Here is a 55243-nt window from a genome sequence, read left to right as displayed (position 1 = left end):
TGCGGTGGAGTGGGGAACTCTGGTCAGCATTAGCTCCCAATGTGAGCTAAGCCTTCTGCTCACATGAATGATGAAACTTGTTCATACAGGCTTAGAAATGTGGGTCATGGTGGATATGTAATTTATAAGTCTAAGGGGAAAAAAGAATTATTAGTAGTTAGGGAATTATTAAGAGAACCAGACCAAAGCTATTCTGCAAGTTTTGCCATTTAATAACATTTTCAGAGTCTAAACTCTGGGTGAGAACCAAGCTCTGCCTGAGAAATGACAGTGCCTAGATATCCTCTCTCACGGGTCAGCTCATTCTTCTTCCTTTTTTTTTTTTTTTTTTTTTTTTTTTTTGAGGCGGAGTCTGGCTCTGTCGCCCAGGCTGGAGTGCTGTGGCGCGATCCTGTCTCACTGCAAGCTCCGCCTCCCGGGTTCACGCCATTCTCCTGCCTCAGCCTCCGGAGTAGCTGGGACTACAGGCGCCCACCACCATGCCCGGCTAATTTTTTTGTATTTTTAGTAGAGACGGGGTTTCACCGTGTTAGCCACGATGGAAGTCAGCTCATTCTTGCTCTTTTAGTTACGTTAAATTCATAACCCCCACCTTCCACTGCCCCCCCACCACATCAGCACCACTGTGCGTACACCACTATTCTCCTACAAGTATGTTTTATAGAATGTACTCACATGACTGGAAATTTGCTCACTGTGATTCAGGAAGAGACATCTACCTCTCTTGCAGGAACTCTCACTAGACCATTGCCTGACAGTATGAAAAGACCCTGCAGTTCCAAGTTGAGGTTAAGAAAGTATGTGTGCCAATTAAGTTAAACCTAAAATTATATAAGAATAAACCCTTTTTAAAATTGCCAACATGGTGAAACCCCGTCTCTACTAAAAATACAAAAATTAGCTGGGCGTGGTGGTGTGCGCCTGCAATCCCAGCTACTCAGGAGGCTGAGGCAGGAGAATCGCTTGAACCTGGGAGGCAGAGGCTGCAGTGAGCCAAGATTGTGCCACTGCACTCCAACCTGGGTGACAGAGTGAGACTCCATTTTAAAATAAAATAAAATAAAATAGCTTGCACTTGTATTTGTTATCCATTTCTGCATAACAAACTACTCCGAAACTTAGTGGCTTAAAACAACAGACATTTATTATCTCACAGCTTCTGGGGTCAAAAATTTGGGAGTGGTTTGGTTGGATGGTTGTGACTCAGGTTTTTTCATGAGGTTACAAACAAAATGTCATCTGAAGGCTTGACTGGGGCTAGAAGATTCACTTCCAAGAGGGCTCACTGACATGGCTGTTGGCAGGAGGCCTTAGTTCTTTACCATATGGGCCTCTCCACAGGGCTGCTTGAGTGTCCTCACTGCATAGCAGCTGGCTTCCCCCACAGTAGGTGATCCAAAAGAGAGAGCAGAGAGAAAGCCACACCACCTTTCTTAACCTGGTCTTGGAAGCCACACATGCCCACTTTCACCACACTCTATTCATTGGAAGTGAGTTACCAAGTCCAGTCCCCACTCAAGGGGAGGGAAATTAGGCTCCACCTTTTGAAGACAGGAGCGTATTTTAAACTCATATTTTCAACTCAAAGAGTTCAGGGGCATATTTTAAAACTGCCACAACCTTTGTTGGATACACTTTTCTACAGCAGTTCCTCCTGACCTCCCTCACACCCAGACTCTACTGCTAAGTTCTGCAGCATCAATTGGGAAGGCTCCTGGCCCACAAGGTATCTTCCCACCAGCCACATCAGGGCCCCCTGACATGGGTCTTAATACCTAAGCCAGTGCTTATTAAACTGCAGGTTTTGACCCATTAGTAGATCTTGGCCAGCTTTTTTTTTTTTAATAGATGAGATGAGAAAATATGTGTATGTATTCCACGTAGTAAGCATAGATTTCATGAAACATTTATTTCAATTCACTGATTCATTTGTACAACAAATAGTCTTTGGGGGCCTATGATGTGCCAGGAACTGTTTGGGGAACTTGACACATGAATGAAGAAAACAAAGACCCCTGTTCTCCGGAGCTAACAGTCTAGCGGAGGGATCCAGACCATAAAAATAAACGTAGTAAAATCAAGAATTTAGTATACTCAAAGGTTCAATGGGAAAAGGAAAAACAGGGCAATATAAGGAGGTTCAAGAGTGGTAGGGGTGAGTTGCAACTGTAAATAAGGTAAATAGGTAAGCGTACTTGAGACAATAGTAAACAAATGATGTGTGCATACATATGTATTGATATGGTTTGGATCTGTGTCTCCACCCAAATCTTATGTCGAATTGTAATCCCCAGTGTTGTAGGTGGGGCCAGGTGGGAAGTGATGAGATCATGGGGGTGGCTTCTCCTGGCTTAACACCATCCCCCTTGGTGCTGTCATGGCAACAGTGAGTGAGTGAGTTATCGTGAGATCTGGTTGTTTAAAAGTGTGTAGTACCTCCTCCCTCTCCCTCTTCCTCCTTCTCCAGCCATGTAAGATGTTCCTGCTCCCCCATTTGCCTTCCACTATGATTGTAAGTTTCCTGAGGCCTCCCCAAAAGCTGAAGCTGCTATGCTTCCTGTACAGCCTGTAGAACGGTGAGCCAATTAAACCTCTTTCCTTTATAAATTACCCAGTATCAGGTATCTCTTTATGGCAATGTGAGAACACACTAATACATGTGTAACGTATGTGTGTGTATATGTATGTGTGTGTGTGCGCACCTGCATGTGTATATGTCTATGTGTGTACTGAGTCTGTTATAAAATTCATTTCTTACCATGAATCATACCAGCAAATCCAAAAAACTCTGCCACTAGACCACGATCTGGCCTAGATACCATGGGAAGAAAGAAGACAGGGAGAAGGAGAGGAACACCCCATTCTGCTCATTTCCCAGAACCAGAGCTGGTATCTCCTTGGTAAGGAAAGAGACACAAGCTCTGGGCTGTGTGGCATGCCATCTCAAATCAGGAAATTCTTCACCTTTTTAACCTCGCTAAACCCAGGCCATTTAATTTAAAAAGCCATCCCAACCTTTAGCAAGCTCAATACTAAATTTACAATTGCAATAGACTATAATGTGTATTGCATAAAGAATAAAGCCTGCTGTGTTGGAGAAACATGGTGGGGTCTTCATCCTAATGAGGTAGGAGGTAGAGGAAGAATTCCAGGGAATTTCCTAAAAATAAGAGTCAGGGGGAAAGACTGTGTGGGGAGAAAGGATTTCTATAGTCTGTGCAAAGTCTTGGATGGGAGAAAACGTATGACCTAGAAAGAATGCAAGTACTAGAGTTTTAAACTGTGGGCTGGTAAAGTGGTGAGATCAGAGTCAGACTGATTTTCAACCCACAGGAAGTCCATGTTAAAGAGTCTAAACTTTATCCTGAGAGCAATGAGGTGCCACTGAAGAGTTATAAGCAGGGAGAGATCTGTATTTTAGAACTATTTTAGAACATTGAGCCTTGTGAAAGTAAATAGCAAAGATCCTCAAAGTGCAATGTGAGCAACCCATGAGGTGTGCAAAGCAGTCTGTTGAAGGTGGGAAGAATATAGGAGATGTACTAATTTACCAGAAAAGAAAGGAAAGTATTGGCTGGGTGCATGCCTGTAATCTCAGCAATTTGGGAGGCCGAGGTGGCCAGAACACTTGAGTCCTAGAGCTCAAGATCAGCCTGGGCAACATGGTGAAACCCCGTTACTGCAAAAAATACAAAAATTAGCCCGGGGTGGTGATGGGCGCCTGCAGTTCCAGCTACTTGGGAGACTGAGGCAGAAGGATCACTTGAGCATGGGAGGTCGAGGCTGCAGTGAGCTGTGATCCAGCCGTTGCACTCCAGCCTGGGCAACAGAATGAGATCCTGTCTCAAAAAGAAAAAAAAGAGAAAAAAGTATTAAGCTTTACAAAAATGTAGTATATAGATTTCAGCATATAATTATATATAATTTATAAGTAAATATATTGGGAGTACATACTCAAAAATTTTGTGCTGATAGGGATGTGCAGTCAAACACGTTTAGAGACCCCGGCCATAGGAGATGACCTGGAAGAACGCCCAGGAGGTGGCTTCTCCTCAGCTCATGCTTGGTAGGTTTGCTCCCGTCCCGGGGAAGCAGGGCTCCTCCCAAGACTTTGTTCACAACGGAGGCTTACAGCAGGAGCCCCCAGCACTGCATGCTCAATGATGTATAGACTAAGTGGAAGAGTTTCCCGGCTATGCATCCCAACTCTGTCCCCAGCAGCATGCTTTCCAGGAAAGGGAGGAACCCAGGTGTTCCAAGGTAGGAGGAACAGAAACAGGAAGTGCTGGCAGGACTCAGGGGAGGGAAGCTAGCAGGGCCACTTGGCCGACAGCCTCAAGGTTGAGGAGCCTCAAGTTTTGGCTGCTGTTCAATGACAAGTCTGTGCAGGGGAACACAGTGAGACTTTTTCACAAATGCAGACTTTGACCTTGAGCGACATCGTTTTCTAAGAGGCATGCACTAACCATTACAGAGGCTGTTGCCATGGTGACTCATGAGTGGCCGCTGTTTGTGAGAGTGAAGAGCTCAGGCTGTACTTCTGGAAGAGAGAGTTTTGTCATGTTGAAACTCCTCCTATACCTTTGGTGGCCTCTCTCCAGGAGAGCACTTTGAGATATGAAAAGACCATGTGTGTGTGCTCCTTGTAGAGGGTGAGCGTGTCGCTTGATGAGGAACCTTTGAATAAACAGACTTTCTCATTCGACCTGGCTTCATGAGAGGTTTTCCTCTGAAATGTTTTTTATTTAGTATTTATTTTTCTCTTAGCTTTAAATTGAATTTATGTAAAATAGGATTTTGCAATCACCTTTTGTTGTTTCATGCGTGTCCTTTTTATTTATTTATTTATCTTTGAGACGGAGTCTCACTCTGTCGCCCAGGCTGGAGTGCAGGGGCGCGATCTCGGCTCACTGCAAGCTCCACCTCCCGGGTTCACGCCATTCTCCTGCCTCAGCCTCCGGAGTAGCTGGGACTACAGGCGCCCGACACCACGCTGGGCTAGTTTTTTGTATTTTTAGTAGAGACGGGGTTTCACTGTATTAGCCAGGATGGTCTCGATCTCCTGACCTCGTGATCCGCCCGCCTCGGCCTCCCAAAGTGCTAGGATTACAGGCGTGAGCCACTGCGCCTGGCCCGTGCATGCCCTTTTAAAATATCTGCTCTGTGTACTATTTTCAGGCTATTTTAATCTTTTACGATCCTCATCACTTGCCGTTAAATAATTAATTGTTGTCAATTGCACACCGAATTTTTTTTCAAATGTCAGCCTCATCCAGAATACAATTTAAGTAGAAACCAACCACAAATAATGTAAGAATTTAGATACTGTAGGTTTACAAATTTTTATTTGGCTCACAATGTATTAGGTAATCATTTTATTGTTATCCCACGGTTCATTATTAGATCCTATGGAAATCCATCACCACTGGTACTAGTTAAATATGAGGGTAGAAGGGAGGGGGACCTCAAAAAATCCAAGGGCTACCTGGTTTCACTGAAGATCCTTAGAAGTTGTTTAGACTAGAGTGTGAACGTGGAGAAAAATTTAAGACCTATTTAGGAGGTTAAAGCAGTAGAATTGTGTTGTACTGAGTGTGGAAGGTGAAGACAGGCAATAGTTGGAGACAACAGCGAGGGTCCTGCTTGTGACCTGCATGGTGGTTCCATTCCCTGAGATAGGGAACCATCGAAGTGGACCAGTTTTTAGCTAGAAGACAACAAATTCAATCCTGAACATGTTGAGCTTGAGCAACTTTGTCTTTGTATTAAATATCTATTGTAGAGATGGGGTCTTGCTATGTTGCCCAGGCTGCCCTTGAACTCTTGGACTCAAGTGATCTGCTCACCTCAGCCTCTCAAATGCTGGGATTAGAGGCATGAGCCCCTGCACCTGGCTACAAGAAACTTCTGAGACATCCAAGTGGAGAAGATGTGGAGTTGAGAATAGAAGCTTGGGCTAGCAATGTTAATTTGGAAGTTGTCATATGGATAATGATTGAATCTATCAGCAGAGCTCAGATGAATGGAGATCTAGAAATCTCAAGAAGAGTATTGGCCGGGCACAATGGCTCATGCCTGTAATCCCAGCACTTTGGGAGGCCGAGGCAGGTGGATCACCTGAGGTCAGAAGTTTGAGACCAGTCTGGCCAACATGGTGAAACTGCATCTCTACTAAAATACAAAAATTAGCCCTGCATGGTGGTGGGCGCCTGTAATCCCAACTACTCGGGAGGCTGAGGCATGAGAATCGCTTGAACCCGGGAGGCAGAGCTTGCAGTGAGCGGAGATTGCGCCACTGCACTCCAGCCTGGGTGACAGAGTGAGACTTTGTCTCAAAAAAAAAAGAAAAGTATAGAAGGAGAACAGAGCTTCGGACAAAGCATTAGGTAATTCTGATATTTAATGGTAAAAGGATGAATGTCTCAAGAAGGAAAATAAGTTGATGATGTGCTAAATGCTGTTTAGAGATTAGGTAAAGTGAGTGTGGAATGATGTTGAGAGCACTGGAGATCCCGCCGTAAACTACACTGGTGTGATGGGAGTGGATTGGGCAATGAGAAGTGAGGAGATAAAAATCATAAATCTATACACAGCTTTCACTAAATTTAGTCATAAAGGAGAGAAGAGAAAGGTGGAGGTTGCTGGAGGGAGTGCAAATCATGGCATAGTTTTTGGTTTTGTTAGGTTTAAGATGAGAGGGACATGAGGATGCCATGGAAAGAATCAGTTGAAAGGGATAGTTTGAAGCCACAGAGGAGCGAAGAGATAACTGCAAAAGCGGTCAGGAAGACCTCCCACAGGTCAGGAAGAAAGAACATCTCCTAATGTAACAGAAAGCACAGAGAGACTAGGTGCAAGTGCCAGGTTGGTGCAAAAGTAATTGAGATTTTTGCCATTAATTTAAAAGAAATCGAGAGAGTTCTTGGCTGTTGGCTTCATTTTACCCTAAGAAGCTAAGGGTGAGAAGGGAGGTAAAAGGATTAGAGGTTTGAGGAAAGCAGGAAAGTTTCAGAACTGTTGTCCAATAGAGAAAGAAAGGGAGTGAACCAGAGAAATATATTAAGACTTCCAGGCAGAGCTGGGAGTCCATTGAAGATTGGTGATTATTCATTTATAAACGCCTCTTTTCACAGGCCTAATGGAAAGACTGCCAAAAGCTTATTAAATAATTCCAGAATCTTTCTTGATGGTTACTTTTAATATGGACATCATGATAATTTTCCTACATATATTTTATCATCTATATTTTCCTTTCATCATGCTTGAACATCGAATTCAAATCCAAGAGAAAAGTTAACATAACTGAATCTAATTATTTTTTTCTTTACAATTAAAATGTACTAGACTGGCTGAAGCCAGTTAATCCATGAACCCACCCCCTCCAAAATACTAATATCTAGTACGAGTATTTGGAATGCTGATAAGGGTACACAGAAAAAACTGCAGCATTAACATAGCGGCCTTTGCAAGGTGGGCTGCTGGAAGGGTTAGCTAAAAGTGTGCAGAATTCAATAATTCATGGGGAATAAGGGAGTATTAATTGCCCAATACTTCATGGGCAATTAAGGAGATAGACAGTATTCAAAATCAGACTCATAATTTTTTTTTTTTTTTTTTTTTAGATGGAGTCTTGCTCTGTCTCCAGCCTGAAGTGCAGTAGCAGGATCTCGGCTCACTGCAACCTCTGCCTCCCAGGTTCAAGCGATTCTCCTGCCTCAGCCTCCCACATAGCTGGGACTACAGGCGCACACCACCACGCCCGGCTAATTTTTTGTATTTTAGTAGAGACGGGGTTTCACCATGTTGGCCAGGATGGTCTCGATCTCCTGACCTCGTGATCTGCCTGCCTCAGCCTCCCAAAGTGCTGGGATTACAGGCGTGAGCCACCACGCCCGGCCCAAGTTCAGAATGTTAGATAAACTCAAGAGCTTGAGTGCCCAAAAGCAAAGTATCCATGTAGTCTTGTAACGGACTGTGTGAGACCAACCGAAGGCTGCGTGACGGTTAATTTCATGTGTTGACTGGTCTAGGGTAATGGATGCCCAGGTAGCTAGTGAAATCTTGTTTCTGGGTGTGTCTGCGAGGACATTTCTCTTCTGCAAAGAGGTTGGCATTTGAATTGGTGGACTGAGTAAAGAAGATCCCGCTCGCTAACAGAGGTGGGCATCATCCCATCTGCTGGGAGCCTGAATGGAACAAAAGGCAGAGGAAGGGTGAATTCTCTCTTTCCTGGAGCTGGAACATCCATCTTCTCCTTCTCTTGGATATTGGAGCTCATCATTCCTGGGCTTTCGGACTTACACCAGTGGCCCTCTGGTTCTCACGCCTTTGGCCTCAAACTGGGAATTACACCACGGGCTTTCCTGGTCTCCAGTTTACAGACAGCAGATTATCAAACTTTTTTTTTTTTTTTTTTTTGAGACGGAGTTTTGCTCTTGTCGCCCAGGCTGGCATGCAATGGTGTGATGGCTCACTGCGACCTCCACCTCCCGGGTTCAAGCGATTCTCCTGCCTCAGCCTCCTGAGTAGCTGGGATTACAGGTGCCTGCCACCACGCCCACCTAATTTTTGTATTTTTAGTAGAGACAGGGTTTCACCATGTTGGTCAGGCTGGTCTCGAACTCCTGACCCCAGATGATCCACCCCCCCGCCGGCCTCTCAAAGTGCTGGGATTACAGACGTAAGCCACCGCGCCTGGCCTGTTTAACTTTTTGACCTCCATAATCATGTAAGTAATTTCCCATGATAGGTCTCCTCTTATATACCTGTATATCTCCTACAGGCTCTGTTTCTCTGGAGAACCCTGACTAATACAGGCTGATACAGTAAGAAATTCAATGAAATAACAAAGAAGGAAGATAATGAATTTTGAAGACAACCATTCTGGGAGGAATATGAATATAAAGAGAAACAAAGACAGAAATGAAAGAAAATATTTTAATTGCACCAATGTTTATTATTTGATCTCTTGCTATTAGGTTTCTGTCTCCTGGAGTCCTGAGGAGCTGGTGGTGGGGAAGCAGCTGGTGATCTTTCTCCAGGTGTTCCATTCGAAATAGTATAGCAGTTTCTTCACTGACGAAGTTTAGGAGAGTCCTAAAATGTGCCGGTCATTTCCATCTTCAGCTTTTCTCTTTGCTCTGTGTACTCTTGTGGGAGATGACCTTTCTCTTCATATAAGCACATCTCTCTCCTTTTTCTTTTTAAAGGGACAGGGTCTTGCTCTGTCGCCCAGGCTAGATAGAATGCAGTGGCATGATCACAGCAGCCTCTAACTCCTGGGCTCAAGCATCCACCTGCCTCAGCCTCCCAAAGTGCCGGGATTATAGGCGTGAGCCGCTGTGTCCAGCCTCTCCTTTTGTGTATGCTCAAGAAAAGTCTAAATAGAAGACCAGGATCCAAGTCAGGACGTTCCCTTTCCACCCACTCAGTGGCCTGAGGCAGCAGCCCAGAAATCTTCCTGCATTCTTCCATCTCCCTCACACCCATCCATACTTATCCATACTGATCCATCCACAAGTCCTCTCAGTTCCGCCTCTGAAACGTCTTTCAAATTCTTTCACCTCTCTCTCAATCCCTGTTTCTGCCTAGGGCCACCATCGTCGCTCACACAGATCACACCTGCCTCTCTGCCCATGCCGGCCCTCCACTCCTCCCTAATTCAGCAGCTGCACAGCCAGAGATTTGTCCCAGATGCAAATCTGATCATGCTAGTTCACGCTAAGCTGTGCAGTGGCTCTGGACTGCTCTGAGAATAGAGCCCAAACTTCTAGAACCTTGGCCGCAAGGCCCCTCGCCTGCCCTCTGTCTCACTTTCCCTAGCACTTAGGTGCCTGCCTGCCTGGACTTCTCTGGGATGCTTTCATCTCACCCTGCTCTCCTCCTTCCCTCATTTCCTCCATTCTCTTCTCTTCTTTCTACCCTATTCACTGGGCAAACTCCTAAAGCAGGTTGCTGTTTAGATACTGTTTACTCCAGAAAGCCTTCCTGAACCCAGCTGTTTCTTCTAGACCCCACCTTTTCCTTCCTTCAAACATCAAAGTCAAGAAACCCTTGTCGGCCGGGCGCGGTGGCTCCCAGCACTCTGTGAGGCCGAGGCGGGCAAATCACGAGGTCAGGAGTTTGAGACCAGCCGGGCCAACATGATGAAACCCCGTCTCTATTAAAAATACAAAAAATTAGCTGGGCGTAGTGGAGGGCACCTGTAATCCCACCTACTTGGGAGGCTGAGGCAAGAGAATGGCTTGAACCCGGGAGGCAGAGGTTGCAGTGAGCTGAGATCATGCCACTGCACTCCAGCCCAGGCAACAGAGTGAGACTCCATCTCAAAAAAAGAAAGAAAGAAAAGAAAAAAGAAAAAGAAATCCTTGTCACACTTTATTGCACCTATTTGCGTGAAAGCACAAATGAGCTTGAAGGTTCAAATATTGTGACTATCTAATAAGGACTAACAGTAGCTCTCTTTCCTGTGTATGTGTTTATTCTGCCTTCTCCCACTAAAGGGACAGCTCCTTTAGGGGAAGAATTTTGTCTGTTTCATTCATCCTTGCTGCTCAGGACCCAGGAGAGGACCCAGCAAAGATGCTGCGTTAACTTGGCCAAATGAGTGAAGGCAACAAATGCTCAGGGGAGCCAAAGAAAGACAGTTTTGGCCAGGCTTGGGCTTGAGTTCAAAGCAGAATAGCGTGTTGCTGTGCCCCAGATTGGAGGTGATAGAGGCAAGGTAACAGAGAAAGTCTCACTGGGAAAGTGAAGCCCAAGGAGGAAAGGGAAGACAGGTTAGAGCAATCGGTTGTCAGGGTCAGTCTGTTCTGCTCAGTGCTATACTCCTAAGCACAGCGGTTGGGCTGTAACAAGTTTCTGAAAATATTCAATTGAATGAATGAATGATCAAACGAATTCCTAATGCAGCCCACAGCTTTTTGGGACTTAGAAAATGAAACGCGGGCCAGGCGCGATGGCTCACACCTTGTCATTGAACCACCTTGGAAGGATGAGGTGGGCGGATCCCTTGAGCCCAGGAGTTCAAGACAAGCCTGGGCTACATGGCGAAACCCTTTCTTTAAAAAAAATACAAAAGTTACCTGGGCATGGTGGTGTGCACGTGTGGTCCCAGCTACTCAGGAAGCTAAGGTGGGAGGATTGCTTGAGCCCGGGAGGCAGAGGTTGCAGTGAGCTGAGATCATGCCACTGCACTCCAGCCTGGGTGACAGAACGAGACCTTTTCTCAAAAAAAAAAAAAAAAAGAAAATTGATCAGATTTGGGGAAAATGCTGATAAGACATTGAATTCTAGTAATGGAAATTCCAATATATTTGTTTCCATAAGAAATAAAACTGACAAGTGGGCCCAGAATTCATAAGACCTACCTTATTTTCCCTGAAGATTTGGAAAGTCAATCACATAATATTTCTTGATGAGCATAGATTCAGAGAAAGGGAAGTTATCATTTGAATGTTTAGTAACATATGGCTCTAACTGCCCAATTTCTTCATTTCTATAGTTGGTGGGTACACCTGCCAGTGAAGCCCCTGCACCCTGTCCACAAGGGCACCACCAGCCCCAGCCTTTCAGACTCTACTATTTTGGTCCTTTTTTGCCAACCAACCCCCATATTACAGTGACACATAATTTAGATAAGCCAACATCTTCTATTAGGTTATTAGGGCCTTTAACCAGCCTAAGAGTCTTTCCCCAGATTGGCACATCTCTATTGTGCCCCCTTGGAATTTCCGATTTTATGGTGGAAGCAACCACATTTCCCTCATTTCCAAGTCCTAAGGAGTCACCTGCCCCAAGCAACGTTTTCCACTTGAGCATTCTGAGACTGCGAAGGTGGGTGGAGCTGTAGACGCATTAGGTAATTTACTGGGTCAGTGACTCATTTGAAATTGAGGGCTTCTTGGCAATGACGTTTGAAAACAGAAAAATGTTGAGTCTAGGAGACAAGACAAGAATTAGAACAGCTATTGAGAGCTCCACAGCAAGGTGGCTGAGATTGCTTAGTAGAAAGAGGTTGGGGGCAAAGTGCCCACTCTGAAGCTAGAGCTTAGTCATTTTAAAATGAACAACCTGTGCTTGGTAACATGCGTAAATACCTTGTTATTTGTGTCTTCTATAATTACTTCTTATTCTCCCTTGATGTATGCAAGCTCTTGGAAACACTGAACAGTGTCTTATTGGTATTAATGACTAACAATAGCTCTTTTTCCTCTGTATGTGTTTATTCTGTCTTCTCCCACTAAAGGGACAGCTCCTTTAGGGAAAGAATTTTGTCTGCCTCATTCATCCCTGCTGCTCAGGACCCAGGAGAGGACCAAGCAAAGATGCTGCATTAACTGTCGCCAAATGAGTGAAGGCAATGAATGCTCAGGGGAGCCAAAAAAAGATAGTTTTGGCCAGGCTTGGGTTCAAGTTCAAAGCGGAATAGCGCATTCCTGTGGCCCAGACTGGACGCAGTAGAGGCAAAGCAACAGAGAGGGTCTCACTGGGAACGTGAAGCCCGAGGAGGAAAGGAAGACAAATTACAGAAACAGTTTGGCCCAGACAGGCCGTCATCTCCCAGTGCGCCCCTCAGCTGAAGCCTGGGAGAGCTTGTGTGTGTGTGTGTGTGTGTGTGTTTGTGTGTTTGTGTGTGTGTTTGAGACGGAGTCTTGCATTGTTGCCCAGGCTGGAGTGCAGTGGCACGATCTCTGCTCACTGCAACCTCCACCTCCCAGGTTCAGGTCCTGCTTCAGCCTCCCAAGTAGCTGGGATTACAGGCACCCGCCACCAGGCCTGGCTAATTTTTTGTATTTTTAGTAGAGACGGGATTTCACTGTGTTGGCCAGGCTGGTCTTGAACTCCTGACCTTGTGATCCTCCTGCCTGGGCCTCCCAAAGTGCTGGGATTCACTGAGGCAAATAGCAGTGCAGGAATAGACAACTAGCTCATATCTAGCAGCAAACACCATGGAAGAATTTAGTGTTTGAAAAATATGAACTTATTTACAGTAACAAAATGTCACATCAGTAAGTTACTTTTTAATCGACAAATAAACCAAAACAGAACAAAGGAAAAGATTAGAAAAAGTTTTAATGGCTTTGTTAACTTGACTTCCTGAAACTGTTTTGAGCCATACTTTCACTGTTTTCATCTTTAAAAAATAAAAACAATAAGCCTGGAACCTGGACTAAGAAAACAATTAAAAACGAAAAAAATAAAAACAGACTTGGCACCATGGTTTATGTCTGTAATCCCAGCACTTTGGGAGGCTGAGGTGGGGGGATCATTTGAGCCAGAGTTCAAGATCAACATGGGCAACATAGTGAGACCCCTATCTCTACAAAAAAAAAAAAAAAAAAATTAGGCAGACATCCTGGTGCATGCCTGCAGTCCCAGCTGCTCGGGACATTGAGGTGAGAGGGTTGCTTGAGCCCAGGAGGTGGAGGCTGCAGTGAGCTGAGATCGTGCCATTGCACTCTAGCCTGGGAGACAGAGCAAGACCCTGTCTCAAAAATAAAATAAAATAACCCACCTACATTTTCCTCATGACCTTTTAATATTGCTATATCAGAAAGTGATATAGATTAAGTCACTTTAGCTCCCTGTGAAAATATTTTACAGAATTCTCTTGGAACCGTATGTTCCTGTCTCTCCACAAGAGAGGCCATATGTTTTTGAAATTTCCATTGAAGACTTACCCTGCCTTAGCTTTTCAGTATCCCGGGATCAGCTTCTCTTACACTTTTATACTGGAGAACGAATTCATCTCCTAAAGAACTGGTGACTTCTTAAAATGTCAGATAACAACAGACACATAAATCATCATCCCTCTTTGACTGCCATGAAGTCACAGCGAAATGTTGGGCTCAGCTACGGATCCTGGCACAGGAATCCTTGAGTTCAAGAAGCACTCAGGCCACACACACTTGTGTGTCTGTCCCTGCCATGCTGTAAAATCACAGAAGTGTGTGAATGATGAAGATTTTATTCATGCTGCTTGGTTTTGTCCCACAATGAGCTCCAGGAAAATTCCAGACTGCCACTGTTTTTTTTTTTTCCTCAGCCTCTTCCAGATGTTCATTAACTACTGTTGCCTCCATTTATCTAAGTTGGCACACAGAAGAAGGTATGTTAAGTGATTATGTGCTTTGTACTTCTTTTTTTTTTTTTTTCCCTTGAGACGGAGTTTTGCTCTTGTCACCCAGGCTGGAGTGCAATGTCGTAATTCTCCTGCCTCAGCCTCCCAAGTAGCTGGGATTACAGGTGCCCACTACCACCCCCGGCTAATTTTTGTACCCTTAGTAGAGACACAGCTTCACCATGTCGGCCAGGCTGGTCTCGAACTCCTGACCTCAGGTGATCCGCTCGCCTTGGCCTCCCAAAGAGCTGGGATTACAGGCATGAGCCACTGCATCTGGCTTGCTTTCTTCTTGCTTATATTTCAATTAACAAACAAGCCATATAATGTATTGCTTTTTTAAGATACAAAGAACAATGGTAGAGGTTACTGAAAAACACCTTGCTTGGATGTCATTCTCATTTTGTGCATGATCATATTCATATGCAATTATTTTAAGTTCCAAAAGACAGAAAAGTTCACACTCGGAAAGGTAAACCTTCCACCCACCTGGAGACTAAACTGTACAATTATCTCCCTCCTTCATTACATGGTTCTTCTTTAACTATCCACTTTTTATATTTTTATTTTTATTTTTGAGACAGAGTCTCACCCTGCCGCCCAGGCTGGAGTGCAAACATGCAATCTCGGCTCACTGCAACCTCCGCCTTCCGGGTTCAAGCAATTCTCCTGCCTTAGCCTCCAGAGTAATTGGGATTACAGGTGCGCACCACCATGTCTGGCTAATTTTTGTATTTTTAGTAGAGACAGGGTTTCACCATATTGGCCAGGCTGGTCTCGAACTCCTGACCTCAGGTGATCCACCTGCCTCGGCCTCCCAAAGTGCTGGGATTACAGGCGTGAGCCACTGCACCCAGCCAACTACCCATATATACTTTTTTTTTTTTGACTTTTTCTTTTTGAGACAGAGTTTCGCTTTGCTCTTGTCCCCCAGGGTGGAGTACAATGGCACGATCTCTACTCACTGCAACCTCCACCTACTGGGTTCAAGCGATTCCCCTGCCTCAGCCTCCCAAGTAGCTGGGATTACAGGCACCCACCACCACGCCTGGCTAATTTGGTATTTTTAGTAAAGATGGGGTGTCACCATATTGGTCAGGCTGGTCTTGAACTCCTGACCTCAGGTGATCCACCCACTTCAGCCTCCCAAAATGCTGGTTTTACAGGTATAAGCCACCTGGCCCAGCCTACTACCCACATTTTAATCATCCTTACGTAGCTTTAATTGCAAATTCCTGGACTCTTCTTGAGTAAGCTGACTTTTGAAAAATGCATGAATTTTAAAACAAAATTAACCCTATGTATAGTATATATCAATTAAGCAAATGTTTCTTCACAGACTGAGGTGAAATCTTCGGGGGTCCACGAAGTGTTTGTAGTGGCCGGTTTCGTGGCATAGTGATCATTATAACAGTGATTCATTTCACCAAGTATTAAGCACCTACTCTTTCCCGTAGGCCTGGCTAGGCCTAGAGATGGAGGAAAACGTCAAAGTAATGGAATACAATATCCTTGTCTTTGAGGTATTAACCTGCAGTAGCTGAGGGCATATGTCCTGTTTACCTGAAAAAACAATTTTTTTCAAAGCAAAACAAAAATTAATTATAGAGATTTGAGGTTTGGTTAGTCTTAGAAGGTTTTGTGGACTTCAAATTTCATCTTAAAAGAAGTGTAGGATTTAGATGACTGGAAATAGGGAAAGAATTATTGTTCCAGGAGAGGAAAAGCATAAACCGAGTTTGCATAAAGGGAACCAGTAGTGAGCCATGGGCACAGGCAGGGTGGAAAGTTAGACGGGAAAGGTGCCTCTCCTAGAAAACTGGTTGGAAGGCTGACCAGGGACTGGGGAGTTAGGGGTTAATCTCTCAATCCGATATATGCTAAAGAACCATTGTGAACTCTTAATCAGAGCAGAGGGATAATGGAAATGATGCTTCAGAAAGAATCCACTTGTGCAGATAAGAGGCTTTGTAATTACCAGAGAGGAATAGGATATGAAGGTTTTCATCAGCATCAAGAGCTGTCTGAGCTGCAGAAAATTTCTAGCTTCTACACAAAATGAAGGTTTATATAGAACAGCAGAGAGGAGAAGAAAAGGGCATTAAAGGATAACTTTTAATTCCACAAAGAATGGTAACGAAAGACTAAAGTTTCTAGCATAGTACTAGTGACATCGTAGGGCTTAATAAGTATTATTACAGTTGTTATTTTTATTACCATTTTAAGATTATTTTGCATGATGTTTTCATAGCAATAGAAAATAAGAAAATCTTACATTTGTTATGTGACAGCTAGGTTAGAATCTGATTTCTTTTTTTCCCCTTTCAACAACCCTGAGATGTCGATTATCCCTTTTTTTTTATAGTAGAAGATACAAGGCTCAGAATGACTAAGAAACATACAGCTAGTGAGTGGTACAGGCTGGATCTGGACCCAGATGTGTCTCGCTCCAGAATCCATGCTTCTTCCACTCTGTCTCTGAATTGGGAATCAAAAGATCTGCCAGAAGCTAAAAGAGCAAATGTGTGATTGAAAAACCAATGACTGCTCTAAACTCACCTAAAGAGTCAGTGAGAAGGGAGAATGTTTAACAGTGAAGCGCAGAAAAGGGCAGGGTCTGAGGAGCAGAACTGGGAGATGATTTAGCTCCGTGCAGCAGAAAGTTTGGTGACTGACGGATACACATCAAATGGTTTCCCTGAAACACAGGCAGTGTTCCGGCTTTACAAGGCTGGGATGCTGTCTCCCTTATCTTTTATGCGAGATTTTATCATCGGCTTCCTGGATACCTTGTTAGAGAGGAATACGTGCTCTCTGTACCGCGGAGGACCCGGAAAGGAACAGTTCAGTGCTGGAAAGGAAATTGCAGTTCACAGAGTAAAACACCGATGATCCCATTGATACCCTGGCCTCTAGTGAATTCTATTAGCATGAGCCTCTTTCTCCGTGTACCTAATCAGTATGTCATACTAATGAGATGAAGTTTCTGAATGTGCACATCTAAGAGAAGAATACCATAAAGGAATCCTACTATGAGGCCCCTAGATGGCTAACCAGAGGGCCTCTTTCTGGTGACGCCGACCCTTGAGAAGTTCAACAAAGCGAGGTGCATATCACTGAGCACTTTCCATCCCTTGCTGCGTCTCCACTTCCTGGAAACCTTTTCTGCTCAAATTATCCTACTTAAAGTTTTTGTTTAGAAGTGGCATACATCAATCCTTTTTTTTTTTTTTTTTTTTTTTAGACAGAGTCTTGCTCTGTCGCCCAGGCTGTAGGAGTGCGATGGCGCGATCTCGGCTGACTGCAACCTCTGCCTCCCAGTTTCAAGCGATTCTCCTGCCTCAGCCACCCGAGTAGCTGGGATTATAGGCACCCGCCATCATGCCGGTTAATTTTTGCATTTTTGTAGATATGGGGTTTCAACATGTTGACCAGGCTGGTCTTGAACTCCCGATCTCAGGTGATCCGCCCACCTCAGCCTCCCAAAGTGCTGGGATTACAGGCCTGAGTCACCGTGTCCAGCCGCATACAGCAATTCTATTCACATTTTACTCATCAAAGCAAGTCACATGGCCAAGCCTCATGTAAATGATGTGTGCAAGTATAATTTTCCATAGTAAAGGCAACAAATAATTGGGAGTAATAGTGTAATCTACTACGTGGCATGGATTTGCTTACTAATTTGTTTAATTGAAGATTCTATTCTTTCCAGCAATCAAAAAGAATGTTGTCTCTCTTCAATAAATTCCCTGTTACTTCTATTGGAATTTGGTTTAATGGTTCATATTTAAAAGTATTTTGCTGGTTGTTTCCACTTAAGAATTTTGATTTACTTCTCTAAGTTATCAGCTTTGCTTCAGTAACAAACAGGTACAAAAATGTCAGTTGCTTACAATAAAAACCATGTGTATGTCTTGCTTGTGTTACATGTGAGTCTACCACAGTCAGCCCGGGACTGTGCTTCTGCTCCAGACCGCCGGTGGGCGGCAGGTCTGTTCTGGTGTCTTCTCAATCTGGGACCTCCACCAGAGAAGCAGCCCTGATCCGGGACAGGCTGCGATAGGGGGCAGAGCAAGGGTCCTTGCCAAAGCAGGTGTATTAATCAGGGCTCTTCAGAGAAACATAGATAGATAGATAGATAGATAGATAGATAGATAGATAGATAGATAGATCATATATATAGATAGGATATATAGAGATAGGATATATGGATATAGATATGATATATAGAGATAGATACATATATATGATTTCGTCTAGGAATTGGCTCACACCATTATGGAGGGTGAGAAATCCCATATGCCACTGTCTACAAACTGGAGAACAGGGAAAGCCAGTGGTGTAATTCAGTCCAAGTCCAAGGGTCTGAGAAGGGAGGTTGGAGGGGACTGGTGATATAAATCCCTGTCTGATTCCGAAAGCCTGAGACTCAAGAGTTCTGATATCCAAGGACAGGAGAAGATGGAGTTCCTGGCTCAAGCAGAGTGAACAAATTCACCATTTCTTCTTTTTTTGTTATTCGATTTGAGCTCTCAACAGATTGAATGATGCCCACTCACAATAATGAGGGTAGATTTTCTTTACTAAAGCTACCAATTCAAAGGCTCACCTCCTCTGGAAACACCCTGCAAGCATGTTTTACCAGCTATCTGGGCATCCCTTAGCCCAGTCAAGTTGACACCTAAAATTGGCCATCACAGCAGGCAATCACATTGAAGCTTCTGCTCATCCTGGTGTAAGTCACATCTGCTCAGATTCCATTGGCCCGGGCTGACAACAAGGTGTGGAAGCACAACCTGCCCCCGTTTATGGGGGTGATGTGAGGTCACCTGCAATGAACAGGGATGTCTAATCCTCTCTGACACAGTGGAGGAGTGAACAGCTGCAGATGATAAAACCATCTACCATCAAATCTTCCAGAGGTTTCCACTGAGTTTTGTCAGTGCAGTCAGCCCTCTGTATTCTTGAGGTCCTCATCTTCAGATTCAACTAGCCACAGATCAAAAATATTTGGAAAAAGAACAATTAAAAAAATAAAAAATAATACAAATTTAAAAACCAATATAGTATAACAACTATTTACATAGCATTTACATTGTATTAGGTATTATAAGTAATCTAGAGATGATTTCTAGAAAAGGGCCAGGCACGGTGGCTCATGCCTGTAATCCCAACACTTTGGGAGGCTAAGGTGGGTGTATCACCTGAGGTCAGGAGTTTGAGACCAGCCTGGCCAACATGGTGAAAACCATCTCTACTAAAACACAAAAATTAGCCGGGTGTTATGGCGTGCGCCTGTAGTCCCAGCTACTCGGGAGGCTGAGGTAAGAGAAGCGCTTGAGCCCGGGAGGCAGAGCTTGCAGTGAGCTGAGATCGCGACATTGCACTCCAGCCTGGGCTACAGTGGGACTTGGTCTCAAAAAATAAAAAATAAAATTTAAGAAGTATAGGAAACAATGTGCATAGGTTATATGCAAATACCACGCCATTTTATATCAGGGCATGAGCATCCAAGGATTTTGGTATTCTCGAGGGTCCTGGGACCAGTCCCCTGAGGATGCCAAGGACAGCTGTAATTTGAATGACTGTTGACACACACAATGTACTACTTCCGTCACTGCATTTTTGCATTGACCCTCATGCCTTTTCCAACGGCGGTATTATCCACAGCCTCATTTCAATAACATTGCGTTTTGGAACCAAGAGACAAACTACAAACATCAGGGCAGATTATGGTCTGGAGATAAGACTGCGTGTTACTAATATGAAATGTCATGATTTTGTTGACTGACTTGTTTATATCCTCACTTCATTCCAAAATTGATTTGATACAAGAGACGGGGATTAAATGTAATTTTGGATTTTTTTCTCTCCTATTTCTCTTTCTGTTGTTTTTCCCCTTTTTTCTTCTTCCCCTACTCCAGACACCAGGGAATAAAAGAAAAAGCTAAATGTTAATTATTTATTTGGCAGTTATTGAATGTCTATTACCAGGGCATGACAAGTGCTATGGATACAATAATAACTAAGAAAGTGTTTCTGCTCATTCGAATAAGTGTCTATTTGGTGGAGGAAACTAACACAGACAAACAAAAACATACAATCAAATATGATAAATACCCTAAGAGTGTTGTGGGGGTTTTGTTTTCTTTTTTTTTTTTTTTTTTTCTGAGATAAGATCTCACGCTATCCCTCAGGCTGGGGTGCCGTGGCATGATCATAGCTCACTGCAGCCTGCAGCCTGCAGCTTCTGGGCTCAGGCAATCCTTCCACCTCAGCCTCCCAGGTAGCTGGGGACATATAGCCTCTCACCACCACACCCAGATAATTTTAAAACTTTTTGTAGAAACGAGGTCTCGCTATGTTGCCCAGGTTGGTCTCGAACTCCTGGCCTCAAATGATCCTCCCTCCTCAGACCCTCAACGTGCTGGGATTACAGGTGTGAGCTGCCAAGCCCAGCCACCCTAAGAGAGTTTATATAAACAGAAGAGTATTTTTACTACAAAGTACTAGAGAGGTTCTTTCAGGAAAAGTCAAATTCTTTCATTCTTCCTTTCTGGGGAAGTTTCACAGAGTTGATATTAAATACAGAAGAAAGAGTGGGCCACCAGAGACCTCTGAACAGAATGGTTCAATCAGATTTGTTTTACAATGATAACTCTGGTGACAGCATAAGGTGGACAAGGTGAGAGAGGCAAGGAGACCAGCTGGTGATTGCAAACAGCCAACTGACAGGGTGCGGGCGGGTACTGTGGTGTGGCAATGAGCAGAGGAAGAGGGAGGGCTCAAGAGACACTTAAGAAACAGAAATGGACAAGAGTTGGCAATTGCTTATATGTGAGTGATGAAGACAAAATAGTGCAAAATGTGTTCCCTGTAATATACTTCTGGGCGAGGTAGAAAGGGTTGACTTTGGCTACATGTGTAAACACAATACGGTAAATCCTCACTTAACACCATCAATAGGTTCTTGGAAACTGCAACTTTAAGCAAAACGACAGATAACAAAACCTATTTTCCCATAGGTTAATTGATATAAACCAGAGTTAAGTTCCTAGGGCATAATTTCCCATCACAAAAATATCATCAAAGTTCTAAATAAAGGCCAAAACACTTCTCATGTTACACATTGTAATAAATGTGAGCCATACAAATATTTAAGAAGAACTAATCAAAACAAGTAAGAAGTATCCCCTTATTTCAGGTCCGGGTGGTGGGAAAAGGAAGTGGGGGGAAATAGGGGCATCCCAGCAGTTCAGGATGCCAGGTGGGACCCGCTCCGGTCAGGATGCCCTCCCATCGCAGGGTGACCCACATTCACCCACACTTACCCTCACCTGCACTCACTCACACTCACCCACACTCACCCCCCCACACACACACCCACTCACGCTCACCCTCCCCATCCACACTTACCCTCACTCACCTGCACTCACTCACACTCACCCACCCACACACACACCCACTCACGCTTACCCTCCCCCATCCACACACCCTCACCTGCACTCACACTCACCCACACTCACCCACACCCACTCACGCTCACCCTCCCCCATCCACACTTACCCTAACCTGTACTCACACTCACCCACACCCACTCACACACCCTCCCCATCCACACTTACCCTCACTCACCCGCACTCACACCCTTACCCTCACACCCTCACAACCCTCACCCACACCTCACCCACTCTCACTCACCCTCACCCACACTCATCCTCACACTCACCCTCACCCACTCACACCCACACCCACATTCAGACTCACCCACACCCACACTCACATTCACCCACACCCACATCCTCACTCACCCTCACCCACACTCACCCCCACACTCACCCTAACACCCTCACCCATACACCCACACCCTCACTCACCCACACTCACCCTCACCCACACCCTCACCCTCACACTCACCCTCACTCTCACCCACACTCACCCACACACTCACCCACACCCACACTCATGCACACTCACCCACACACCCAGATCCTCGCCCTCACCCACCCACACACCCTCACCCATGCTTACCCTCATACCCACACCCACCCTCACCCAGTCACCCACACTTACCCTCACTCATACTGTCACCCACTCACCCTCACCTACACTCACCCACACTTTCTCATGCTCACCCACACTCACACTCGCTTTCACCCACGCTCACCCACTTTCTCACACTCATCCTCACACCCACACTCACACTCATCCTCACACTCACCCACACTCACACTCATCCTCACACTCACCCACACTCACACTCATCCTCACACTCACCCCCACTCTCACACTCATCCTCACACTCACCCACACACACTCATCCTCTCACCCACTCATCCTCACACCACACACACTCACACTCATCCTCACACCACACTCACACTCATCCTCACACCCACACTCACACTCATCCTCACACTCACCCACACTCACACTCATCCTCACACTCACCCCCACTCTCACACTCATCCTCACACTCACCCACACACACTCATCCTCTCACCCACACTCATCCTCACACCACACACACTCACACTCATCCTCACACCACACTCACACTCATCCTCACACCCACACTCACACTCATCCTCACACTCACCCCCACTCTCACACTCATCCTCGCACTCACCCACACACACTCATCCTCTCACCCACACTCATCCTCACACCACACACACTCACACTCATCCTCACACCCACACTCACACTCATCCTCACACTCACCCACACTCACACTCATCCTCACACTCACCCACACTCACACTCATCCTCACTCTCACTCATCCTCACACTCATCCACACTCACACTCATCCTCTCACCCACTCTCACAGTCATCCTCACACCCACACTCACACTCATCCTCACACTCACACTCATCCTCACACTCACACTCATCCTCACACTCACACTCATCCTCACACTCTCACACTCATCCTCACACTCTCACACTCACCCACACTCACACTCATCCTCACTCACCCACACTCACACTCATCCTCGCACTCACCCACACTCTCTCACACTCATTCTCACACTCGCCAACACTCACTTTCACCCACGCTCACCCACATTCAACCACACACCCTCACCCATGCTGAGACCATGGAGACATGCCAGTTAAACGAATGGGCCCAGCTTTGGGACACGGGAGGAACCCAGAACCCTGGGAGAAAAGCCCCGCGGCAGTGAGAACAGGCAGCCCCCACCGACGGGGCCTGAGGGAAGCGTTTTCCTCTCTTCAGCATGACGTCCTTATTGGAGGGCCTGCCGCAGCTGCTGTTCTCCTGCCTGGTGTGTGGGCTCCTCTTATTTCTGGGAGTGGAGATGAATGGAACGACCCCCTCTGACCTTACTAGTGACGTTGAACAACTCAGACTCTGGTGAGCTCTGAGTGACCCGGCCGACCCTCCGCTGCAGGGCAGACTCAGCCCAGGAGTGGCCAAGCACAGGGCGGCCCCCCAGCTACACTGAGTGGTCCAAGGAGGGGTCACCTGACCAAGAGTGAGGTCAGGGCTCTTCCCTGGGATGCCTTCAGACTAAGAGAAGGAGAAACCCTTTCTTTTCCAGTTTCTGGTGGCAGGACCCAGGGCTGCCAGGGATCCTGGTTCCCAATCAAGGGGAAACCATTCTGAGAGAATTCAGGGAGGCGCGGGGCGTTGCTGCCCTTCAAGCATTCGGTTCCAGTGAGCCCTGAGGTCTGCCACACCCTTGCGCTTTCTGAGGTCTGGTCAGTGTGCCAAGAAACGGCCTTTCCCTTCCCAAGTGAGTCTGTATTACTCGTACCCAGAGTCCTATGCCTGCTCAGAGGGTTACTATTATTATAGTTAATTTTTTTAGAGACAGGGTCTCACTCTGTTGCCCAGGCTGGAGAGCAGTGGCACAGTTATGGCTCAGTGCAGCCTCAAATTCCTGGGCTCAAGCCATTCTCCTGCCTCAGCCTCCTGAGTTGCTGAGACCACAGGTGTTCACCATCACACCTGGCTAATTCAGAGGGTTACTGTGAGGATTCGTGTTCATGTATGATGGCACTATGGCGGATCCCTCCTCAGGTCTCTTGGCCTCTCTTGATCTGGGGCCTCAGGCCAGACCATCACTGTAGCCATCAGCTCTGCATGGACTCCTACCAACTTCACACAGGCACAAACTCCAGAGATCAATTCTTCCCCCTTCCTCCCCTAAATGGTGTCCCAAAAAGTGATTGTCTTAGAAGATGGTTCCTATGATCAAGTTTGACCCCAAGGTAGTGGCCAGATTGGTAACTCACCTTCCTCATGGTTGCCCTACCTTCCCCGCTGCGCTCCCTGAGCTCTCTCCTGCCCCCTGGGCTTGTGCTACCTAATACAGCAGCACAGGTATAAGCTGAGGCGAGAATTTAGGCTACAGAGAGCATTCAGTGGACGGGAGCTGGCGTCATGATGTCTTCTGTATCTGACGACCTTCACCCCCATCAATTGCTTTAGGACTTCAGAGTCCCTCCTGCACTGAAAAAGCCAAGGCTTCTTGTATTCATTTACCTTCTCTCTCCCTTCCTTCCTTCCTTCCTTTTTCTTTCTTTTCTTTTCTTTCCTTCCTTCTGTCTTTCTTTCTTTCTTTTCCCTCCTTCCTTCCTTCCTTTCTCTCTCTTTCTTTCTTTCCTTTTTTTTTTTTTTTTTGGTCTCACTCTGTCACCCAGGCTGGAGTGCAATGGCATGATCTTGGCTCACTGTAACCTCTGCCTCCCAAGTTCAAGCAGTTCTCATGCCTCAGCTTCCCGAGTAGCTGGGATTACAGTTGTGTGCCAGCACGCCTCGCTAATTTTTTGTGTGTTTTCAGTAGAGATAAGGTTTCACCATGTTGGCCAGGCTGGTCTCAAACTCCTGACCTCAGGAGATCCACCCACCTAGCCCTTCCAAAGTGCTGGGATTACAGGCATGAGCCACCACGCCTGGCTGTTTTCCCCTCTTTCTTTACTTCTCTTCCCCAGCTCCACCCTTTCTTTCTCTTGTTTTCCATCTTTTTGTTACTGTATTGCCTAATGTTTCAAAGAAAGTCTGCATATTTTGCAATGTTTAATAAAATATTTTCTCATTTACAGAAATCATTTCCTTTGGTTAAACCTTGTGTGTCAAACAGAGACCCAACAGGAGAAAAGAGGGCATGCTCAGATAAGGATATGTTGATGTGAGTTAATAAAGAGGCTATTTACAGAAGTGTGGCTAAGGTATAGAGAAACTGCAAGAGATACCGCAGCCCCACCTCTGGGTGAACCAGACAAGGAGAAGAGCATTTGCCAGAACAGAAAGGAGCCAGTGGTGAGGGAGAACCACCCTGAGAGGAGCTCTGACCTGGGGTTAGGGATCAGACAGCCAGGGGTAGAGTGCAGAGAGGCAGTACTTTTGCTTTCCAATCATCAACACCAAAGCATTATACTTCTTATATATTGAAGTGTTCCTTCAATATATAATAACATTTAAATTGCCTTTTTTTTTTTCTTTTCAGAGACGAGGTCTTGCTATGTTGCCCAGGCTGGTCTCAAACCCTGAGCTCAAGTGATTCCCCTGCCTCAGCCTCCCAAGTGCTGGAATTACAGGCATGAGCCACCATGCCCGGCCCTGAAAATCATAAAGATTGTCTTTCTTTATGATTTTCAGAAATTACCAGTTTATAGTTCTATGAAAAGAAATATGTGTGGTCTTTATGATACACCCACCCAGAGCATAAATATAATGTGCATATTAGAAGCTTGTCTATCAGAAAATAGGAAGATATTTTAACTCTTAATACTCAAATCAAGAAGGTTAAGGAGGGTAAAATTTCTTACAAAAGGGAATCCTCTCTTCACTGCTCCCTGCGTACACATTTTGATGAGAATTTCCAGTTCCAGACTCTCTAGTTCTAATAAACCTACCTACTCGGGGAGACAAATATGAAATAGTACAAATAAGCAAATTGAAGAAGTCATACTTCACTTGAGTCCCTTTCAAGGCCTTCTGTAAATGAGCCATTATAATAAACTCATGAAAATGCATAAAAATAACATTCAGAATGAACAACATGACTCATAGTTTTGAGTAAAATTGATGTGAACTTTTTACAGGAAGTTTACACATAAATTCTCACTTAAATGTGGAAACGATATAACTCGATTTTGGTATGATTATAGTTTCATTTAATTATGATTTAGGATAATAATTTGAGAAAATACATCATTGAATCATAGTTCAAGGGAAATTTATTTTTAATTTAAAATGAATGTAACTGAAGAAACTAAGCTGTCACATTTTAGAACAAGTAAACGAGCAAGGAAACCCCGGAAGCCACACTCAAGGAGTCCGCTTTTCCTTCCAGTGAGCTGGCCAGAGTTCTGCTAGAAAATACAGTGACTGGGCCGGCCGACTGAGGCAGAGCTACCTGTCACATAGGGATGTTCACAAATATTGCTGAAAGCAAGACTGACACCCATTTTAAGGATTCCATCTGACTAAAAACCTCTGCACAATCAACAAAATGAAAAAGCATGTGGAGTGGGAGAAAATATTTTCAAACCATGCATCTGATAAGTTCCCCAAAATATATGGGAAACTCAACTCGATAGCAAAAAAAAAAAAAACAAAAAAAAAAACCCAAGTAACCTCATTTTAAAGATAGGCAAAGGACCCAAATAGACATTTCTCCAAAAAGACATAGAAATAGCTAACAGGTGTATGGAAAGATGGTCAGCATCATTAATTGTTACCAAAACACCAGGGGTTTGGACTGGGCCCTGCTGCTCACTGCACAGAAAGCCAATCACTGAGACAATGAGTATTGCTGAGGAAGAAGCTTTAATCTGGTGCTGCAGTCAAGGAGATGGGAGCTCAGTCTCATATCCTTCTCCCTGACCGGCTAAAACTAGAGGTTTATATAGCAGGGAAGAAATGTAACAATGTGTAAGAAAACAGAAACTAGAGAGGGGCGAGGGAGTAATCATGATGAATGAGGGTCCCACATCTCATTGTCTGGATGTGGTGATCTGGTGTTCTTCGCTATTTTTTTTCGACAGGTCTGAAAGTGGTTTTCAGAGGAAGGAACTCAGATAAAACAAATGTAAGGTTCTGATTTTAAGACCAGAATGGTCAATTTCTATGTTTATCCATAAAATTATCTATGGGACTATTGGGTTGGTTTCATAATCATCAGGGAAATGCCAATTAAAACCACTATGAGATATGATCTCACACATTTAGGATGGAAAAAAGATGAAAGATAAGTGTTGGCAAGAGTGTGGAGAAAGGGGAAGCCTTCTACACCGTAGGTGGGAATGCAAATTAGTATAGCCATATGGAAAACAGTATGGAGGTTCCTCAAAAAACTAAAAATAGAACTACGATATGATCTAGCAATCCCACTACTGTGTATATATCCAAAGGAAATGAAATCAGAAATCTACATTCTCACGTACATTGCAGCATTTTCACAATGGCTAAGATATTGAATCAACCTATGTGTCCATTGACAGATGAATGGATAAAGAAAATTTGGTGTATATGCACAATGGAATACTATTCAGCCAAAAAAGAAGGATATCCTGTCATTTGTGACAATATGAATGAACATGGAGAACATTATGCTAAGTGAAATAAGCCAGGCACAGGAACACAAATACTGCATGATCTCACTTACATGTGGAATCTAAAGAAATTGAACTCATAGAAGTAGAGAGTAGAACAGTGGTTACCAGGGGCTGGAGGTAAGGGGAGGAGATGGAGAGATGTTGGTGACAGGGTACAAAATATCAGTTAGGATGAATAAGTTCTGGACATCTATTGAACAACGTGGTGACTGTGATTACTCATAATGTATTTCATACTTGAAAATTGCTAAGAGAATAGATCTTAAATGTTCTCACTGCAAGAAAAGAATAAGCATGTCTGGTGATGGATATGCAAACTAGCTTGATTTAATCATTTCACAATGTATGTGGATAGCAAAATGTGACTTGTGTACCATAAATATATATAATATTTATTTGTCTTTTATAAATAAATTGCTTAACTTTTTAAAAAGAAAAAAAAAAAGACTGATGACCACTTTAGAGATTAGGAAAGTGAAAGACAATTAACTGAAAACTTTGTTCAAAAGCTTTCCTCCAGAGGCTGGACGCAGTGGCTCATGACTGTAATCCAAGCACTCTGAGAGGCTGAGGTGGGCAGATCGCTTGGCCCAGGCGTTCCGCTTGAGCTTAGGAGTTTGAGATCAGCCTGGACAACATGGTGAAACCCTGTCTCTACAAAAAATAGCTGGGTGTGGTGGCATGTGCCTGTAGTTCCAGTTACTTGGAAGGCTGAGGTGGAAGGACTGCTTGAGCCTGGGAGGTCAAGGCTACAGTGAGCCAAGATTGCGCCACTGCCCTCCAGCCTGGGTGACAGAGCAAGACCCTCTCTCTCAAAAAAAAGCTTTCCTCCACCTAGCAATATGGTCGGCAATAGAATAGACCTCAGTGCAGAAACTCTGGTGGAATCATGACTATTAGTCCACTATCCATTCATTCAGCAAAATATTTATTGAGCACCTACCATATGCCAGACTCTGCTCTGAGTTTTGAGGATACACCTGTGAACAAAACAAAATTCCTGAACTCAAAAAGTTAGATTCTAGTTGGGAGGGAGAGGTAGCAAACAATACATATATCAGACATAACATATATCCTGCATGACAAATGCTATATTTAAAAATTACAGCAAAAAATAGACATGTGCACTCATGTTCATGGAGCATTGTTCACAATAGCCAAAAGGTGGAAGCAAACCAAGCATCCATCAACAGGTGAATGAATAAACAATATGTGCTCTGTACACACAATGGAATAGTATTCATCCTTAAAAAGAAGGAAATTCTGCCACATGCTGCAACACGGATCAACCTTCAGGACATTATGCCAGTGAAATAAGCTAGTTACAAAAAGCGACACACTGTGCAAGTCCACTTATATGAAGTACATAGAGTAGTCAAATTCACAGAGAGGAAAGGAGATTCGTGGTTGCTAGGGGCTGGAGGATGAGAGAATGGGGAGTTATTGTTTAGTGTGTACAAAGGTCTAGTTTTGTAAGATGACAAGAGCTCTGGAGATGAATGGTGGTGATGGTTACACAGCAATATGAATGTAGTGAATACCATTGAACTGTACGCTTAAAAACAGGTAAGGTAGCTGGGCGCAGTGGCTCACACCTGTAACCCGAGCACTTTGGGAGGCCAAGGCAGGAGGATGTCTTGAGGCCAGGAGTTCAAGATCACCCTGGGCAACAGAGTTAGATCTAATCTCTACAAAAAATTTAAAAATTGGCCGAGCATGGTGGCGCATGCCTGTGGGCCCAGTTACTTGGGAGGCTGAGGTGGGAGGATTGCTGGAGCCCTGGAAGCGGAGGTTGAAGTGAGCCATGATCTCACCACTGTACTCTAGCCTGAGTGACAGAGTGAGACCCAGTTTCACACACACATACAAAGATAGTAATTTTTATGTTATGTGTATTTTATCACAATTGAAAATATTTTTTAGAAAAAGCATAGACAGACCAGGAACTGTGGCTCACGTCTGTAATCCCAGCACTTTGGAAGGCCAAGGCGGGTGGATTGCCTGAAGTCAGGAGTTCGAGACCAGTCTGGCCAACATGGTGAAACCCCATCTCTACTCAAAATACAAAAAATTAGCCAGGCGTGATGGTGGCAGGCACCTGTAATCCCAGCTACTCGGGAGGCTGAGGCAGGAGAGCCACTTGAACCCGGGAGGCGGAGGTTGCAGTGAGCTGAGATCACACTATTGCACTCCAGCCTGGGCAACAAGAGTGAAACTCCACCTCAAAAAAAAAAAAAAAAAGAAAAAGGATAGTATGTTGGGATGGGGTTAGCATTGTTAGATAAGGGTTCTCTCAACAGACTAAGAACACCCTTACAGTTTGTCCAAAAGGATACCCAAGAAACTAGAATCAATGCCTGCCTCTAGGGAAACGAACCCAGGGACAAGAGGTCAAGAGTTGGAACGGGGGCCAGCCGCAGTGGCTCACACCTGTAATCCCAGCACTTTGGGAGGCCAGATCACTTGAGGTCAAGAGTTCAAAACCAGCCTGGTCAACATGGGGAAACCCTGTCTCTACGAAAAAAAAAAAAACAACCATTAGCCAGGAGTGGTGGCATGTGCCTGTAATCCCAGTTACTCAGTAGGCTGAAGCAGGAGAATCACTTGAACCCAGGAGGCAGAGGTTGCAGTGAGCTGAGATGGCGCCACTGCACTCCAGCCTGAGTGACAGAGTGAGACTCCATCTTAAGAAAAAAAAAAAAAAAAGAGTTGGAAGGGGATTTATTTTTATTGCATATTATTTTATTATTTATTTACTTATTTATTTATTTTTAGACAGAGTCTCGCTCTGTTGCCCTGGCTGGAGTGCAGTGACACAATCTCGGCTCACTGCAACTCTGCCTCCCAGGTTCAAGCGATTCTCACATCTCAGCGTCCCAAGCAGCTGGGATTACAGGCGTCCACCACCACGCCCGGCTAATTTTTGTATTTTTAGCAGAGACGGGGTTTCACCATGTTGGCCAGGCTGATCTCAAACTCTTGACCTTAAGCAATCTGCCTGCCTTGGCCTCCCAAAGTGCTGGGATTACAGGCGTGAGCAACCAAGCCCAGCTCCTTTTATGTGTATTGAATATTTTATTGTGCTTTTGTACTACCTACTCATAAAAAACTGGCCGGGCACAGTGGGAGGCTGAGGCACTTGGGAGGCTGAGGCGGGAAGATCACTTGAGGCCAGGAGTTTGAGACCAACCTGGGCAACATAGGGAGACTCCCTTTCTACAAAAAGTTAAAAAATTAGCTGGGTGGGGTGGCTGGAGACCCATTTGACAATCCATTTACTACAAGCTTGTCAGTATTTAGAACTGGGGCAAGATAAGTTAAATGATGTAGATGTTTTATTTCTTTTTAGTTGAGGGCAGGCAGGAGATGGTATTTGCTAGTAGACATTCTGAATGATGTAGCCGAGGCATCTCAAATAACATATCTGTTTAAGAACATAAATGCCTACCTTAACAAAATAAAGCCTCATCTTTTAATGCTGGCGATGGGGGGAGAATCTCTACAAGAGAGCCTTTGTCCCAAATTCATATGTGCTGCAGAGATCTCCCCTAATTGTTATTATTTCTCACTGGCTTGAAGGAAGGAAGAATTATACTATTCATTTTATGTTCTCGAAGACATAATAGCACAGTTAACAGTAGGACTAGAGTATTTTTATAATTCTCTGCTCAAGACTAAGAAAAACAAAAAAAGCACATGATACAATATAACTACATTATTTGGCTTATAAAATATGTCCTCCTCTGAGTCTTACAGGCTGCAATCTACCTGCAGTCTGATGTGCAGCTATCTGGTGAGTGCTTCTTGAAACCCGGATTCAAGAGAGAGCTAGGTGTTTCCTCTTGCTGAAGTCCACATTTTGAATTACAGCTTCCACGTGGACAAATGTCTTCCTTCCAAAATGGCTGCCCCATGCGACTCATGTCCTAGCCTGACCTCATCAGGGAAATCTCTCTTCCCTCCCCACAAAGTGGGGAATTCCCCTGCAGTCTGAACGAGAACAGCATATCCCAAGTCAGCACAAACAGAGAGGACGCTGCTTTTGCAAAAGAGGTTTTCATTGCAGTCAAAACTGAAAACTTCTTTTCCCCATCACACCAGTCCTGCTGCTTATTCTGGGTTCTTGATTAATTTACTCTAGAAACTAGAAATTATTCTGGACTCCTGTCTTCCTACCTCCCACTTCCCCACGTCCGACTAGCCACTTGGTCTTCCAATGACTCTACTTTCTGAATAGCTCTCAAATTAGTCCACTTCCCTCCATCCCCCATCCCACGGCCTCTAATCCAAGGTGCCACGATCACCCTGAGGTGGACGACTCCAGTTTCTCCCATTCCAGTCTCCTCACTACGCTGTCCACAGTGATTTCTCCAAATCCAAATCTATTCACATCAATTCCCTGCTAAAAACTTTCACAGCTCCCCATTGTCTCAAGTGTCAATCCTAAAACCCTTGCAAACATGCCCCAACTTACTTGTCTTATTTCATCCACCTGCCTCAAAACACCTTGTTAGCCTTCGGGACAGCTGTAGGGTTCCCAGAAAATGCAGCCTTTCACAGCTGTCTGACCTGGCCCCAGCGGTTCCCTCTGCCTAGAATGTCTTCACATTTTCCAGCTGGCAAATGCTTAGTCTTCCTTCAAAATCCATCCAATGTTTTTGTGCCTGTGTTTTTAAACATGAAGTTTCTCTGACTCCCCTAAATGGTCAGCAGCTTCCTCCTCTGAATCCAAAGCACTTTGAATGGAATTCAGACAGCATTTTTCTTATTTTATTTTATTATTATTTTTTTTTTGAGATGGAGTTTTGCTCTTGTTGCGCAGACTGGAGTGCAATGGCGCAATCTCAGCTCACTGTAACCTCCACCTCCCAGGTTCAAGCGATTCTCCTGCCTCAGCCCTTCAAGTAGCTGGGACTACAGGTGCCCGCCACCACACCTGGCTAATTTTTCTACTTTTAGCAGAGACAGGGTTTCACCATGTTGACCAGGCTGGTCTCAAACTCCTGACCTCAGGGGATCCGCCTGCCTCGGCCTCCCAAAGTGCTGGGATTACGGGCATGTGCCACTGCACCCAGAGTTGCATCTTTCATATTTTATAGCAATTGTTTTCAATTCTGCCTTTCTTCTTCTTCCCCAGACTGAAAGCTTCTGAAGAGAGAAGACTATCTTTGTATCTTCACTTAGCGCAAGACCTAGACATAACAGAAGCTCAAGAAATGTATTCATTAACTCATTCATTAAAAATAATTGTTAGTGTTTGTTGCTTGTGAAACTGTGGGCTGAGTGCTGGGGATGTAACACTGCAAGAGACAGACGTGATCCCTGTTCTCTGGGAACTTGAATGATGAACAAATTAACTAAACATCCTGCAGTTTTGTTTTTTTTCTTCTTAAAACTATTTCAGTTTTGCTCAGCCTTCACCCAAAGAATTCAGATTAGTTGATACTTACACTATCATCTCTTCCCTAAAACACCAACCTTGCCAGTGACAGTATTAGGACCAATAAATATTGCCATGTTTTGAGTTCAAAGAACTTCAAGTCCCCGTCTCTGCCTTCCGGAGGTGTGTAGTCTGGCTGAAGAGTGAAAACCAACATATGGAAAAATTAGGAAACAATATAGGGAAATAATTCAGTGCTAATTGTTTGGGACAGACTGCATATTTTCAGAAGGGAGATAATGAAGTCAGTCATATAATTAGTGTATAATTGATAGCTCATGCTGTGCACACCATCAGTGAATTCAGCACAGCAGCAAGATAACTTTCAATACACAAGACAAGGCTTTGCTCCCTACCCTAGCATAAGAATCAGATCTGTGGGAAAATGGACCTGTGCCTCAGCCTGGGAGGTGAAAGGGACTTCCACGATGACATGTAAAAAGAAACAGAAAAGTGCCGTCCCAAAACTCATATTTCTGGAGTCCCTTTCACAGAGCATGGAGGCGCCTGGGTTGGAAAGAGCTGCTGTTTTACTTATCAATTTGTTTTTCACAAGAAGAGGAATTGGAGAACAGTGGGGGGAGAGGGTCATTCAGGACCCCAAACTCTTCATGGCCCCCAACGGGTTCTTGCCAAGGGCGACAGGAAAGCACCTGCCATACTCTGAGTGTTTGTATTCTTTAAAAAAATTTTTTTTTATTATACTTTAAGTTTTAGGGTACATGTGCACAACGTGTGGGTTTTTGTATGAATAGATTTTTCCTCTTGAATATTCCTTTCTCAAACACCCTTGTTCTGGCTGCCCCCAATCCCTTATAAGCCAGCAAGCCAGGTCTGTGGCTTTGACAGGAGCAAACACAGCCCTGAGCTGCTCTCTGCATGGCCACCCTCCCTGAGGAGCCAGTGGATTCTCCTTCTGGCGCTCGGGGGCTGTGCAAGGGGAATGCAGAAGGCTGAATTCCACATTCTTGAAGCTGTCTGCAACAAATCCGGCCTCTTGAAGAGCCCCTTAATTGAGGTATTCTGAGCTTTATCCCAATTAGCCTCATCAGTGCTAGAGTAAATCCTCTTCACTCTTTTCCTTCATACCTAAGAGTCTAGATCAGGACAAACCAGCCCCACACAGCAAAAGGGAAAGGAACATAGGAACCAGCATTGCCTAACTATATGGACTACATTTGTTAGACTGTTAGACTTCGGGCAACAAGAGACAGAAATATTAGATATGGTTTGATAGGCATAATATTTCTAAATGTAAATGCCTTCAAAGGCCTCTGGAAAGACCCTCCCTTAAGGAGACTCCCTCACGTCCATTGCACATCAGTTAAGCAGTTAAGGACTTCAGAGAGAAAAGAAAGGCAGCCCGCAGTTACCATGAGAACGTGCCCTCCTGGTCTCAGAGACTTTGTGTTTACATTTTTAACTAGATATGGCCTTAGCAGCGTTGGCCCAGGTTCCACACTTGAAATTAATGCACTGGAAGGCTCGTAAGGGTCAGAGGTGAAGAACCCAGGCTTGTGTTTCAGCCCAGCAGACTCGGCAGGGATGAAACAACACGTGGGTCCCATGGACACTGATGTTCTTGGGTTTGTTTCAAGGAGATAGCACGCTCTGTTTGTTAAAGCTAACAATTGTAGCGTTGACGGAAAAAGCTTGACTTGGTTTTCATTCTTCCCTGAAGTAAACACTATTTTTTTCTTTACAGTACAATGACGCGATGCACATTTGGAAATATGACTTTTTTTCTTTTGGTAGCACAGTACCTAGAATCTCCTTTAAAAATCTGTTTCTAAAGGGAAAAAAGTTCCATTTGAAGGAAGCATTAATATTTTCCGTATGTGTTGGCTCCCGAGGGTGGAATTAATATTCAGATTCAGATTCAACCCATGTGGGTTGGCAAGTGGAGGCGTGTAGATCACAAGCAAGCGGCAGCCGTGCGAGTCTCAACTGATCAAGAAATCCACCAACCTCGCAGGTGTGAAAAGCTGGTGGGGCTCAGTGGGCTCAGCTCTGAAATCAAGCCCTCAGCCAGGCTTTGAGATGAAATTTCATGAGCAACACCGATTGAAGCAGCTCCTCTCATAGGTCAAAAGATACTTTTCCACTTTGTGAAACGCATGGGCGAAGACATTCATGGAGTATCTGAGCTGCAGGGGGCCACAGAGATCACCCCGTGTGGTCCCATGTTTGACAGCTGAGAGCAGTAGAATGCACGGTAGCAGCAGGACCTGCCCAGGTCTGGATAGCTCCAAGGTCAGGCATCACTGCCCTCAGTCCCAGGCTCCCAGTGCTATGCCCAGGGCCACGCACATAATTCTACAATCTGCAAACCATTTTCCCATTTTGGAAAAAAAAAAAAATATATATATATATATATATATATTTTTTTTTTTTTTTTGAGACAGAGTCTTGCTCTGTTGACTAGGCTGGAGTGCAGTGGCATGAGCTCGACTCACTGCAACCTCCGCCTCCTGGGTTCAAGTGACTCTCCTGCCTCAGCCTCCCGAGTAGCTGGGGAAAATTTTTTAAATGTGCATATGTGATTCCAGAAAACATAAACAAATAAGATTTGATGTTTCCGGCCTTCTTAAGCTGTCATTTTATAAAAATTAGTTTCTTTTTGCTTTGTAGAGATAAGGTCTCACTCTGTCACACCCAGGCTGGAATGCAGTGGCATGAGCTCGACTCACTGCAACCTCTGCCTCCCGGGTTCAAGTGATTCTCCTGCCTCAGCCTCCCAAATAGCTGGGAAAAATTTTTTAAATGTACATATGTAATTCCAGAAAACATAAACAAATAAGATTTGTTTCTGGCCTTCTTAAGCTGTCATTTTATAAAAATTAATCTCTTTTTCTTTTTAGAGATAAGGTCTCACTCTGTCACGCCCAGGCTGGAGTGCAGTGGCACACTCATAGCTTACTGCAACCTCAAACTCCTGCTCAAGTGATCCACCCACCTCGGCCTCCGGAGTAGCTGGGACCACAGGCAGGCGAGCGTCATCACGCCTATCTAATTTTTTTTTAAATTTTTTGTAGAGACAGGGTCTCACTATGTGCCCAGGCTGGTTCCAAACTCCTGGCTTCAAACCATCCTCCCACCTCAGCCTCCCAAGTGCCTCAGCCTCCCACCACACCCAGTCAATTTTTTTTATAAGTAGGTAGTACAAAAGCACAATATAAAATTCAAAATACATGAAAAGATATACAGTAAAAGTAAATCCTCTTCCTACTCTTGACCTCCAGTCCCTTAGTTTCCTTCCCTAGAGGCAGGCATTGATTCTGGTTTCTCGTGTATCCTTTTGGACAAACCCTAAAGGGCAATCTTTTAAAATTATTTAAGATGCATTTTTGAGCCGGGCATGGTGGCACATGCCTATATTCCCAGCTACTCAGAAGGCTGAGGCAGAAGGACAGCTTGAGCACAGGAGTTCAAGGCCAGCCTGGGCAACGTAGCAAGACCCTGTCTCAAAAGCAAAATTCATTTTTGCCATTTTTTCCTTGTGATCACAAACGCCTGTGTGGACACTGACTGAATAATACCTAGTATTGCCCAGGTAATTTCTCATGAAAGCTAAATAGCAATAACCTGAGAAGATCTACAGGCAGGTGGGAAAAAGCAGATTGCGGCCTGATTGCTGCTTTCCTTCAATATTTTGTATCCAACATCTACATTTTCTTTCTAAAATTTCTGTGTCTACAAACAAATGAAGAGCTCACAACATGGCTGTTCAGAATTTGTGGTTTTCAATAAGCAACTGCCACCATTTAGAATAATCAACAGAAAGCCAGTTCTTCAATTTTTTTTTTTTTTTTTTGAGATGGAGTCTCGCTCTGTCACCCAGGCTGGAGTGCAGTGGCATGATCTTGGCTCACTGCAACCTCCACCTCCCAGGTTCAAGTGATCCTCCCGCCTCAGCCTCCCGAGTACCTGGAACTACAGGTACACACCACCATGCTCGGCTAATTTTTGTATTTTTAGTAGAGACAGGGTTACGCCATGTTGGCCAGGCTGGTCCTGAGCTCCTGACCTCAAGTGATCCACCACCTTTGCCTCCCAAAGTGCTGGGATTACAAGTATGAGCCACTGTACCCGGCCCCCAATTCTTCATTTCTGAAAGACAACAGTCACAACCTGGTTGCTATAGTTTGGATATGGTTTGTTAGGCCCACCAAGTCTCCTGTTAAAGTGTGGTTTCAGTGTCGGAGGTGGGGCCTGGTGGGAGATGTTTGGGTCATGGGAGTGGATCCCTCATGGATGGCTTGGTGCTGTTCTCATGGTAATGAATGAGCTCTCCCTCTATTAGACCCCAGAAGAGCTGATTATTAAAAAGAGCCTGGCACCTCCCTCCACTCTCTCTAGCTGTCTCTCTTCCATCCTCTCTTGCCACGTGATGCCGCTCCTCTTTGCCCTCTGCCATGAGTGGAAGCTTCCTGAGGCCCTCACCAGAAGCAGATGCTGGTGCCTGCTTCTTGACAGCCTGCAGAACCACGAGCCAATAAAGCTTTTTTCTTCACAACACAACAAACCCAGACTCGGGTTTTCCTTTAAGCCTTTTCAGATAATTCGTCATTATCTGTGATTTAAAATCGAGACTCATAAAGAATAAGGTAGAAAGCCAGGAATACCTATTTGTTGTGTCTCTTTCTGAGCTTTCTCTGATATTTATGTACCCCCATTGCTCCAGGTCATGCCCCCTTTCTTTGCTGGGACTATTAAAATAGACGCCTTTGGTTATCCCTGCATAATCAAGACACTGTGGTCAAATCCTAGGGGGTGAGTGGGAGAGGGTTACAGGGAAAAGTCAGAGGTAACAGGGACCATGGTAATGAGTTTCAGCTTCATTGTACTGACACTGACAGTGAAATGCTATTGCAAGATTTGAAGCAGAGGGTTTACCTCAACACACACACACACACACACACACACACACACACACGCAAACACACACACACACACACATACAAGCAGCTGAGCCTTGAACAACAAAGGTTCAAACTATGCAGGTCCATTTATATGCAGATTTTCTCCCACCTCTGCCACTCCTGGGACAATAAGACCAACCCCTCCTCTTCATCCTCCTCCTCAGCCTACTCAACATGAAGCTGACGAGGATGAAGACCGTTATGATGATCCACTTCCACTTAATGAATAGTAAATATATTTTCTCTTCATTATGATTTTTAAAATATTTTCTTTTCTATAATTTATTATGCAAATATGGTGCATAATATATATACAAAATATGTGTTAATCAACTGTTTAAGTTATTGGTAAATCTTTTGGTCAACAGTAGGCTATTCGTAGTTAAGTTTGGGGTGTTTGGGGTTTTTTTTGAGACAGGGTCTCACTCTGTCACCCAGGCTGGAGGACAGTGGCATGATCATAGTTCATTACAGCCTCGACCACCTGGGCTCAAGCAATCCTCCCACCTCAGCCTCCCAAGTAGCCAAGACTACAGTCATGTGGCACTACATCCAGCTATTTTTTTTATTTTTTTTTTTTATTGTTTTTTTAAGCAGAGATGAGGTCTCACTATGTTGCCCAGGGTGGTCTTGAACTCCTGAACTCAAGCAATCCTCCTGCCTTGGCCTCCCAAAGTGTTGGGATTACAGGTGTGAGCCACCACGTCAGGCCTAGTAGTTAAATTTTTGAGGATTCAAAAGTTATATGTGGATTTTCAACTGTGTGGGGGCTGGCATCCCTAGCCCTGTGTTGTTCGAGGGTCCACTGTATGTATATGTATATTAAAAATATTTATATTGGTCGGGCTTGGATATGGCTCACTCCTGTAATCCCAGCACTTTGGGAGGCCAAGGCGGGTGGATCACAAGGTCAGGAGCTCGAGACCAGCCTGGTTAACACGGTGAAACCCCATCTCTACTAAAAATACAAAAAATTAGCCAGGCCTGGAGGCGGGCACCTGTAGTCCCAGCTACTCGAGATGCTGAGGCAGGAGAATGACGTGAACCCGGGAGGCAGAGCTTACAGTAAGCCAATATCGCGCCACTGCACTCCAGCCTGGGCGACAGAGCGAGACTCCGTCTCGAAAAAAAAAAATAATGTATATCATATATGTGTGTATATATGCACAAACACATACATATAACATATTTAAATGGTTCAGACTGCCATGTTGAGAATGACTGTAAGGGAATCAGAGGCTTTGTAGGAGCTGAGCTGAAAGATGATGAGGGCTGAGCTGTGGTAGTAGTGGTGGAGATGAAGAGAACTGGATGAATTCAGAGCATGTCTTGAAAGGAGAGGAGACCGAAGTTGCTATTGGATTGAACACAGACAAGAGTGATGGAAAGAGAATTAAAAATAATTCCTGTCTCTCTGGTCTTTGTTCCTGGACAGATGCAGTTCTATCCCGAATTGAGATAGTATAGGGGGGGAAGCAGAATTTGAGAGGGGGCGTGTGGAGAAGTCAGGAGTTGTAGGTACCAATTGCTGCTTCCCTCAGGATCTCTGTCAGAGTAGACATACTGATTTCTCTCCTACTATACTAGCTCCTTCTCCTCCCTCTTCTCTGCTGCTCCTTCCTCATCCTCTCAATCTCTTCACATTGGAGGGCCCCAGCTCCTTTCCTGGGCCAGTCATCTATCCATTCTCACTCCTTTGGGGATTTCTTCTAATCTCATAGCTTTATAGGCTACCTAAATATTATTATTCTCTCCCAAATTTTAATCTCCAGGCCAGACTTATACCTTGATATCCAGTCCTATATATCCAACTGCCTTCTCAACATCTCTAACACACAACTCAAACTTTCCTCTCAAATTAGGATTGCCAGATAAAATAAAGGATGCCCAGTAAATTTAGAATAACAGCACATAATAAGTATAAGCAATAGTGCATGGGATGTACTTATACTAAAGTGTCTGTTGTTTTGCTGAAATTCAAATTTAACTGGACTTCCTGATTTTTTGTTGTTAAACCCAGCAACCTTACTCAAAACCATGTTCAACCCACTGTCTTCTTTGTCCTAACTGGTAGCAACTTCATCTTTCCAATTGCTCAGGCCAGAGATACTTGTGTCCTCCTTCACTCTTTTTTTCACATCCCATATCCATTCTGTCAGCAAATATTATTGGCTCTACCTTCAAAACATATCCACGATCTGAAGCTTTTTGTTATATATCTTCACTGCTACTACGTGGGGCCAAGACACTATCATCATTGAAACGGCTAAAATAGCCTCCCAGCTCTTCTTCCTTTGTCCCTTAGAGGCTATTCTCAACAAAGCAGGCAAAGAGAGCTTTTACAAAGTTAGACAAATTATGTCACTCCTCTGCTTAAAACTGTTGGCAGATCTCCATCTCAGTTGGTATAAAAACCAAAGTCCTTCCTATGGCTGACCATGCTCCATGGGATCCGCACCTGTACCCTCCGTTTCTTCTCTGATCCTCTGTCCTGCGACTCTTCCCTCACTCTACTCACTTCCTTGCTGTTTCTTGAACACACAAAGCCATACCTGCCACAGCGACTTGAAACTTACTGTACCTTCTGCCTCCACTGTTATTTCCTTAAATGAGCCACACGGGCCACTCCTTCACCTCCTCCAAGTCTTTGCTGAAGTGTCACCTTCTCAGTAGGACAGTCTGTCTCCATCCTCTTTAAAACTGTAGTACCCTCTCCTCCTGGCACTCACTATCTGTCTCCCCTGCTTAATTTTTCTCTATGTACTTACCAGCCTCTAACATAGTGTCTGATTTACTTATTTATGATGTTCATTATTTCCAGGGTAGTGATTGCTATCTGTCTTTAACTGATGTAAGTATCCTCCAAACCTAGAATAGTATCTGGCATTTATAGGTAATCGATAAATATTCATGGAATTAATAAATCTATCAACCAGCTGTGGCGGCTCTTGCCTGTAATCCCAGCACTTTGGGAGGCTGAGGAAGGGGGATCACTTGAGCCCAGGTGTTTGAGACCAATCTGGGCAACATGGCGAAACCCTGTCGCTACAAAAAACACAAAAAACTAGCCAGGCGTGGTGGTGCAGCCACGCAGGAGGCTGAGGTGGAAGGATCCCTTGAGCCTGGGAAGTTGAGGCTGCAGTGAGCCATGATCATGCCACTGCACTCCAGCCTGGGCGAGAGAGCGAGACCCTGTCTCAAAAAATAATAAATGTTTTAATTAAATAAATCTATCAGTTGATTAATCAAGTAGGTGGTTGGTTCTATAAATCTGGAATTCCAGGGAGATGTCAGGGCTGGAGACACTGATTGGAAGTCATCAGGATATGGAGGTATCGAAAGCTATGGGATTGGATGAGGTCAGCCAGGAGAGTATGTAGACGGACATCAGATGGGGCCCCTGACATCTAGAAGTCAAATGGAGAAGGAAGAACAAAGGAGAGTGAGAGGCAGCATCTCTTAAGGTGGAGAGGAAACCAGAAGAGCCTGCTGTCAGGCAATATGAGAAGAAATTGTTTCAAGAAGGAGGAGAGTGGGGAACTGACTGAATCCTGCCAAGCATGAGAAATACAAAGACGCTCCCATGGAAGCCAACAACTTCAAGGTCCCTGGAAACATGGACAACAGCAGCCTCGGAGGAGGAGCGGGGATGGAAACTGCTCGGCGGTTAGATGATGACAGTCACTTTGCTGGAGGAGCAGCAGAGAACGCGACCACGGCTGGAAGGGAAAGAAGACGACTGAATCTGGGGGGTGAGGTGTACACTTATTTTTTTCTTTATCTTTTTTTTGTTTGTTTTTTTAGAGACGGGATCTCACTCCGTTGCCCAGACTGGAGTGCAGTGGCGCAATCATAGCTCATCGCAGTCTTGAACTCCCGGGCTCAAGCCGTTCTTCCCCCACAACCCCCACAGCCCTCCCCCTGCCCCGGCCTCGGAGTAGCTGAGACTGCAGGAACGTGTTGGAATTGCAGGCGTGAGCCGCCGCACCCGGCCTGTTACTTTTAAAGACGAGATGTCATTAGACCCCGGTGGCTACTGAGAATGGTGCCGCAGAGATAAGAGATGAGGCAGGGGCCGGGTGCGGTTGCTCACGCCTGTAACCCCAGCACTTTGGGAGGCCGAGGTGGGCGGATTGCCTAAACTCGGGAGTTCGAGACCAGACTGGGCAACACGGTGAAACCCCGTCTCTGCTAAAATACAAAAGAAATTAGCCGGGCTTCGCGGCGGGCGCCTGTAGTCCCAGCTACTCGGGAGGCTGAGGCAGGAGAGTCGCTTGAACCCGGGAGGCGGAGGTTGCAGTGAGTCAGGATTGAGCCACTGCACTCCAGCCTGGGCGACACAGCGAGACTCTGTCTCCCCCAGCCACCCCCACCCCCCGCAAAAAAAAGAGAAATGAGGCAGGGAGGAGAGAAGGACACCTGAAGAAGCAAGTCTTTAACAAGGCCAGGGTGGGGTCAGGACGCAAGGGAAATGGTTGGCTTCAGAAAGGGGTGGACAGGAAGGAAGACAGAGCGTGGGACTAAAGGCACAGGCAATTTGAAGATGAGGGCGTCCCTGATGGCTTCTCTGCAGATGTGTGTGCGTCCATCTCCCCTGTGAGGTAATAAGCTCTGAAAGGACATTTTCCTCTGCAGCCCCTCTCCCTGCTGCCCTTCAGTACCGACTTTGGAAGCAGTACCGAAGTTTTTTTTGTCTGAAGCAAACAAATAGCAGTTTCACAAGGCAAGGGTTTCCTTAACGCATGTATTCCATGTACTCAGAGAAAAGTGTCACAGAGAGTGATGCAGCTAACTCTTAGCAGGATTGGGCCGTCTGGCTTTTTTCCAGCTGAGTAATAGCTAGGTTTCCTTATTAACCAGAATTCTTTTACCACAGTAAAACATTCCTGGTTTCTGGATAGGCTTAGGGTCAGCATCTGGGCAACCCATAAAGAGTCAAACTGAATGAGTTTTCTGGGCCCAGCTAAGGAAAATGCCAGGTGTCCAAAAGCAGATTCCACACCCTGAATTGAAAGGGTAAGCCCTAGACCTGGCTGAGGGGATCATCTGCCAGTTTCAAGTATCTGCCAACTTTGAGTCTCTTCCATGGGTCTCCACAAACCAAGAGGTTTCCAGGCCAGAAAGCTGAAACAAAGATATGCCATAGTAGGCTGGAAAGCAGAATGGAGGTTGTTTTAGGCATTCTTTGTAATAATATCATACTATTTTCTAAAGGTTTGAAACCACATCTTGTAACAATTCCCAAATAATGAATTTAGCAGTCGTACTTTAAATATAACAACAGAGCATGCTACGCACAAATCAGAGCCATACACTAGTTCTTGTTATTCCTGCCTCTATTAGGAGAGCTCCTTTGGCTCCATAGAATGAATGTGTTTACACAATAAGGGTCTCAGAATCACTGGTGTCTGGGCAGTACTAAGCCCTTCCTATGGTCCACTATAAATAAGATCTCACGCAAAAACAAATTCACAAATGTGTGGCAAGATTTGATTAGGCTGGGAAAAGAAAGGGCTATCTTTCTGAAGTGTTACCACAGCTACCTGACTGCACTTTTTGGGTTTTGCTTTATCAACTTTTCTCCTCCAACTTTTTATTAGAAAAATTTCATATACATGAAAAAATTTTAAAGATAGTACAATGAATAACTTCTTATCCTCTACCCAGATCTAGTAATTGCCGTATTTGTATGTATGTGTATATTTTACTTGTCTTTGTTATTGCTATTGAACCATTTGAAAATATGTTGCAGACATCGTGAAATCAGCCTGCATCTCCCTAGTGTAAGGACATTCTCCTGTGAACCACAATACTAGTATCACATCTAAGAAAATTAACAATAATTTCATAATATCATCTACTATCTAGTCATAATATCATCTAATACTGACCATAATAAATGGTAAAATTTCCCCATTTATTACAAAAATGTATTTTGTAGCCTTTTTTGTTCAAGACAGGATCCAATCATGGTTCAGGCATTACACTTGGGTATGTCTCTTTTAATCCACAATACTTCTCTCCCCTCCTCCTTTCCCCCAAAAACACTGACTTTTTTTTCTTTTCTTTTTTTTTTTTTGAGACAGAGTCTCACCCTGTTGCCCAGGCTGGAGTACAGTGTCATGATCTTGGCTCACTGCAACCTCCGCCTCATGGGTTCAAGCGATTCTCCTGCCTCAGCCTCCCAAGTAACTGGGATTACAGGCACAAGGCACCATGCCAGGCTAATTTTTGTATTTTTAGTAGAGACTGGGTTTTGCCATGTTGGCCAGGCTGGTCTCGAACTCCTGACCTCAGGTGATCCACCCCCTCGGCCTCCCAAAGTGCTGGGATTATAGGCATGGGCCACTACACCCAGCCAACATTGACTTTTTAAACATCCATGCCAGTTATCTCACATTCTGGATTTTTCTGATAGTTTCTTCTTGTTGTAATTTAACTTGTCTATCCCCTCTAGATGTTACATCTAGAGAGATCTCATTTGACTTAAGAGTCAACATTTTTGGCAAAAATCTTCATAGGTGATGTTGGGTATCTCAGATCGCATCGTGGGTATACACAACAGTGACCTGTCTCACTGTTAGTAATGATTGGTTTGATTATGATGCTGACAGCCAGATAATTCCACTGACCTGGTACATTTGCCTTTGAAGTTGGTTAACAAGGTGCGAGGTTTTACTTTGGCACCAGGTAAATATCCTGTTCTTCTGGTAGTCCTTTCTATCAAGTGGGCAAACATATATCAAATTGAAATATCAAATAATCCCTGAGCAATGAGTCTCTCTCTTGATATTTCTACAAAGACCATGTAGTAACTAACCCCAAAATTGGATCCTGAGAATTTTAAATCCCTTGGGAGCTGAGAATCCAAAGAAGCAGAACTATCCTGTGTCATGGAATGAAGACAGTGAGTTGATTATTCCAAATTTAGGAAGGAAACAAAATTGGGAGTCATTTAGGAATTACAGCATTCCTCAAAGTTTAAAGACCAAGATAGAGTCACCGTCCCCTACTACTAAGTACGGCTCCACATCAAGTCAGCTCTTTGTTTTTTTTATTTTTTATTTGTTTATATTTTTTTAGATGGATTCTCACCCTGTTGCCAAGGCTGGAGTGCAGTGGCACAATCTCGGCTCACTGCAACCTCCTCTCCCGGGTTCAAGTGATTCTCCTGCCTCAGCCTCCTGAGTAGCTGAGATTAAAGGTGCCCATCACCATGCCCAGCTAATTTTTGTATTTTTAGTAGAGACAGGGTTTCACCATGTTGGCCAGGCTGATCTTGAACTCCTGACCTCGTGATCCACCAAGTCAGTTCTTTATATTGAGAGTCCTCACATGCATGTTTGATACATTTGATAGCAATTTTGAAATAAAGGTGTTAAACTCATCCTATCTATCCCTGAGTGGGCAGAAGAGATGCTAATTTAGCTTACTATATCAATACCCGTGATCTCTAATAGGTCTCGTTCTCCAAATTCTGGATTTGTATGGATAGGCCACTTTCCTCTCCCTCTCCTTAATCCCTTGTATGGCTTCAGCTTTTTGGACTTCTTGGGATAGGAAAATGGAAGAAAAAAGACAACTAGAAAGAAGACTACACCACTCCCGTCCTAATCCAGCCAGCAGATTTTACCAGCAGAGAACACCTCTGTGACCACTTCTACCCTTTCAATTGCCACCTTTCAGAACTCTGTTTTATTATGGATAAAACATGTCTAATCCACTCCTCTCTTCCAAGGAGCAACTAATAAACACCAAGAGAGATTTTAGTGATCAGTTACCGGAAATTTTCCATTTTCAATTTTAGCTCAAAAGTGGTGTAGTCTGTAGGGAAAGTTCTGCCCTAACTTCACCTCACCTGTGCTGTGCTAGACACCCTGACTTCTGGGACAAGGTTCTGTGCAAGAAATCTGGCACACAAGCTGACTGACTTGTTCCCTCTACCAGAGACCCCATACTAGCCTATCACTTGCCACTTGGCTTTTGAGTCTGCAATTCCAATGGGTCCTCTCCTGGACCAAGCCAAATAACATGGGATGGGGAGAATCTGTACAATGGAAAAGTTCTTTAATGACTCAACAACTATTTATTGAGGACCAATTATTGACTAAGTGTGGAAGTTTTAGGGAGTGAATAAATGACACCTTTGCTTTCCCACCCAAGCTTGAGATTTCAGAAGAGTGTGTGGAAAGTAACAGGAGGCCAGGGCTGGGCAACAGAAGACACTCCCAGCTAAAGAGCCAGAGAAAGAAGAGGGACTAATGCAGATACACAAAGGGGTCAGAGATGTAAAAAGCAAGTGCAGAGAGTATGGCTTCAATGGAGGCACAATCAGACAGTGTTAAAAAATGACAAAACTGTTGAGTACAACAAAGGTTAAAGAGAATGGGAGGCATTTTAGAAGGAAGTAGAAAAGACATCAGCCTACTAAGAATGTCTCAACTACACTACCACTAAGTCTTAAGAGTCCTAACTTTTTTTTTTTCTTTTTGAGATAGGGTCTTGCTCTGTCACCCAGGCTGGAGTGCATGACACAATCATGGTTTGTTGCAACCTCGAACTCCTGGGTGTAAGCGAATCTCCTGCCTCAGCCTTCTGAATAGCTGGGACTACAGGCATGCACAACCACACCCAGCTAATTTTTAAATTTTTTTTTGTAGAGATGGGTCTCACTCTGTTGCCCAGGCTGGTCTTGAACTCAAGACCTCAAGCAATCCTCCCACCCTCCCACCTCAGCCTCTTAAAGTGTTGGGATTACAGGCATGAGTCCCAACTCTTTTTTTTTTTTTTTTTTTTTGAGTCCCAACTCTTAAGGGCAAAATAATGGCTAGAGGTAAGCCATGCATACCATTCCCGTTGCAGTCTGTTGGTGGTGAGCCTGTGTTACATGCTTAACATGGGGTCTAATCCAGAAGTGCTGATCTCTGCTTTCTCAGCTCAATGCAGCCTGAAAATCTCAAGGTACTTCACTACATACTTAGAAGGGGAAAAATACCCACATTTGGAATCCAGCAAGCAAAAGGCAAATTCTCTGTGGATCCTGTTTAACCCAGTCAGTGATGAGTTGACTAACAATGACAGATTTTCATCTTTTGCAAAATTGTCAACAAAGAATGACAATCAGAAAGCAGAGTGCCTGCCTGTGAAGAATGTTGAAAGTTCCATCAGAACTGCAAAAAACAAATGGGTTTGCTCTTCAGTGTTAATGCCAATCAATTGATGGTGGCTTCCTAAAATCTATATTGAGAAGAACTTTGGAGGTCTTTGAAGTTCAGCAAGTAAAGAGTATCGTGAAAAATATGAGCTATGTCCAGCATGGGTATCTAACTGACAGCACTCTTGCCAAATATTTGCTGTTGCTCCACCTCCCTGTCCTTGAACCATACAAAACTGTGGCCAACAAGTATCATCTTGGGATGTCACATTTTGAACGTTTCTTCTAATATACCTGTGACCTTGCACATTTACTGTTTGTCTTCAGCTTCTTGAGGTGCAGAACAACACTCTGAAAAGGAAGCTTTTGTACACTGACCGAGACAGCCCTGCAAAAGGTCCTCCCTGATTAATTTTGGTGTCTGGATAACAGAAGATGGTTGTCTACAATTTGACATAGGAGAGCAAGGGTAACAAGCCGACTCTTCATCTTTCCCAATGGACAAGCAGCAAGCCCTGTGTGTGTGACTTGACCATCACAGAATCTGATGGATTTTGCTTCTGAGATCAGAGCAGAGTTCAAGTAAAACTTCAGAGAGCCCCATCTTCCTTTACTCAGACCAAGCTGCTCAATAGGAAATTAGTATTTTGTGATGGTTGACTGTACATGTAATGCTTCTATAACAGGTTTGTGCTGTGCACTATTTCTTGACGAAGTAAGCATTATTAAAATTAATTTCTTATTTCCCCTACTTAACATCAAATTTTGCTTCTTGCTTTGGAACCAAAAGCATTCTTGGGTTTTTCCCCACTTGGACAAAATGCATCAACTTTTAAATTTAGGGGAAAAAATACAATAACTAAGTGCTCCCATGATGCCCTGAGAAGTGGATTTCCTACCAGAATTATTTAATATTACTTAGTAATAGGTACAAGCACTTAATCCACTCGACATCTTTATCCTAAGAAAACAGGCCTAGTGAAGCCAAGCACAGTGGCTCACATCTGTAATCCTAGTACTTTGGGAGGCCAAAATGGGAGGATCACTTGAGCCTGGTAGTTTGAGACCAATCTGGGCAACAGAGCGAGACCCCATCTCTATTTTTTTTCTTTTTTTTTTCCTTTTTCCCCTTCTCTCTCTCTCTTTCTCTCTCTCTTTCTCTCTCTCTTTCTCTCTCTCTTTCTCTCTCTCTCTTTCTCTTTCTCTCTCTCTCTTTTTCTTTCTTCTTTCTTTCTTTCCTTCTCTCGTTCTTTCTTACCTTGTTCCTTTTCTTTCTCCTTCCTTCCTTCCTTCCTCTCTCTCTTTCTTCTTCTTTCTTTCTATCCAAACTCCTGGGCTCAAGTGATCACCTGCCTTGGCCTCTCAAAGTGCTGTCATTACAGGCATGAGCCACCACACCCAGCCTCTATTAAAAAAAAAAAATTGGGAGGCCAAGGTAGGCAGATCACGAGGTCAGGAGATCGAGACCATCCTGGCTAACACGGTGAAACCCCATCTCTACTAAAAAAATACAAAAAAATTAGCCAGGCATGGTGGCGGGCGCCTGTAGTCCCAGCTACTCGGGAGGCTGAGGCAGGAGAATGGCGTCAACCAGGGAGGCGGAGCTTGCTGTGAGCCGAGATGGTGCCACTGCACTCCAGCCTGGGCAACAGGCAACAGACTCCATCTCAAAAAGAAAGAAAGAAAGAAAGAAAACAGGCCTAGTGAGAAGGGATGATAGGTTTAAAAACCAAAGACACTGGATTGGATCAACAAAAGTTTCATGACATCCATTCAAAATGTATTTATTAAGGACATAACATATTGGGTGTCAGCACTGTTCTAGGCACTAAAAATACAGCTGTGAAGAAAACACACACAGTTCCTGCTCTCAAGGAGCTTACATTTTAGTGAAAGAAGACAGTCCAATAACCAGATGCTACGAAGAAAATAAAAGGTGGGCCAGAAGCAGTGGCTCATGCCTGTAATCCCAGTATTTTGCGAGGCCAAGGCAGGTGGATCACCTGAGATCAGGAGTTCAAGACCAGCCTGGCCAACAGGATGAAACCCCATCTCTACTAAAGATACAAAATTAGCCGGGCGTGGTGGTGCGTGCCTGTAACCTACTCGGGAGGCTGAGGCTGGAGAATCCCTTAAACCTGGGAGGCAGAAGTTGCAGTGAGCCAAGATCGCACCACTGCACTGCAGCCTGGGTGACAAGAGTGAGACTCTGTCTCAAAAAAAAAAAAATTAAAAAAAAAGAAAAGAAAAAGAAAAGGTGATGGGCACGGTGGCTGATGCCTGTAATCCCAGCACTTTGGGAGGCCTAGCTGGGCGGATCACCTGAGCTCGGGAGTCTGAGACGAGCCTGACCAACATGGAGAAACCCCGTCTCTACTAAAAATACAAAATTAGCCGGGCGTGGTGGCGCATGCCTGTAATCCCAGCTACTTGGGAGGCTGAGGCAGGAGAATCGCTTGAACCCAGGAGGTGGAGGTTGCAGTGAGCCGAGATCACACCATTGCACTCCAGCCTGGGCAACAAGAGCAAAACTCCGTCTCAAAAAAAAAAAAAAAAGTGATGGGATTGATAACATGTTATTAGAACACTTTCTCTTTTCATAGGGGTTATTTCTTTTCTATTTGAATTTTGTCTTTGTATACTGCCTGAGATTTACACAAAGTCAAGATTTCTTTGGATTAATATCACTTTAGCTGGACTAGCAGTATTAAAATTCTCTGAAAAGGTTAAGTTCAGAAAACCTTCCTTTAGTTAGAGTTTCCTAGGTTATGATCTTCATTTTAACTTCGATGATGTTGGAGAAGGGTTTTGATGGGTCAGAGGAACAAACAGCATTCTAGATTATAAAACAGGCATTGCAGGATTAGCTACACGATAAAAGGAGCAACTGAAATGGAAATCTGAGACAAGGGACAAGCATTTAGGCAGAGGGAAGAGTAAGTGCAAAGGCCCGTGGCTAGACAGTGTCGGGTGTGTCCAGGGAAGAGCAAGGTGGCCCATGTGTCTGGAATGGAGTAAGCAAAAAGAGAGTGCTAGGAGAAGTCAGAGCTCAGAGCCAGATTACACGGGGCCTTTTAGGCCAACATAAAGACTTTGGATTTTACTGTAAGACGGGAAGCCATTGGAGGATTTTAGGCATAGGAGAGATGGATGTGGCTGAATCTCTTTATCTGCTTTACGGACAATAAACATAAAGGCAGAGGTGGAAGCAGGAAGACTGATGAGGAGGTTGTTCCAGCAGCCCTGGTAGAGGCGACCGTGGTCTAGGGGAGGCAAGGGGCAGCAGAGCAGCAGGCTCCTGAGTATATCTCGAAGGCCAAACTGACAGAATTTTCAGACAAATTGGTTTTGGAGTATAAGGGAAAAAAAGAGACGGGTGTGGTGGCTCACACCTGTAATCCCCGCACTTTGGGAGGCTGAAACAGGCAGATCACTTGAGCCCAGGACTTCAAGACCAGCCTGGCCAACACGGCAAAAACTCATCTCTACAAAAAATACAAAAATTAATTGGGCATAGTGGTGCACACCTGTGGTCCCAGCTACTGGGGAGGCTGAGGTGGGAGGTTCACTTGAGCCCAGGAAATTGAGGCTGCGGTGACCTGTGATCATGCCACTGCACTCCAGCCTGGGCAACAGAGTGAGACCCTGTCTCAAAAAAAAAAAAAGAAAAAAAAAGAAAGAAAGAAAGAAAAAGAAAAAGAGAGAGACGGTGAGGGGGGCGGTGGATGGGGAGAAAGAAAGGAGTCAACGATGATTCCAAGATTTTTGGCCTGAACAAGTAAAAGATGGAATTTTCATTTTCATTTACCATGAAAGGAAGAAGAGAAGGCTCGTGCTGGGAGGGAGGTTGAAAACTAGGAACTACCCCGTGAAGTTTGAGATGTTCACTTGACATACCAACAGAAATGCTGGGGGCAACTGAGTATGTCCGTCTAGATCGGAGTCCTGGATTGGTGACAGAAACTGGGAGTCATCACAGTATAAAAGGTGTTTAAAGCCAGTGCACAGGATGACAGCCCCTAGGGAATGGTTATATGAGGAGGACTTCTGAAGCCTTCACCTAGGACACTCCAGTATTTGGAGGACAGCAAGAAGGGGCAGATTCCGCAAAGCAGATAGAAAAGAAACAGTCCCTGAGGTTGGAGGAGATTCTAGAGCAGGTGTACTTTGTACCCTGGAGACGAAGTAGAAAAAGCATTTTAAAAGTGATCATTTGTGTCAAATGAGAGCAGGAAAAGATAATGACAGAGAATTGACAATTGAATTTACTAATGTTAAGGCAGTTGTATTGGAGTGTTTGAGACGAAGCCATTCTGGAAAGAATGGAAGGAAAGAAAGCAGAGACAAGAATAGACAACTCTTGGGCTCTGCGTGGCGGCTCATGCCTGTAATCCCAGCACTTTAGGAGGCTGAGGTGGGAGGACTGCTTGAGCCCAGGATTTCGAGACCACTCTGGGCAACATTGGCAAGAGCCCGATCTCTACAAAATAAAAAAATTAGCGAGGCATGGTGGCATATGCCTGTTGTCTTAGCTACTCAGGAGGCTGAAGTGGGAGGATCACTTGAGCCCAGGAGGTTGAAGCTGCAGTGAGCCGAGATTGTGCCACTGCACTCCGGCCTGGGCAACAGAGCGAGATCCTGTCTTAAAAAAAAAAAGCAACATCTCATATTCAGGTACATTAAATTTTTATATGGTTGCTTAATTGTTCTGTGATTGAGGACCATAGAAAAATAAGTCTTAATAAATGTTGGTATGAAAAACAGCAACAACAAAATGGAATAGACAACTCTTGAGGAGTTTCTCCACAAAGGGGAACACACAAAAAATGGGACATTAGTTAGCTGTTCATTGTTGTTTTTTAAGATTGGCACTGTAACAACATTACATACCGATAGAAAGGTCCACTGGAAGGGGAAACATGGATGATTGAGAGAGGGAATAATTGCGAGAGTGAAGTTCCTGCACATAGGAAGAGGTTGAAGGGTTGGCCCTAAGAATAGACAATCATCCACTGTAAAGAGATGGAAGGCAGGTGGGCTGGCAGTTGTGGTAGAAACAGGGGGAGGGCTCCGATGACCTTTGTTTTGTTGTTTTTAACAAAATAAGAATTGAGTTAATCACCCTGTGAAGGCAGAGGGAGAGGGATATTGGGTACTGAAGGTTTGAAGAAAGAAGAAAAAGTAGAATCATGGTCTCGGAGGTGAAAGAGTAACTTGACTAAGAAAATGTAGGGGGGCCAGGCATGGTGGCTCATGTCTGTAATCCCAACACTTTGGGAGGCCAAGGCAGGTAGATTACCTGAGGTCAGGAGTTCGAGACCAGCCTGGTCAACATGGTGAAACCCTGTCTCTACTAAACATACAAAAATCAGCTGGGTATGGTAGCGTGTGCCTGTAATCCCAGCTACTTGGGAGGCTAAGGCAGGAGAATCGCTTGAACCTGGGAGGCAGAGGTTGCAGTGAGCTGAGATTGCGCCACAGCACTCCAGCCTGGGTGACAGAGCAAGACTCCATGTCAAAAAAAAGAAAAGGAAAAAAGAAAATGTAGGAGGATTGTCAGGCAGCTTGAAGGGCCTGCTTGAACTCTGTCGCTAATTGAACAAATGAGCCATCAGCATAGTCGTGTGTTACTCTGGCCACTTACTAGCTGCCTGACTGCAGCGGCTGAGGAGGCTGACAGCTGGGTTTAGACAGGGTTAGACAGGGCCAAGGCAAGGGAGGGGGTTGAAAATGTGTACCAGCGGGTGATTAACATGACAGCCACACAATCTGAGTCAGGCAGAGGCCAAGGCCAACCTGGGAAGGTGGAAGGGTAGGAAGGAGGGTTTGGAGGAAATATTTTGGAGGTCATGGTGGTGCTGAACAACTGTTCAGTGAGAGTAGAGGAGGGAGTGAACAACAATGTTGGCCAGAGGGTGGGATGCTTCAAATTGAGAGTGTATTTTTTGGTGGTAGGTAGAGTTTGGTACTTGCAAAGTCTAAGGTAACTCCAAGGAGGTAGATGGCTGAGGCAGGATTTAAGGTGTGAGTCAAGGCCAGAATATTGAACAGATTGTTTCTGTCCATTTCTAATGTTTTTGCTTTCACATATCTTAAAATTTTTTTGAAATACTACGCACCCTCTCACATATATAAGTTGACCTCTAAAATGTTTTGCTATAAACTTCCATGATTACAACAAATGTAATTTCCGGTATATTGTCTATACTGTCTTTTTTGTTTTTCTTTTCAGACAGAGTCTTGCTTTGTCACCCAGGCTGGAGAACAGTGGCGTGATCTCGGCTCACTGCAACCTCCACCTCCCAGGTTCAAGCGATTCTCCTGCCTCAACCTCCCGAGTAGCTGGGACTACAGGCATGCATCATGAGACCTGGCTAATTTTTGTATTTTTAGTAGAAATGGAGTTTTGTCATGTTGGCCAGGCTGGTCTCAAACTCCTGACCTCAAGTGATCCACCTGCCTCGGCCTCCCAAAGTGCTGGGATTAGAGCTGTGAGCCACTGCACCTGGCCTATACTGTCATTTTTAAATAAAAAATTTAAATATTACATGGCTCAAATAAGTTCAATGGAATCTAAGTGCTATACCACATATTTTTTTAAATACCTACAATAAGAGTTTTAACATTGCTTTTCCCCTAAAATTGTATTTCCATTCCACTTCCCCCACAAAATAGTATCCTAATGATGTATTCTTATTCTCGAGTCATTTGATTACCCTATTATACTTCTTGCAACAAACAAAAGCATATATAATTCTCAAAGTTAAAAACTTTTTCTGAATTTAGTATTGCAATTATTAGTTCCCAATTGATTGAAACATGAACATTGGGAATTGTTAAAATTCATAAACTTGTATTAAACATGACAAGGATTTGGGGGGAAACTTCTTTATGGTGCTTTGAGAAAAGGTTTCCCAGTGTCAGTATTTCAAATGTTCCCTATGGTGGCCCATAAGCTTTTAAAATCTGAAGCCACTAAAGGGTATGCTCTCCAGCATAGTGTGGTGTTCAGAACCGTGACGAAACCACGAAAGTGAAAAGCTGGTTGGTGTTCATTGTTTTAGAATGTATGGCTCCAGCAGTTTGTGGAACTCAGGTAACGCATCACAGCAATATGGTGGCAGGGTCAGAGCTTCCGGCCCCCATTTTTATAGTAAGATGAGAGGATGGTTATGAAAAGGGAGAAGGGAAATTCTCCCTTTGCACATCCTCCTCCCTTGGACTTCATATTTTATTCTCTTCAGAATAAACAGTAAACTAGTCTCAAAATAGCTTTACCACAAAAATTTACACAGAGTGACAGAGAGCCTGTTACCTCTCAGTATATAGAGCATCGAACACTGCTGTAACTCAATTTTCTGGCTCCAGGAATAAATTCATCATTTAATCCTTCATAGCTACTGATTTTCCTGAAGACTTCAACTAATTAAGAGATGAAACAAACAGAAAGACAGATTTCCTACTCTCTCACTAAAACATGCTAGAAATGGCAAATTTGGAGCCCCGTCAATGACTCTGCTGGAATTATTACTCTTGGGCAATTAACTACCCCTTTTCTCTAGAGATCTTGTGCCTCATGCACAATTCAGGTTTTAATTCTATCTACAGATGGTATTTGTCCACCCTTAATAGAAAGTTTTGATGGTGGCACTGGTTAAGCAAATCTGACTTTCTGTAAATGCATTTTACAGAAACAATTACTTTAAAATGACAATGGGACTCTCCTAGGAAAACAGTTTAGTTGATCTTTACAGGTTATAAAGCCAAAGGCGCATCATGACGTTAAATTCGAATAAACTTCAGAGCCTGCTGGGAGCACGAGATCGTTGCCTAGGGCCACTTCTCACATCTACTTGACCCTCATGGTAACAATAGAATGTGGCTTGAATTCAGATCCTCTTTATCACTTGCCTTTTATAGTCCTTTCTTTCTCAGAAAGGGACATAAGACGAACAGTGGTCCTTTCTGGGAGTTCCTCTGATCAAATATGAAGGTTACTATCCATGTGTGACT

General features: G+C 44.4%; 2 long non-coding RNA genes across 5 annotated transcripts, besides 2 other annotated features; one reads left to right on the top strand and one right to left on the bottom strand.

Moving 5' to 3' along the window:
• The first annotated feature begins 8635 nt into the window (after window positions 1-8635).
• LOC105377580 (uncharacterized) lies at window positions 8636-17362 on the top strand. 4 transcript variants are annotated; one of them, XR_001741940.2, is made up of 3 exons: window positions 8636-8728; window positions 14048-14110; window positions 15462-17362. It is a non-coding gene; the product is annotated as an uncharacterized LOC105377580 (long non-coding RNA). The 4 variants fall into 4 exon arrangements; XR_001741941.2 differs by lacking the exon at window positions 8636-8728 and having other exon boundaries at window positions 13448-14110; window positions 15462-15645; window positions 16488-17362; XR_939543.3 differs by lacking the exon at window positions 8636-8728 and having other exon boundaries at window positions 13448-14110; window positions 16488-17362.
• A 1669-nt stretch (window positions 17363-19031) lies between these two features.
• LOC101929996 (uncharacterized) lies at window positions 19032-32324 on the bottom strand. Its single transcript, XR_939540.3, has 4 exons — window positions 32189-32324; window positions 31483-31704; window positions 28658-28694; window positions 19032-19111 (listed from the first exon to the last, which is right to left on the bottom strand). It is a non-coding gene; the product is annotated as an uncharacterized LOC101929996 (long non-coding RNA).
• Window positions 34099-34894: an enhancer, noted in NCBI's record as "NANOG-H3K27ac-H3K4me1 hESC enhancer chr4:184462205-184463000 (GRCh37/hg19 assembly coordinates)". NCBI's record gives its function as "activates a minimal SCP1, AML or CMV promoter by ChIP-STARR-seq in primed H9 embryonic stem cells {active_cell/tissue: H9 hESC(primed)}" and the evidence as "EXISTENCE:reporter gene assay evidence [ECO:0000049][PMID:30033119]".
• Window positions 37875-38441: an enhancer, noted in NCBI's record as "OCT4-NANOG hESC enhancer chr4:184458658-184459224 (GRCh37/hg19 assembly coordinates)". NCBI's record gives its function as "activates a minimal SCP1, AML or CMV promoter by ChIP-STARR-seq in naive H9 embryonic stem cells {active_cell/tissue: H9 hESC(naive)}" and the evidence as "EXISTENCE:reporter gene assay evidence [ECO:0000049][PMID:30033119]".

Source organism: Homo sapiens, chromosome 4 (assembly GCF_000001405.40).
Source record: "Homo sapiens chromosome 4, GRCh38.p14 Primary Assembly".
NCBI lineage: Eukaryota > Metazoa > Chordata > Mammalia > Primates > Hominidae > Homo > Homo sapiens.
Note: the sequence above shows the minus strand (reverse complement) of the source record. Positions and strands in the feature narration are given on the sequence as shown.